The 72,089-nt window shown below is 39.3% G+C and overlaps 1 protein-coding gene across 1 annotated transcript; it reads right to left on the reverse strand.

The window, feature by feature from the left end:
• Window positions 1-32,713: 32,713 nt before the first annotated feature.
• Window positions 32,714-37,106, reverse strand: ZNF518B (zinc finger protein 518B). Its single transcript, XM_080343153.1, has 2 exons — window positions 33,802-37,106; window positions 32,714-32,988 (listed from the first exon to the last, which is right to left on the reverse strand). The coding sequence occupies exons 1-2, from the start codon at window positions 36,976-36,978 to the stop codon at window positions 32,956-32,958; spliced, it is 3,210 nt and encodes a 1,069-aa protein (XP_080199279.1). The 5' UTR covers window positions 36,979-37,106; the 3' UTR covers window positions 32,714-32,955.
• Window positions 37,107-72,089: the final 34,983 nt, after the last annotated feature.

Genomic DNA, 72,089 nt, shown 5'->3' on the forward strand with positions numbered 1-72,089 from the left:
ACAACATCTGGGCAAGAAGTGGGTCTGGTTTTAATTCTGTCCTTGGCAAAAAAGGGTTTCAGTCCACAATTCTGCCTTCCTACAAAGCAGTAGAGCACGCTGCAATTATATGTTATAGGTTAGGCTTAATAGAAGAACTTCGTGCTCTGCTTTTGAAATCAGGCTATTTTATAGCCACAGATGTGAGACCTGTGAGGCTACAGGTGGCCTAAGCAAGCTACAGGTGGCCTTCAGCAGCCCAGAACAAGAGCACGTTCTGGGCAAGGACACCCTCACTGGTTTGCATTAAACAGTCACTGGATTAAATGTGTAAATGAGATTAAGTAAATACACTTTCGTGTTCCCCAGCTCTTTGGCTCTGTATTCATCCTCTCCTGGATATACCATGAGACAACTTCCATAGGCAGCCAGCCACTACCTAGAACAGTTTATAGCCTGGTATTTGGAGTGTTCTCACTTTGGGGAAATGTGAATTTGGAGCCTCTCAAGCTGAAACCAGGCAAATGCTGTGCTGCTACAGAAAAGAGATCAGTACAACTCATTCTCCAGATCAATTGTGAAAGCAGGAGGTTTAATTTTCTTCTGCTACTAAATGAACAAGATACGTCTCTATTCAGAAGAGGGATTTCCAGACCAGGATTCCCAAGCTTCCCAGGGTGAGACCTCATAGTTCTGCACCAAGCAGCAAAATTCAGAAGAGGGAGAGGAGTCCAAGTACATCCTTCTCTGAGTGGTTTCTGTGGGCAGATTTAGACATGGGGTTGTGAATCCCACTTCCACACAGCTACTTCCTCATGCATTGCACAGGTCAACAAACTCATGATGGATTTGCTTCATCTTGTTTTAGTATCTGAAAAATACTGTGCAGCTGATGGATTGTTATTGCTTTATATAAGCTACTGTATAATTTTCTCCAAAATGACACCTGCTGACATTTTTTCTGTTTCACACAGAAAACAGAAGGACTAATCCTGCTAATACTTACCATTTTGTAAGTATCACACTGTTGTTCCTAAAATTTTACTTTTTTTTTTTTTTCACTTCTTGATGTGTGTTGATATCATCTTGCCTATAATGCTGGTAAGAGAAAATGTAATATTCACTGTTTGTTAATGTAAAATGAAGCACGAGAATTTTGAAGCATATATGAGAACTCTTTTTTATAGTGGGAGCTAGATTAGTGATTCACTTACTAATGCATTATCCATTTAAAATACAATTAAATACATCTTTATCACAAGATCATGTGAAAATAAGAGGAGTCAAGCTGAACAAGTAGGTAAGTCATAAATATCATGGTTTAATATGCAACTAATGCAAATGAAAGCTGAAAAGCAAACAGTACACATTTCAACATCTTCCCATTTGTATCTAAAAGCTGGTTTTGAGTTGCAGCTCTGAAGTATAAGAAGACTGTAAATACCTTATCAGTCAGAGAAAGATTAAAAGATAGTACAGGTCTATTGATTAATAAGCAAGTTGAACAAGTACAGGATGACTAAAGAATGCTATCAATACTTTGGCTGCTTTAGGTTTCACAGAAAGGTTAATTACAATCAGACACTATGGAATTAATACCAACTAGGAGGCAGCAAAAGTGCAGAGCAGAACAATGAAAGAACAGCCAGGAGAATATTTACTTATGCTAAAGCACTTAAGTATTTGAAGTAATTTCTGTTACATTAATTAATTATCTTTGGGAACTCCCCAAGGAGTCTTGAGATCCTAAAGCAATGGAAAAGAACATTGGTAACATCCATTTCTTACAAGGAAGAAAGTAAATCCTGAGGGTTCATTGGATACCTGGAGAGACTATTAAACAAAGTCACTCTTAAAGCATATTTTGGAAGTAATAAGTCTGGTTATGTAAAAACAACTACTAATGTGAACACAAAGAACATCTCATCAATTCTTCACACCAAAATAATTTTTGTCTCGGCAGAAATATGACCATAATGGGCAGAAAGAAAACAGTAGATGTGAGATATCTTGATTTTTATTAGGGCTTTGACATTTCCCAGAAGACAGTGTCACAGGCAGAAACCTGGAAACCTGGGCTAGGTGAAAATGTGTGAAGCATTTGCACAACTGATTGAAAACAATACCCACCCCCAGTCCAGCTGACAGTCTGCTACTGAACTGGAAAGAGTTCTGCAGCAGAAGTGCCTGCAAACCCAGGTCTCTTGCAGGGGTCCTTCTGGGGTGTGGGGGTATTATCTCTTATGTACTCTTATGTATATCTTTTTACGTTATAAAAAGGCAAACCATACCCTGAAACGTACTGTCAATAACGCTTTTTGTAGGTGTGCTTGATGTTTTAATAACCATGTGTACAACCTGGAGAGAGTTCACAGGAAAGCAACACTGGAGATATGAGGATCAAAATCTTTTAAGTTGGTTGACAATTCGGAAGAGCTTTAAAGACTTGTACTTGCTTAGCGAGAAGACTAAAAGGAAATACAACTATAGGCATTAAGCATGATAAGGGTTGAAATAAAGCGGATAGTCATCAATTTTTTCAGTGTCCTTGGAGGGTAAAACAAATTGGTTTAATTTGCAGCACTTGAGAGAAAAAGCGTGAACTGAAAGGACAGTTCGGAAAGTTATTGATTCCTCATTACTAGTGAGTTCAAGAAGAGATTAGAACAAACATCATGGATGCACCTATACCATTTCAGGTAGCAAAATGTGACTTAAAAGCCTCTGGCTGCCCTCGGTTAAGTTCACTCGGCAGTAACCCCAGCTCTGCACTACTTGTGCACATCTCCTGAAGGAAGCCAACAGTCATGTTCCAGCGTGTAGCAGTGAGTACGAAGGGTTGAAAAGGACTTCAGAAAACAATCCTGAACAAACCTAGTACAAGCCTATAGACACATCCAGAGACATCCTGAGTCACTGTCAGCACCACGTTTCTGTGGACTCTACTGTTCAACACATACTTGCTATTGTGTTCACTTGGACTGCACATTTGCTAGCTCTAATTCTCAGAAACAATGCATGTTTTTATTTTAAAGTACGGCATTTGTGTTCAGCTAGTTAATATATTCCTGCATGTAACATATGCAAATAGTCAGTACAATACAAATACCACATGGATAATATTGTCATGAAAGGCACAGTTTCAAATCTCTTCAATGATCATAAAATTAAACACTCTCAATTTTCAAGAGCGATGACAGACCAAATTCAGAGAAAGACCTAAACCATCTCCCAAATGGCTTCTTTTTGAATCTAAACCAAAAACTCAGATCCTCAAAACCCTTGCTCAACTACTTTCCAACCCTCCAATTTCCATCAGAAAACTTCCTGTGCACCAAAACGTCTGGTTCTCGTAATCAAATATTTCCAAATCTCAAATTGATCTTGAACTTCACTGTGCATCTCTTCTTCTATCCAGAACAAAGATCTGACGATGAAGGGCAAGAGCAATTTACAATCATCCTCCAAGGTATCTGAGGAGGAAGAAGGTGATTATGAGACTGTGAGTTCTTCCACTCTGGAGGCCATCCAAGCTTTGAGAATCCTTCCTGCCAAACCTCTACAAGAATCTGAATATGCAGGTAACTTTTGCTGACTGCAGAAAGTGAGCTAAACTTCTAGATAAACAGGAACAGCACAGCCTCGGGTTTTTCAATCTGGGTATTTTTTAAAATGAAATGGTTGAACTGAAAAATAAAACACTGGTGGGCAGGAATAAGAGAAGATCTTTATCTGCATCTTTATATTCAACAGTTACAATTATTTCCATTAGATTATGTTAAATTAATAATTACATGCTGCTTTTGTAATTTTAATATTACCCTCATGTGAGAAATTCTATGATCCCATTCCACCTGGAATGTGCAAAGTTCTGACTGGTCAAACCCACAACCGCTTCAGAAAAGCCCACTGCTATTTAAGCCTAGAAACCTTTAAGATGGAAAACATATTAAAGAACATAAGAAAATTTCCTCCAGATTATAATTTGCAGATGAAGAAGTGTAGTATTCTTTTTAAAGGCATTTTCTGCCACTTTCAATAGCAGTAATAAGCAATTACTTTGAGTGTATTTCTCAAGTATTCTTAACCTTGCAAGATAGTTGCATTAATCAAGTTTTGGTTTACTAAATCCATTCTAAGTCACATTTAATGCCCAAACATAGATAGCAAATTAATATCTCATTTATGAAAGTGAAATATCATCCTGTAGAGGCTTTAAATCAGTTAAAAACCGGGGGGGGAAAGCCTACATGATGGAAATCAGAAACCAAAAATATCTGAAAATATATGTATGGACGTATATGTGTATGTGTATGTGTATGCATGAAATCTTGCTCCAGTTTACATCAAAACAGTAAATATTTTTCTACTGATTTTTGTGGGAGTTAGTTTGATGCTTTTAATGTGAGTAAATTTATCAATGTGTTAGCAGATCTGAACATCCAGATATTCTACATGATGTCCCAAAGACTCACTTGAGCATTTATTTGGAAATCTGAAGTTAAATGCCAAATGCTGTTTTTGTCTTGGTTATTAGTAAAGACTTTCAGGCAGCAGGCAGCATCTTTTGGTTTTTTATGTAAGACTGTCCTGAAATACCAAAAAGACACCATTTTGGTCTGCAATTTCAGGGAAAGCACATTAAACAAAAGCTGCTTTTTTTCCTGTGTGTTATCCCCAGTAACTACAATGTGGCCGGATACAAGAGTAAGGAAAGGTCTGAAAATGTTTCTCAGAAAGACAAAACTCAATGCTCACATCCCATTTTGCCCTCTTTCCTAGACAAATAACAATGCCCTTGAGATATAAAATTAATGACTCAAAAACACACACTAGTGCACAACCCGTGCATTTATTTTAGATTGACATGGGTGTAGTATTTATTAATGCTAAAGTAGAAATTAAAAAGCTCTCTAGAGAGCAAACACCCCAGACCCTTTTAATTTTGTAATTTTAATATTACCCTCATGTGAGAAATTCTATGATCCCATTCCACCTGGAATGTGCACACCCTTTGCAAAACCAGGACATTGCAATGCCATTGCCAATAACAAAGATTTAAGTGAAAAACAAATTCACTAATCTATCCACAGTTTGGGTCTAATGTCTAAATGTCTGCCTTAACTGTGTACAAGATTATGCAGGATTATTATTTACTCTTTTTTTACCACAGTGAGGAGGTTAACCATAAAGCTATTACCAGGCCCATGCTTATGTCCTCAATACAGCTACTAAAATACTGGTTAAGTTCTAAAAACGAAAAAATTAAATGTTATAAAAATAGCAAGATTCAACCTGAAAAACATATTTTGAACATGAAACTCTCTTCTTCTTAAAACATGATATTACTGAATTACTCAGGCTTGCTCTTTCTTCCTCTTTTACAGATAAACGTTGTTTAAGGCCCTCAGGTACCACTTCCCCAGTGAACAGCCAGCACACAGCCAGGCCCCCTCCATTCTCAGCTGTAAGTAGAGATCTTCAATCCCAGCCACAAACAGATTTCTCCGTTTCTGTAACATCATCTAGAGTTAAGTGCAGTCTGTGTAAAGTCTTAGCCACATAACATTTGATTGTACAGGGTCGCACGAGTTCCTGTGAGCCATTCCTGTTGCGCTCTGCACCAATGCCCTCACCACTTGCTTTCGCTTGGTGGCTGCTGGGGATCTACCGAGCATCAAAGGCATCCCAGCCAGCAGCAGCACCGTTTCTACCAGCCATAGTTTCAAGGATGATGACTAACTTCACATCTTTACTTTGTTCTATTAACAGAAACACACGTCTGTTCTGGAGGAGAGGAGCGTGCCAAGTGTTAGAGGTATGATAATAATTAAAAAAAATTAATAAAATCTACCCATTTCTGCAATCAGAAATAGAAATTGTTGCTTCCATGTTAGGTTTTGTACATAAGCAGAGATTGCAGGTGATAGAATAGACATGGTTTTCAGAATGGCAGCTGCACTGCAAATTTTGCAATACTGTTTCAACTAGCTAACATCAAAGTCGTAATTTACAAAAGGAGATATATTTTATATCATGAGATCCCTGTGCCTCAAGGGAACGGGGGCCAGGGTCAGGAGTGGGGGAGGACGTCCATTTTAAACACAGGTGGAGCCTGTGTCTCCTGAACTGTTCCACCAAAAGGCTGCAGGAGCCCTGCTGTGCTTTACTTGTCCTTCTTAAGATATCACGCTTTTTGGTTCCCCTTCTCAGGCAATTTGCATTAATACATTGTAAAGCGTTTATTAATTATTAATTATTAATTATTAATTATTTATTTATTAATTATTAATTATTAATTATTTTTAAATAGTAATATCAACTTTAGTAATTCCTATGAAGGTTTTACATCCTAGGGTAACTATTGACAAAACATATTAGGCAATATTCCTCTACTAAGAATATGCTAATTATGTTTCACCTAGCATCTATTTTTTTCTCCACCACTTTACCTTTAACTATAAATTTACTTCCAAATCCTATAATTTTGAGTCACAAATGTAGCTTTGATTTTTCTTTGCTCTGTTTTGCTTCTTATGGTGAAATTGGAGACAAACTGCTATCTTATCCTTCAGGAATCTAATGAGGTGTCCAACTATTAAAAATCCTTTAATTGATGGTTTTACTCAATCATAAGATTATTTTGAAAGCAGTTTTCTATATGCTTTTCTATATACTTTTTTATATTTCACATACTTTAGCAGTAGCAACATCTCATGAAGTCAGCCACTGAAGGATTAAATATCTGCTTAACCTTGAAAAGGAATATTTTTTCACTTACCATTTTCAAATCTTTGAACCATAAGCTAATTATGGTCAAAAAGAATGAAATTGCCAAGCCATGAAAATATGATCCTTTCCATGTTTGCTGTAATGGCTGATTTTCAAAGAGTAAGTATTACATTCGATCAGCCAGAAAAATAACACAAAGAATTCCATGCAAACAGATTTTATTTCTTTTCCTTTTAGTTCATATTATAATACAAAACATAGAGCCAAATAATTCCTACAGATTATGGGAAAGTAAGCCCTAAAAAGTTTGCAAAATGAAAGGTTAGATTGACTCTTATGAGCAAATCCTTATGTAACTTGTAAGAAAGCTGAATTGAGAGAAATTCGAGCAACCCAGCTTCAAAATCTGCAGAACTTGGTAGGCAGGGACCCACTGACAGTTTGCCAGTTTAGATAAAGCTTCAAGTTCCCCCATGATCAGTATGTTGTATTTCCATGTGCGTCTGCCTCCATGAGGTGTGTGTTGACATTAAGAAAGATGAACCAAAGACAGCGCAGGCAAGTAAATTAAACTCTGCACTTTGAGAATGCAACTTATACATATTTTAGTACATCCTGAGCTAACAGTGCTTGTAGAGGAATATTATTTTTAGATAATGACTACACTGTCATTAAACGTATAACATTTATTCTCATTCCCGGTGCTATTAAGTGGCGTTGCCACAAGATGGCATAAACAGCACAGAATTTTTGTCAACAGTTACTTTCTAGAATTGTTAAACATTTAACATTAAACATTTAATTTTATCCAGAGCTATTTGTTATGGTTTACTTGAAGGAGAATTTAAGATATACTATAACTCTTTCTGCATTAATTAGGATTTCAGCATGTAGAACTCATGAAAATATATCCAAAATAAAAATCTAATATAGAGTAAGATATGAGGTTTCTTATTAGTAAGATGTCCTAATGTTCATTTAATCTGTCATATTTTTTGAAAACAAAAAAATATTTACTTTTGTTACTTTTCAATATTTTTATAAATCTCTGTATAGAAAAATGAACAGACAAAAATGCATCCCAAACAACCTGATAAGCGTATATTTGTAAAGTCTCTGAACAATATTTAGATTTACAAATGTCATCATCAGATATTTCAATCTGAAAGCCAGAGTGAAAACCAAAGTTTGCTCTGTGAACCAAAGTTTACTCTGCTTTTACTTTAACTGATTCTTAGCTATGTCACCTATGAAATGACTGTTTGTGAGTGGTATCAAAAAGATTTATTGGCTACAGCACAGGAAGATTCTCAGCACTATGATCACCATAATTATCTAAGTCCACTTAGTCTTATGCTTTATATGGAGAAAAGCACAAATGGTTGATAAGAAGTTGCACCTGAATCCACCTGTGAATCCATCCTTAAAAAAAACGCTAAGTAAAGTATAGATCAAACCAAGTTCACTTCCAGCAAGCCTCATTCAGAGTCCATTGGCCTCATGTGCAGAACAGCTAACAGAGGAAAAAGGCATTTTGGTGACCTCTGCCTCAGGTCCAGGCTGTGACTTGCCTCCATTCCCACACACAGCTATCTCCCACTGAACCTCCAAAGCTTCCAGACTCTTCTAGGTTCACAGAAATTAATGCTCACCACGCAGTAGCAGGAAAAATTACAGAGATGCAGATGTGACAGGTAGGATGAATGCTCTGCAGGTAGAGCCGGGGGCAGGGGAATGGGGCTGGAATGCCAATAATAACAATGACAATACCAGAACAAAGCTATACCTTTATTTGCGAATTATATGGGTAGCACTCTATTAACAATTATTAATAATTATTTTTAGGAGAAAGAATGAAAATACATGGACCCCAGGTAAGCAGAATCTCTCATCAACTAAAATTTTTACAGGTTGTTTTGCCATTTAATATTTTATTAAAAGCAGGCTGCAATTTTGCTAAGCACTACCTAAAGGATAAGAGAACTCACACCTGCAATCCTACATTCTCCCACTTCCTTGCATTCATGGTTTATGTAGACGTCTTTTACCCCTCAGTGATTTTAAAACAGCATATTGAAGTATGATGTTCTATGCTGTAGAGTACATAAACCTTTTGACTGTTGACACAGGCATGTCTCCTTAATCTAAACTCTTTACATTTCTCTTAGTAAAACAAGGGAGAAAGCTTACACAGCTTTTTGTTTCCTCTCTTTTCCAGGACCCTGTGCCTCCCCCACGGTGAGATCACTTAAGAGGTCGCTTACCTGCGGTCCTTGGGGAACTCAGTGCTAATGAACGCTCACATCCATCTGTACTGCTCATTGTAACGAGATGACTGGAAGTGAGCCGGCATCCCTTTACTGCCTGGCTCTATTTGGAATTTTTTAGGTTCTTATATGAAATCAGGGAGAATAAAACATGAGCCGTAAGTATTTGTAGCAGGAGCTCAGGTCTGTATCCTCAAAAACAACTTGGCTGAGCCTACAACCAAGTCAAAACCCTAGAAATCTTGAATCGAGTTCAACTCAGATACAAACTGTTGGGAAAAAAAATCTTTCATCAATTTGTATTGGTGCCTTAGGCTCTGTTGACTGTGATAATATTGACTTCATTGCCTCTTGAATCCTTCTGCCAATTTTTTTTGTTACAAATCTAAATCATATCCATAAAAATTAACCAGAATATTGCCACTTACTTTCACAACAGATGGACCAAGCTGTATTCCACATAAATGTGTTTCTATTATATAACTCACCCCCCCCCAAAAAAAAAAAAGCAAACAAACAAAAAAATAAAAACAAAAGAAAACAAAACAAAACGCACCACACTTCTTGACCCTTGATCTTTTCAACCACAAACAATAAGTGCTACAATTAAGACATCCTTCCAAAAGGTGATCCAGGACTGACAAGCATATTCCTCCATGCTGACACTGACTGCTGTAACAGCTATAAATACGTTTAAAATATGATTAGCATTACAGACATATTCGGATTATTCCTTAAGTTAAAATAAGAAATAAGAGTGTACAAGGGCAGTGTAGCTTCACAAATTCATAACTATAAAAGCACAGAAATAAGAACATTCTCATTCCATTACTCTACAAAATTTCACTATTTGTTTCCATTTGTATTACAATGGCCAGAATGGCTCTTAGTTCTCTCACCTGGCTTAATTTTGGTCTGTACCGTGATAACACATGAGGTTCCCTCCCCGGGAGCCCATTGCTGAGGGGCAGGTCTGCGGTACAGCATGGATGCACCTCCACTTCTATTCACCTGAGTTGTCTGTGCTACAACTCCCAGCTGGAGCTGGGCTGTGACTGGCAGGTCTCAGAGCATGGGCAGAGCATCTGCCATAAAACACTGGGCACGTGTTAGCTGTGAGTTTTCTGGGATGAAGAGCATTTTTTCCTGTGTCTGAACTGCAGTGTGTTCCCTGGCTGGGCCTCATTCACAGCCATATCCAGAAATATCAACACTGGAAAGCTGCACTTGGCACATACTGGTGAAGCACACGAAAGCAGTATTACATGGCACGTAACATAGCACAGTAATGTCTTACAAATGTAGAATATTATCCAAAATTACTATTGCTATTGAAGGGCCCAAGAAACTCCTGGATCTGAGCTAAGCTCAGCACAAATACATTGAAATGCCCTGGTAAATTTCCAATGTTTTACTCCTCGAGTTTGCACTTACACCACAGTCCCTACATCTCCTTTATTCCCTAAAAGTTCTTAAAATTCTCCTTTGACTTCTGTAGGCCTCTGAAGACACTGCCAAAGCAGTATCAGCCCCTTCCTCCAGAGCCGAAGATAAGCAGTCAGTTCTTTCACACGAGGAAAACACTCAGCCAAGCTCACACCTTTCCAGCGTCAGCAAAAGCCACAAGGTATGGGTGCATTCCTCATCCTTATGCCCTCAGAAGCAAAACACTCTTCCTGGTCAAACCACAAGACTTTACCTCCATTGCATCTCTGCTTTTACTTAAGAAAAAAAAATAGTTATTCTTTAGACAGCTGCAAATAATTGAGAGAAGTGGTATTTAGTGTAATGTGACACTTGAACTTTTTAAAGGAAAAACTGCCAAAATAATGGTAAAGAAATAAAGGAATAGAAACATAGGCAGAACTTTCATGAACCTTTTGCTTAAGGTCTATCTTTTTCTTACTGAAATTTAGAAGTTTTGCAACCACTTCTAAATGGAAACAATTGCATTTGCATAGTGAATCAAGTTGGTGAATCAAGTGATGGGGAAATACAGAGATACAGAAATACACTCCACAGCCAAGGATGTTACATTCAGTGAAAGAAATTACTAATCTGTAGCCAGAGTCCTTTTCCAGCCCATGAGGCCAATAAATCAGACTACGAGTTGCTGCTTGTCCTTTCCATCTTCCTCTGTCATATGGCACCCAGGCTCATTTGGCACCCTGACATGGCAGTGTGGATGAGCACTGAGTTCTTAAGCACAAACCACTTGCGTTCAACTGTATGACCAAGCCTATGCGTATGTCAGGTTATGAGTCTGGTTGCTTCTTTCATACAACACATGAATCTAGTCAGATGAGCATGTATGTACACTGCTTGCTGCCATGTAACCAGATGCATGTTTTATTGCTGTGTAATCAAAATGCACATTCATAAATGGGGATGGTGGGAAGAGGAACGGAAAATATCCAGGGGCCACAGAGTATAATGCTCAAATGCCTTTCGATGAAAACCTTTTGCAGCCTGAAGTTTGGGCACAGCTGAGCTGTGTCAATCACATCCATCCTTCCTTAAGTTGTTTCAATTTCAGTTCATCAGGATGGTATTTTACTTTATTTTACAAGGTCACTACAAATCCCATGGAGAGGAGAAAGCTTACAAATCAATGAAATAATTTAGGTTAACTGTAGGTTAACTATATACTTCAGGACCAAGCTCTAAGTACAAGTTGGTTTGTTTTGTTTTCCTGAATGGTGCTTAATTTTTTTAATGGCTTAGGCTGTTGGTTGTTAAATCATTTTATTAATATGAAGTAGCTTCATATTCAGATGTTTGACCTGACCTATAGCTGCAAAGTTTCAAATCCCATGACTGATCCCATCCCTTGGTAGGGCAGCACATACCTTGAAAGCTCTGTGAGTACTGTCGTAAGCCATGTTTGCCAGCAGACATCAGTAAGCAGAGCACTTGGATTTGAAAGGTTCCATCATAAGGCCAAATTCTGTAATACTAATACATGCCATTTGTTATTCTAGAAGTAAAAGGCAGCAGCAAAAGTGGCCAAACTCCACTTCTCATTGCAGCTATAGATTTCAACATATTTCTAATAGTTTGTTTGGTTTTTTTATTGTGCTAGGTTTTTTAATCATGTGAGTAAGAAAGGAGTGGCACAGGCTAAGACCACACATGACCTGGGGAAGGCACTTCACAATTTTCCCATACAAGCACTTCACTCAAAATATTTCTCACCCATCTTCAGCCCAGCCACAGCTTTGTAAGGAGAAAACAGACGTATGAGCCGCAGCATGGAGGAGCACGCCTGTTGTCAGCTACACTGTAAACAAAGCTGTCAAACCGCAGATGTGATTTAGGAGTGCAAACCCTGTTTTCCAACAAGATTTGGAAGACTTATAAAATTAAACACATCATTAATTATACACTTTATAAATAGCCTCATAAAAAAAAAAAAAATATAGGCATGTGCAGGATCCTGGAATGTATCTCAGAAGCCTTGGTGAGATTTAAACTTTAACATGCCTGTGGAAAGCAGGCCATACAAGTGCCATGTCCCCTCATGGTGGCCAGCACTGCCAGCACACCTTTATTATTGCTTAACTTTACCATGCACCCAATGCCCTGAATACAGGCTTTCACATGTCAAATAATAACCTTGGAGACCAAGTTAAAAACTTGCAGAAGCTAACACAAATACCAGCTATCCAAACCCTAAACATTTCCTCTCCTTTCTCTTAGTCTTCCTCAAACTTTCTCCTAACAGATCATTCTCAAATTTCTTGCCTCCTTAACCCTCCATACTGATGTCTTTAGCACGGGTCTTGCACCTGTGCTGAAGATCAACAGGCCAACAGCATCCTGGCTTGTATCAGCAATAGTGTGGCCAGCAGGACCAGGGAAGTGATCATCCCCCTGTACTTGGCGCTGGTGAGGCCCCACCTCGGATACTGTGTTCAGTTTTGGGCTCTGCGTGACAAGAAAGACACTGAGGTGCTGGAGAGAGTGCAGAGAAGACCAATGAAGCTGGTGAGGGGCCTGGAGCACAAGTGTGATGAGGAGCGGCTGAGGGAGCTGGGGCTGTTCAGCCCGGAGAAAAGGAGGCTGAGGGGAGACCTTATCACTGTCTGCAACTGCCTGAAAGGAGGTTGTAGCATGGCGGGGGGGCGGGGGGAAGGTTGGTCTCTTCTCCTAACTAGCAAGCGATAGGATTAGAGGAAAAGGCCTCAAGTTGTGCCAGAGGAGGTTTAGATTGCATATTAGGAAAAACTTCACGGAAAGGGTTGTCAGGCGTTGGAACAGACTGCCCAGGAAAGTGTCTGAGTCACAATCCCTGGAGGTGTTTAAAAGACATGTAGATGTGGTGGACTTGGCAGTGTTAGGTTAACAGTTGGACTTGATGATCTTAAGCATCTTTTCCAACCTAAACAATTCTAAGATTGTAAGGAAGAGACCCTTCTTGCTGAACAAGTGTTGAAAAACAGCTCCCAGGGTTTTCTATACCACCTCTTCCTTTCGCATTCTTTCTGACTGATTTAGCAAAACAACTCACTGTCGTAGTTTCTCAGCCCAGGAGGTAAGCTAAACAGGGACTAAATCCCAAGAAAACTACTAGATGCCTATCCACACCTTGTGTTGCTGACTAACTTCTAAAACCAAGTCTTCTATCTCCTTTACTATGAGATACACCCTGCTAAAAAACATAAGTGTTCATCAGACCCAGGACATCTAACAAAAAATGTCAGACTCAATACACTGTCCCTTTCCAGGGAGAATATTTTCTGATGATCCTTTACAGGAAATGAAGATATTTCTGTTGATCGGGTATATGAGGAGAAGGCAGAAAAATACCTAAACACCTGCTTGAGTCAGGACTGTGGGGAGCATTCTCTATTCTTTTCCTGGTTTGCACCTCCATTCCTCTACAGTTTCCATTGTGTCTCTGTGAATGTTTCATTTTTTAAACCCTTCAAGGAATTTACCTCCATTTATAGCTGACTTTAAAGTTCATAATAAGACATTATGGCATGAGATGAAAAGTAGTGAAGAAAGCTGATAATCATTCATATCTCTTTTCCCTTCCTCCCAGAATAAATCCTTAACAAAGACTTTTCTCATTTACCATAATTAATTCAGTGGATGCTATTCTTTTTTTATGGAAGTCCATAACCTTTTCCTGCAAATAATTTATGTAAAAATATAACGAGCCTCTGAATTTCTATAGCAGTAATAAAATCCTTCCCTTTCCAAGGGCTGTTAATTTTCAGTGATGATGTAATCAAAGTATTTAAGTACTCAAAGTGATTTTTATTTTATGGTAATGAAATGTTTTGCATATAATTCTTTCTTTTCCAGACATCTATCCGTTAAGGAAATAAACGAAGTAAGTAATCAACTTTGTCTATATTATGACCATAAAAAGCATACATATTCCATGGCTTCACAGCCTTGCTTCTAACAGTATTTTAGCCTAATAAGTAAAAAATACTATAAGAATCATAGTAGCTCTGGGTCATAAAGGTATCTATCTTTAATGCATGTTGCATTTCCAACACCACTACTTCGTAAGGTCAGTTTCTGAAGTTGCTTGCAGAAATAAAAACATACACACAGTGCAAAGCTACTTTCCCAAGTATCCACATGAAAGTTTATCTCATAACTGCCAGATGCTGTGGATGCCTATGAACAATGAGCAGCAGGAGAGACACTCTCGTTCAGAGAAATAGAGATTTCACAGGGATTTTTAAAAGCAGAAAATTGAAATGATAAGATTAATAGAGCAGTAATAGTATTACTCTGATGTAAATATGAGGCTACCTCAAAAGTAACATGACCCTTTCCAAGAAGAGAAATAAAAAAACGACAAAATTTATACCCCAGAATGAACCTCACCTACTATCTCTCAGCTCCCTCTTCCCTCTCCTCTCCTGTCTCCTTCCCTAGGGTGTCTCACGAGCCCTGCAAAGACCCTCACCACAGCTACTTTGCAGCTTTGTCTGCAAAATAGCTCCAGCTGCCTCCCAGGGGGCCACCACGCTGCCGCTCCGGCCTCTGTGTGGTACTCTGGCTTCCCCCAGCCTCACCAGCAAGGTGGGGACCATGGCCACAGCAATGCTGGTCCTCACCATCCTGAGCCCAGTACAGCCCCGTACAGCACAGCCCTCCTACCAAAGCTCACACTCCGCCATGGCCTCCTGAGCCACGAGCAGCCCCGTAAGCCTCAGAACATCCCCCGGTTCATCTCCCACTGGCCCCATGCTCCAGCTCACAGTCGGTCTGCAAAGCTCCACCAAGGGCAGCTCCAGGCGTCACTGAGACGTGTGTCCTCTCAACACCAGCAGTGGCTCCGAATTCCCCAGTCTGACAGAGCTTAAAATGGCTCTTCCCTCCCTGCCCACACCTCCAAGCTGCCCACCTCTCCTCCCAGGACAGCCACCAGCAGCCCTGCCACCAACACCCTGCACCAGCTGCTGTGGCCAGAAGCGATGCTGGGAATGCACCTATACACACATATAAAGCAGAAAGCAGGAACTTTTACAGAGAGACTGGTTAACAGCAAGTGATTTATTTTCTTCAGTTTCTGTAAAAATGTTTTTAACAAGTTCTTCACTTTCTACTCAGGCCAACGAAGTAAAGCAGAGGAAATGGGTTTAGCAATAAAGGGGTTTAGTTATGACAAGTGGTTTCCATATAAGATGGATTAAGAGCTACAGTTCTTACAATAAAGCGGAGTATTAAAGGATGTTTTTTAAATTCAGATCGGTTATAATTTATGGCATTTTGTGTTTCTTACTGAATGTTCTATTTACTGCACTAATATGTTTCTACTGTATTGGTTTTTTTTTTTTATTTCATTGCAAGGGAACAGAGGAAAGAAAGGAATCTCTATGCTACTTAAGCCCTGCCATTTCCTACCACAGTGGGTTGTAGTGCAAATCTATAGACTGGTGTAGCTCTAACTGTCAAATCCTTTGAGCTTTTCTTCTCCACAGATCTGAGTGGGAGGCCATCCTAAACCTCACTCCTCCCATGGTTAGAAAATCTTTTAGTTTGGAAGATCATTACAAAAGATGGTTTGATTGCAATAATGTAATGAACATTTAATGCTAAGAAAATTATATATTGGCAAGAAAGATAATATTTTACCACAAAAAGCTTTGTCTTGTCCTAGATACTGACTCATTACAAACCAAATGTTAAAACACCCCCAAGAACAATAAATATCTTACATCTGTAAACCATATTTCTAGCTGGGCACTGCACAGCTGCACAAATACTGCAGCTCCTAACAGGCTCTTAATTCGGCTATATCTTAAGGAGAAACATTGTATATCTCAGAACATGGAAAAGATCAAATTCAGTTTGGATCACTTCCCATTCATATAGATCTGACTGCATAAATAGTTTTAGTGTGACCTGGAGAAGGAAACAAGAGTGTGCCTTTGTCAGGGTTTTAGACATGAAATGACAGGTCAATAGGTTTGAGAGAGGGACTGTCCCTCACCAGGACCCAGAGAGGCCAAGAGGAGCCCCCGAAATTGGAAAGGACAAATGCAAAATCCTGCCCTGGGATGGACTGCCCCAGCAGCAACTCTGCTCAAAGGGACCTGGGGACCATGGGCTGAACATAAGCCACTGGTGTGCCCTTGGTGGCCATAAAGGCTAACAACACATCGAGCCAGACCAGGTTAAACTGATGCACAACAGTCATCATGAAATGGTGACCATTGCAGCAAGCCATATGATCTCTTATACCTCTAAAAATTCAGTTTTCATTGTTGCCAGTGGACTGAGATCAGCAGTCAGCCTGAGGTTTTGACAGTGATTGGGTATTAATGAATGATGTCTATAAACTGTTTCTAAATTAAAACATAGTTGGGTCTGTTGGGGTAAGTTGATAATCAAAGAAAAATATTTACTGTCTATGTTATCATTTTGTTTAGGCACCTGGAAGAGAACAAGGTTAGTATTTAATAATATGATATTAATTTGTTGTCTTTCGTATTCCAAGTACAAAATATTCTATCATTAAAATTCCAGCTGAAGTAATCAGTACAGGAATGTGACACCTATCCTACTATGTAGCATCGGGTTACTTGGCTCTGTGTTTAAATGAGGAAAAGACACCTTCGGGGTATATCTGCTGAGAAATGAGAGATTCAGAGGGATCTCAGCTGCTGTGGAAAACATAGTGGATAAAAAAGGAATCTAACTTGGCATTAACTACAGCTATTTGGGATACCACCTTTTTTCCTAGGAAATCAAAGTCTTAAGGTTCTGGGGAAAATAAGAGTGCTGGAATTAAAAAAATAAAAATAAAAAAAAAACACACAAAACAAAAAACCCACCACAAACAAACAAACAAAACTGGAAGGAAGGACATCCTGAAAAGACCAGATTAATCTGATCTGCACACATAACATCATCCTTCTCCCCATCTTGCTTCTCTCCCATAATCTGAGGGTAAGAATTTTGAAAGACAGTTTTTTTGAAAGCTTTAAAAAAGCCCCTTCTTTTAAAAAACATGTCAATTCTTCAGATACATGTACAGCTTTGGAAAAAAACAGCTTAAGCCACTTTCTGTGTATACACACATGAAGGTCCATGGAAAAAATGTTACTCTGAAATACTCTGAAGATAGATAGAGGTTTATTATGCTGTTTACACTTTTGTATTAATGACTCCATAATTTTCTCTGACATTTAAGGCAGAGTTTCCTGATTTTCAGCTAGAAATAGTACTGATTGCATTAATGCATTCGCTGCCTATCTATCCTGTGCTATAGAAAGGATTTATGAACCCTCTGCTTCCAGTACAGCATTCCACATTATTTACCACTATCTTAAGCCATATTGGGCATCAGCAAAACCTGTAACATTCAGTGCTAGTATAAATGTTTCCCACTGAAATAATTAGTTGACTCATTTAAGCCAGACTGATTGCAGCTTGCTAGGTTTTTTTTATTGAACTGCCATACAGGAATTTAGTTTAGTTAATTTATTTTACTGGAGTTGCTAGATACAATCAAGTTACACGTAAGTGGAAATAATAAGTTCTTACTCTTTGTATTCATAGTTACAGATTTGGGGAAGAAAGCTGAAACCTCTTTTCAAGCACAACAGTATACACCAAAGCATCATTCTGAAGCCAGGTAGGAATATAAGAATTTCTTGAGTTTGTACTGGATGCTTCAAGGACTAAAGATTCTATCCTAGAAAATGAGACTTCACTATGCAATAAAAGATGCTATCACTTTCTGATGCCATGTAGTGATATGTTTTGCCCTGATGCATGACAATAACTGTCTCTGGGAATTGCTTTCAAGCTGTTGTAATTGCACATTCAATTTTTATCTTTAATAGCATACTACTATATTACATCTTTGCCTCCCTATCCATGATAGGGTGTTAAATATTCTGTATAAAGAAGCTCTGCCACCTCCAGCCTCAGCATTTTCTCTTCCCCTTATTTTCAACTTTGTATATACAAGGAAACATACTTGGCTTTTCAAAGGCCAATTATTCTTCCATAGAAATCTGCCACTGTTGCTCTTATTTTTCTATTCTAATGTACACAAATCTTTCTTTTCGAAATGCATATTTAAAACTACATCCTCCTAAAGTACTCAACAAAACACAAAAGTATCAGACAAAGTACTAGGAAGCATATGAATGATTTAACATCTTTCCTAGACAAATACTGAATCTCTGATCTAGGCTTGTTTACTACGATGGCATTTCTCCAAGATAAGATTATTGTCTGGAGTAAATGTGACAGTATGCGTGACCCCAAGTACTTTGCTTCTCCTTGTGTGGTACCAGTCGCTCTGTTATGTGAAGTTATTTGGTCAGTGCTCTTCCCAGTGTAACCGTTCTAATTAATAGCACAACAAAATAGCAGCTGGGTACTCAGCAGCAGTCTAGAAAATCAGAAAGGACAGGGAACAACTGCTCCCTTGGTCTTCCTAGAAAACGACTGGGAACATCAGGTGAAATTAGCAGGGAATGGGCTCAAAATTAACGAAAGCAAATTGTGCTTCACTACACACGCAGCTAAAATGTGAAACTCTTGCCAAATACTTGTGTGGAGAGTGAAAATTGATATAACTTCAAAAAGGGGCTGGTGAAATTCATGGAAGAGAAAACTGTAAAAAGATGCTAAATACAAAATTACCACCCAAAACCCAGGAAGGCCCAAAGCTGCAATCTATAGTAGAGGAAGGGGTATTCTGGGGAAGCACAGCCAGGCATTGATCTCTAATTTGACTCTTACTTAAATACTGTCGTTAACAGAAGTATTTTTCTGATGTTACTTTAATTCATTGCTTTTTCCCAGCCTTCAATGTACGCGGAGCTCTAAAAACATTCGCAGCTCAGGTAAGAACCAGAGATTGCTTTGAAAACTACACCAGATGTAGATAAATAAGAAATGGATCCATGTGTACATCTGCACTGGGAATTTTCACTCTGCATAGTTAGTGCAAAGGGATTGTTCAATAAAGCAAGCACAAAACAAGTAAAACAATGGCAGAGTCAACTGAAGTGAAGAAACAAGCAGAGAGTTCCTTGCCCAGCCATGCCCCGTGCCTGGTGCAAGCTAAGAAATGCCCAACCTGGAATGGGAGTGTTAGACCACTGCAGATCCCACATCCAGAAAGGAAAGGGATTGGGACAAGCTAATGAAGGACAATGGGGAGAGGAAGGGATGGCAAACTGCTTGAGCACACAAAGACACACCCATGGAGATAGAGCACGCTGTGAGCACAACCACATCTGCTCTTCCAGGCAGAGATGCAATCAGTTGGGCTAAATGGAAGCTACAGATGTTCAGGACATTACAGGGCAGCTGCTATGGGTTTAATGCCTTTGTGTAAACTAACAAACTGATCTTCGAAGAAATTGCTCAGGATTTATCCCAGATTCCTAGAGGGAAGGATTTATAAATGTCACTATCAGGTCTGTCAAATAATTATGGTGAGAACCAAGACTTCCACTGGATGGTGTAGCTTCAGCTAAGGGAATGTTCTGGAAGCCAAGACTAATACTGGTAGGTGCCCTGCCGAGAAACACCCTGTGGTACAGCTTGCCCAGGCACCGCGGCAACATCCCTCTGCTCATTTACCCTGGATTTCTGTAAGATTGCCAGAACTGAATGCCACACACAGCAGCAGCTTCATTACATTCATACACACACTGTGTCTCTACTGTTAAAGACAATACTTCTACAAGGACTATTAAAAGTTCTGTTAGCTTTTTGCTGTCATATCATACTGTATCTGTCATCCACCAGCCCCTCTACCTAATTTATTTTAGGAAAACACAGCCTCATTAGTGTTTAATCCAAATTGCATGTGGCTCATCCCTACCTTTCAATATATTTACACCTGCTTTAAAAACTGAGGACAGAAAAACACCCCAGCATCTACTGACAGACTTTTAAAAAGCAAAATCCCTTTATTAAACAAATTTCATGATAAGAATTGTGTAAGCAAAAGAAAACACTTATGATTCTCTTGCGTAAACACCATTTCCCTTTTTAGAAATGCATACTAAAGATAAAAGATGCAATAAAGGAAACTATTTGCCTTATGTAAACAGATTCATTGATAAAGAGGTGTATCTATATCTTAGATGGAGTACATGCAAATAACATGACTTGGGTCTATTTGTTTTTTTGAATGTCATTAAAATGCACTAACCAAGATACCTCATGCTGGGTCTCCATTCCTTAAAAAGAGAGTTCATACCCTGGGAGACCCAGGGGCTTTGGGGACTGAGGAGCTATAGGAATCATCCACACTGGTAACTTCCTACTGTCCTTGACTACACTTACTACACTTCTATGTTCTTCTTTTAAGTGTCTCTGCGAATGCCCTTTCGTATCAAAACCCCTACGCTGTGCCAAAGCCTATGAGTTGCACAATGTGAATTTATGGTAAAAGTAAATAACACCAAGAAGAACATATGGACTGTTTGTTCAGAGCAAGCAGGACCCACCTTAACTTCGGTCATTGCCAAGCTAAACAAGCCCACCTCCCCCAGCTTTGTTTCACAGCTCCCTGACTCCAGTGGTGGCCCCTCACTGAGCCACTTCTGGTTATCAACATCCTTCCTGTGCTGGGGGTCCAATTCCACATACTCTCCTCTGGATACCTACAAAAAATCTGTCTCTGCAGAATCCACAAAGCTCAAGTAGGTCTCTGGTTCCTGCTGTTCTCAGTCAACCCTCGGTCTTTTTCCCAGGTGCCCCCCAGCCATCGCTGCTTCAGGCACTTCCTACCATCCCAACCACTGCTCTTGGTCATTCAGGCTCTCTGGGACAGCACAATCTCCTTTTCCCTCTATAAATTCCTTGCGCTCATGAAACAACAGGGACATAACAAACAAGTGGCCTTTTCACATGCTATCCTATAATTTTTCCTTTCAAGCCCATGTTAGGATTAGAAAAACATTTGAAGAAGAAATACTAATTTTATTAAATTTATACAAACTTCCTTTTTTACCCTATGTAAGTACATATTTCTCTCTGATAGTTTTAGCTTTTATTGTTGAAAACAATGTTTTTCTCTTCAAAAAATATAAAACCTTCTTCCTTATTTTCTCATTGAGCTGTTGTTAACCAGGCCCAGACCACGAGCATTGCGAGATCATCTGCCACTTCTTGTCCCACAGTTTAAAACATACCTGAAAAAAAGAATTACAGAACATACATAGCACCAGTCACAAAGCAAACATGGTCCTAGCTGTGGGGGCTCTTTTTAAAAGTAAAATATGTGGGGATAGCCACCAGAAATGCAATGTGAACACAAATGCCAAAATCAGGATGCAATAAGCTGAACAGTGACATACTTGCACTTTGTCAGCTCAAAGTGGTTACAGAAACACAGCATAGATGTCTGGTCACAGACCCTTTGAACAGTGACTTAATTTCTGAATGTACCACGGACGGCTGTTTGTGTGCTGAGATCAGTGCATGTTTTTTACTCTCTTAAAAACAAACATAATGCTGCTATAAACCAGAACATGGTACATGTATGCATGAAACGGTGAAACACAGTGAAAACTACTATTCTTCTGTAAAAGAATGTCTCCCAAGTCAAATTTCTTCACTATTCTGTCATACACGATGTATGGACAGAAAAATAATGAACTGATAAAGCATGAAGAATTGATAAAAAGTAATGAAATACTGCTTTGGCAAACAGTACTGTCTCTTGTGACAGTAACCAGAAGGAAAAGATGCAAAGCATTGATAACCACATTTTTCTCATTTACTCTAACAATAGTCACTTGGTCATTTCTCCCACCGGCATTGCATGAAACAAACAAAAATGCTTTCTTTTGTAGAGCAGGATATGATGGGGTTTTATCTTCAATTAACCATTCTCCCCCCATGCTGTGCTCCTGCAACCTGCATTTGATGTATACACTGAAAGTCCACTACTATACATCCCAGGCTGTTTCTGCTGCATCCTCATGGAGCTCAGCCCGAGCCTCCCACATTACCCCACACTCCGTGTTCCCGTCCCATCCCCTGAACCCACACAGCTCCCCAGTGACATGGCAAGCTGGGTCTAGCTGGGAAACAGCAGCCCTAATCTACAGACGGTAATCACATTTGCTTTGGGAGGATGGTTTTCAGCTACCTAAGCTCCCTCAGTCAGCTGCCTCCTCAGCAGTGCAGTGCGGAGCTGGAACACGCAGCAGGGGCCACCACCTTCATCTTCTCCTTAATGTCACACCAACCTCACGTCTTGGCCCTAAATTCGTTAAGTGAAACAAGTCGTTGAGCTGAGACTGAAATTCATCAGCATCTGAATCCTTTAAGTTTTCAACAGCTTGGATGAAACAATGCTGGCTGGCAATGGGATGACAAGGGGCTTTAATACGATTCAACGTAACAGCAGCTCTAATCCAACACAAAAGGTGAAAGAACAGAATGAACTGTTACACTTCTAGAATACAAAAGTCCCATATTTATTATTTTATTTAGCATTTGCTATGTTATTAGTAGTTTATCTTGAATATTTCTTTAATACTATGCTTATGTGCTCAGAACCTGGCAGAGTGATGACAGTTGAAAAACATTAGAAAACTAACATGTTAAATCTCTTAGGGCATGAATCTGAAAGCACTGGTGCTGCATTAGCGCAAGGCCGGTCCTAACTGACAGCTCTTCATTTTAAAGGTTCATATCACAATACTGTATTTCCAAGCTGTAAATGCTGTTCTCATACTTACTTAGTAAAAGTGATAGGGTAAAATGAAACTATAACTTCAGTTTTAAAAATACAGCTTTTTTCCTTCTGAACTTACTTTTACAGGGTCCACGTTACATGCAGAGAATTTGTCAGTGAAGAGGTCACCATCTCCTATGCCACCCGCAGCACCCAGAAACAAATCAAAACATTCACTTCTAGAACAGGAAATGCAACCTCCCACCCAACCCATTGAAAAGGTAAAGAACCCTTCGCTTCATAAAGAGACAGGTTTTAGAAAATTGTGTTATCACTATAGGGCACACATACAACATAATAACTACTGTTTACTGAAAGTATTTCCCCAAGAAGTTAAATGGTCTGAAAGCTGTGGGTATTGAGCATCCATGAAAACAGTCCAATATGAGTTCTTGAAACCACAGATAAGAATTTACATGTCTAATTTGATTCAGATTTCCTAACAGGGTGTCTCGATATAGATATTTTGCAATTATTTTTATAAACTGTGCTAAATTTGCTAAAAATGCAGAGTAGATAAAATCTGTTTGCACTGCCTTTGCTTCTGCCGGCTGTGGTTAATTTCTATACACTGATTACGCTATCTTAAAATTAAGGATTTAAACAAATATGAATGGTACATTGGAGATTATGATCGCCATGAAGCAGAGAAGGCACTGTTACTGGAAAACACTGTAAGTACAATTTATCTCAAAACCTGGGATGTAAACTCTTGGAGGGAATGTCTGGAAACTGTTCAGAATAGCTTACAGGGGCTTTTTTGTGAACTAACCATATAATCCATAATTCAAATCTGTGTCATACAGGATGAGACATTCTTGGTTAGAGATTGTTCAAAGAAATCAAATGATGAACCATATGTTTTGGTTGTCTACTATGGAAGCAGAGTATACAACATTAAAGTACGTTTTCTGGAAGAGAGTCAACAATATGCACTGGGAACAGGGCTCAGAGGAGATGATGTAAGTAAAATCCCATCCATCTCTATAGTCTATTGCTTTTATGTCACAATTCACAAGCTCTTAATACTAAAGATTAGTTATAAACACTCCCACTTAACACATCTGCTATTTCATTAAAGTTTCTTTTACAATGCTCTCATTTCAAGTACAACTCAAAGTTCCAAGCAACTTCAAGATAATGATTTAAAACTGAATTTTGCATATCGTGCTCAAATTCAGATTTAAATCAGTGTAAAAATTTCCTTGGTACTTATAATCATAGAACGGTTTGGGCTGGAAAGGACCTTAAAGACCACCTGGTTCCAACCCCCCCTGCCATGGGCAGGGACACCTTCCACTAGACCAGGTTGCTCAAAGCCCCATCCAACCTGGTCTTGAACACTTCCAGGGATGGGGCATCCACAGCTTCTCTGGGCAGCCTGTTCCAGAGCCTCACCACCCTCATGGGGAAGAAGCATCTACCTACTTTAAGTAAACACCTGCCAAGTAAAGAGTTAAACAGCCCTCCTTTTCCAGGTATACATATTAAAACAAGTTAAAAATATGCTAGCATAGTATCAGCAGATATTCTAAAATACATACAATTTCACATATCTGACAGCATGGCCTATTGCTATTAATGCTGCATAAAACCTCTAATTGTCTCTCATATAGCAAAAGGCGAAAAATATCTTAGAGAGAATGAGACAAAAGTTGTCATAGATATTCAAAAGCGATTAAAACCCGTGAATCCCCACCAGTCTTTCTGATATGCTAAATTTCAATTAGAAAATCCCTTTAGATTAGCAATGCTATTTTACATAATAAATTCAATTATATTCATGATAACCTATATGGTTAAATAACAAATACCATACTTGCATGTCTTTCACACAAGGAAAAAGTGAAAACTGCAACAGTCATCTCTCTAGAGATATCAGTCATCTCCCCCAAAAAAAAATTTAAAATAAACTCAAAGAACGCTCATCTGAGCATGAAATTCAGCATAAGGGAAGACCAGCTGCACACCAAAAAAGCAAAGCAACAAACTACTAGGAGTGTCATTAGCTACGTAAATGACGGACAGAAATCCAACTAAGGTGAAGCAGCAAAAGCCTCTGTAGCTGAACCTTAAACTACATCTTTTTCCTGTGTGTCAATACTTTTTAAACTTATCTTTTCTATAGACAGATTTAAAAAAAACTGAAATTAAAATTGACACAAGCTAATTTGATAAATTGGGCAGGTTCAGGACGTATATTTGGATTCTTCTTAGAAATGGTGGGATAGGATTCATGAACTTTCAGAGATGAGGGGCAACTTTTACTGGGAAGTTGTTCTTCAAGAACACTGGGGTTTAATAAGGAGGGGAAAAGATCCTTGCTCAAGCACACTGAGGTGGAAGGGTAGAACGAATGAGAACTGTACTGCAGGTACCATCGCCTGGCATTGCTGTAGGAAAACACTGCTCTTCTGTAAAACATTTCTGAACCAAGTCTCCCAGACTTCCTGGAGTTTTAGAATGATTTAGGGAGAAAACAAGTCTAGTTTTCTGTGGTTCTTACATTGTTTAGCCTTGCTGTAATGGCCCTGATTGAATTTTATTTTAAAAAAAGGCTCAGATTAGAAACAACGACTGACTAAAAAGGTTGACTGGAGTTGAAATACAGTAAACTATAGGATAATGTAATATCTGTACAGAACACTACAGAATAAAGACATAACACTGAACATTCATCATTTTAACAGATTTCACAATTAAGGCAACTAGAAAAATCACCTGAAAAACTCATTAACAATTTGGACAATTTTTACTGAACTAAAAGGAAGGAGAACACAATCCCTCCCAGCTCAGGAAATATCAAAATTTAGGACTTTTTTGCTTGTTCCAACCTCTGCACAGAAAGTACGTATGTTAAACAGTGGGTCTGAACTGACAACAGTCAAATTGTAAAGTTACAATTCCAGAATAGGGATTTCAAGCACCTAGTTAATAACAGCATATCTAAGACCTGGCTCTAACCAGGCCAAATCTGTAATCATGATATGTTAACTTAAACTTTTGTTTTTAATGTTGAGTATTGTTTAAGTCAGAAATCCTCCCATAGATGAACTACAGCAGAAAAATCTCAGACTCGCTTTACTAGTCAGTGATGTACCAGGGAGCCGACGAAAGAAATAACGGCATCTCACCTCTGTGCATTCTTCTCAGTAGCAGACGTGAAAATAAAATTAATGCTAAACTGGGCACAAAACATATGCAATAATGATCAATCAATGGCACCAACCTCTCTCAGCAGAACTACTTCCATCTCAGGCACTCTGAAAGGATTCCCCAAAAACACTCTTTCCCCAAAAACTGTCACCTCAACTTCTGCACCTTGCTTAAACTTCTTCTCTCAGGAGGGTGACAACAATTTGCAAGGCTGTGAGTTACAAAAAAATTGCTGCATATAAATTTTCCAATGCTTGTTAAATTGCTTTCCAGTGTGCTCTCCATTGTCCCTCCCTTTGTTTCACCACATTTCGCAGTATGCAATGCAGACAGGCCAGCTGCTTTGTCTACATTAGCTGATTATTTCTTCTTCACCTGCTAAAGAGAAAACAACTTAAACAACAAACAGGTGCAGACCTATTAATATTTCTACCCACTTGTTCATTTTATTCAAAGTTTCAGTCTTACTGATTTTCTGCAGCATGTTTCACTTTTGGATTAATCTTTTTCCATCCATTAAAAACTTCTTTTTTTTCTTACACATCATTATTCATAGTTTTCACTATCCTATTGCAACTCTTGATTTTTCATACACAGTTTACAAGGCGTTAACACTTTGTATGATCCAAAAAAGACTTTTTATTAACGATTTTTAAAATGTATTTAATTCAACTTTTCTGAGGGCATCATTAGCTCTCATATAGCCCTTAAAAGCCATAAGACGGGAAAAATGCATTGATCACCATATATCTATTTTAAAAAATTGTCACTTCTATGTCAACATGAAAAAAAAAGCACATTAACTGTTAGTAGAGCTGTATCTTTCACTAGCAATTTAGCCACAGATGTTCACATCCACATACATATTTCATATACTACACTAGTCTCACTAAAGGCCAAATCACATGAAGCTATAGAGACCAGACTCCCAATAGGACACATGAGAAATTTAGGCATTTACATTCAAAACTGCTGTTCTGAGCAGCCTTTACTTGGCTGTTGCTTTCCCCCACTCCAGTCAGTTTCAGTATTAAAGATCCAGAGATACCTGTAATGCTGGTGCTTTTCATATAAACAGTTCTTTTGAAGATTAAAAAAAAAAAAAAATCAAAAAAACTTGCTCACATTTAAAGCTGATCGTGACACAAAAATGAAGTATTTTTCTTATCACCATTGCAAAACTAGATCTGTCACACACAAAATCCAAGCTTTTAGTACGTCTGCAGTAGTGGACTCAACTCACGATGTAGTAACTAAAAGGCAGGAGTTGACTCCTTTTCAGCTCAGTGTGTGTTTTACATAGAAGCTTAGAGCACAGCCCAACACATACCTCTGGATCTCGCTGTTGTGGCCAGAGATCTTTTCTCCATCCTCACCACTCCTTATCACTATTTGCTGCTACTTTTATTTTCAAATTGTTGGTCATACAAGTCATATCAATTCAACTCAGTTCATTGCCAAGTGAGACAAATGGATCAGCTCCAAGTACCTTCATCAGCCATTAAACTGGTCTTACTCATTAAGAGTAGATGAGGGAGCACTCCCACTGACAATGTTACATCAAAAGTTGCCACCAGGAAAATGGGCACAGCGAACGCCCGTCAGGGGATGCTAGTACATTCAACTGAGAGATGTCTACAAGGTAAACATCTTGTCCACGGCTTGAATGACAGTTCAAGGACAAACTGGTTTCCTTGAGGATATGTGACATAGTCCAGAGTCCCACCACCACCCCAAGGCAACTAATAACTACAGCTTTCATGAGCAATCCTTGAGACCCTATTCCCATCTCCCAGAACAGTCTGGAGACCAGGAGGCAGGACATTCCTAGGACAGCAGAGATCAGTTTGAGACTCTTCAGACATTGAAGGGAAATGAACAATTCTGCAGTATTGAATCTTCTTCATCTTTAAGTCCTTAGGTGACTTTATACCTAACAAACTGTGAGGTTCCATTAGAAGGGCCAAAGACAGGGTTCTGAATCATCAGTGGTACAATGTCTAAGTCAATTTCATGTTCTAGCAGCCATGAAGAAACTCAGAGGTCAATATTTTAAAACCCACTAACTCAAATAGGAGTACAGGATGAAATAAAATATGTAAAAAAAAAAAAAATAAAAAAAAAATCTAAGTAACAACTGAGACATTCATTTTTGCCCCATTACCAAAAAGCTACAGCTGATAGGTACAGTGATGAATGTAATATGACGTTAGCGAAGTGAAGCAAAGTTAAATTTCCAAAGCATATTAACAACTACAGTAAGACTTTTAAACTTTCCAACCATTAACAAACATTAGACAACAACAACAACAAAAAAAAACCATGGGTGCTGATAAAGAATAAATTTAGAAATAAAAAAAGTCAGGATTACTTTGGTATGACATAAAATACAAACCAGCTTTGCCTAGTCTTCTAGTAGCAATAGTGACCTTGAACATAAGGCAAAGACAAAAAGGCAAAGTGGAACAAACGTATACAAGTTAACAAAACAAACCTTCAAAAATTAGCACACTAGTTTTGAGATCAAATAGTTTTCATCTTAAAATAATACAGGAGCAGTTACACCAAATCACCGATTTATTCAGATTCTTGTTATCAACTAGGTGTGAATCAGGTGGAGGTGACAGAGACTACCATGAGATACCACCACACACACAACGAATTTCGATGCTTTTGGTAAATGTGATATAATGTAGATACAGGATAAGTATTAATGTCACAGCAAACTTGCATTACTGTGTACAGCTCTAGTGATTTAATACCAGTGCATCAAAGAATAGCTCAGGAGGAGCAACAGTGGTGTGATGACAATTTAGTGGCACGATGAGAGTTTACAAGCTACACACAGCTTAGAGAACTAGTTAAAACTGTTAACCAGCAGAATGGCAAGACTAAGCGACTCCCACCAGGACATATGAGGATAAATACCTTGGATAGCTTTCCATTGCTGTTTGATCAATTCAGGACTCTCAAACCACACCTTTATAATTTTCAGAATGGGCCTGAATGATATCATTGTTTTGAACAGCAGAGAATGAAAGTAAAACCCTGCTGAGACCTTTCTTTTTCCATACTCCAAAGGGATTTCATAGCAACTTTCTCCATTAACTCAATAAGAAAAAAGGTACATTTAAAAAGGTACAAAGAAACTTGCAGTGTAAAGTATTATGTACTGCTACTGAAGGGTAACTTTTGACAGCATGAAGTTCGTCATGACTTATAGTTGCTTCATCTTTTCAAAATCTGTTATCACACTTGCCACCACAAACTTTTACAGGTCATACTGCATTCCCAGGGCTTAGACATGCTCCCCTTTTCCCTGAAGCAGCCTGCTGCTTTCTCCTGCACAAGACAGAGGGACACAAAGGAAATAAGATTATTAAAATCTGGTGCTTTTCCTTTTATGATTGCTTCCCCTAATCTAATCATAATTCTATGCAAAATATTACTTATTTCTAATATTGTCATTTGCAAGTCCTTCAGTGTTATTGATAAAACCATCTAGAATTTCATTTTCGGTCACTGATTACAATTTTTTCTTTTTTCCCCTCAGAAATTTAATTCTGTGAAAGAAATCATTGACTTCTACAAATATGTTCCCATCACACTCATTGATGGAAAAGATAAATCAGGAATCCGGAGAGAACAATGCTACCTGACACATCCATTCAAGTGGCGTAAAAGATGTTTTCTGCCTTAACGTCACTGATTTGTTTGTATAGATGCCAACACAAAAAGTATTTAAATGTCTCAAAAATCAGACTAGCTGGAGTGAGGAGCTCCCCATAATACTCTGAAACATTCGAGATGCTCCACTAAAAACACTTCTCTCCACTGAGAATACAGATCTACTCCCATTTTTTTGTTCTATTTGTTTTTAAATTTGAGCATACAGGTAAGGTATATGCCGTTGTATTAATTCACAGAAAAGTGTTAAGAGAGACCAACTCCTGAAATTTTGACAAGGATTGACCAATTCGCTTTTCTTGCACTGTACCTTCCAAAAGGCAAAAACCAAACCCAGTCTTGCTCACCTAAACATCACTGAAGCTCAGTTAGAAGCAAAACCTAATAAAACATGCTACAGTCATATACAAATTATACTCTTGCTTTTAAAAATACAGGTGAAATGCTACTGAGTATTCACTGTATAACAAATTCATTCAGTGTGCTTATGTGTTTGCACAGTAACGAGCTGTGCTCAGCAGCCACTGAAGTCAGTGGGTGTCAGCTGGTGCTCATAGATACTGGAGCAGATTATAAAGCTAGCTTTCATTATGTAAATTCTATTACTTAACTAACACTTATTCTTTAGCTTAAGTAGCAATACTTTACACCATATCTGAGCTGTCAACCACTTACACAGTAAAGACCATTATGCAAACAGTCCGTTTGAATTCATACCGTGTGCAAATATAGAGATAAAAGCCATCAGCAGGAACAGCAGACGTGCTTCAAACTCAGCAAGAAAACATGTTCTAGTGTGTATCACAGAAGACAAGAATGTGATATTTTTCCAGCAAAGGACATGATAATATTTATTCATATAATTTCAGGTTTGGAAGGCTTAACTAAATTCATTATAAATATGAAAGGCAAAACTTCAGTATTTTTATGCAAAGCATCCATAGCCCTCATTTCTAAGCATACCCAGAAATCTGACGAGGTGACTGGAATAAAGCAAACTCAGTTACTTTATCCTTACATAACAGGAACAAGAGGAATGAAAACATTCAAGCCCAAAGCATGACATTCCAACACAATGTACAATGTAGTATGTAGTGGCACAAACTAGCTCTAAAAAAATTTAGCAGTTGGTTGTTATTTCCTTGCAACCTGCATCAAAATGCAAGAGAACATTCATTATAATTATTTCAAACCACTGAGACTCTTAAACTTCAAGGGAATTATTCTGACATTACATTATCTAACAATAAGAATAAAAATTAACAAAACAGAAGCTGCTAAGTAGAGTTTGTCAGAGCTCATAAAAAGGAAAAGAGGCATAATGTAATCTGCTTCAGGAGTTTCATAGCCGCCATAAAATTTAACTTGCCAAAGGTTTTCACGTTGGAACAAAAATAAATATTTTCTAAATTAAACCTGAAGAAACACAGCTTAACAATTTAGATAGCAGATTATGGCAGTGACATACAAAGCTTTGTAGACATTTACTAGAACAGTAGACTTGCTTACAGAAGACAAGCATTACTAGTGTAGTTAAACCACCTAGAGTTTATAATGCTGAGCATTAGCAGTTCCCCACCCCTTAGTACAGCTCTCACAAGCAATGTTCTAATTTTGCCAGTGACAACTCTTACGAAGCAAATTTAAAACTATTTATTTAGTAGCTTCTACAGAAACAAAATTAATTCAAGCAGTAACCTGGACTGAAGGATTTAAACAAAGGAGGAATTTTAACCATGTTTTTTCTTATGTTAACAGTTTCCATATTTATTTTATGTGATATGCCAGAATTTTAAGGTGGAAGCTATTTTCACAATCGAAAATGCAAATAGTACTGTTATGTTTGCATCAAAGTATACGAAGTGAAAAAACCCTCTACTGTACCCATCTAAAAAAATATAATTCTATTTGAATACAAAATGAGAACTATCTTTTCATTATTATTGACGAAACAGACAAAAGGAAGTTGGAATACGTTGGTCTGATACAAATGATACAAAAATGGTCCGTGTGTACATGATGGAAAAGGTCTGACAAAGCACCAACTATCTGAAGAATTTTAACACTGTATTGCAAAATGATTAGAAAGCAATGTTTTAACCAGTTTTGAAAATAAGCCTCAGTCAGATGTAGTTTTAAAATATTTACATTTCAATACAGATAAAAAACGTACTTTATCAAAACAATGTATAAGCCACTGGAGTATATAAAAAAATATTCCCAGCTTAAACGGTTTACAAAAACGCAACAACGGCAAAAAGAGCTAGGAACTACCAGTTTTTCCAAGAGTAGTCCCAGTTCAAACATATAACAGACATCCAGCATTAGAGTCAGTATTGATTTTCTTACCTGCAAAAATGTAAGAACTCATTTTAATCGTAAATATGTGCTTCAATATAGTTCATTCTATATGAACATTAAATGATTTAAAATTGACAAGATGAAGACAAACATTTATTATTCATTTACAGAAACATTAGACTTCAGTATTATCCACTAAAAACTTGAAATTTGGCCCTGATTTAGGAAAGTGTTTAAGCAACTGAGTAATGTTTATGCTGCACTGAAATCAGCAGATACACGTTAGACATAAATATGTAACTAGGCACATGCTTTATGAATTGAGGCCTACAAAAAATATATTCTAACAGCATCCAAATTCTTAAGGACGATGAGATTGCACTGAAAATCTGGTTCAACACTGGCAACGTAAACACTGTGCAACATGGTTTTTCATTTTGAAAACTCTTCATCTTCAGCATGCTCCCCCCATAAATAAGCATCAATGCACCAGCTAGAGTTCTAACCAAACGCCCAATTCTGCAAATGCGTTTCTATCCGACTGCACACACACGGCACAAGAGGGTTTATGTTTGGCTATTACTTCCTCACATTTCAGAACAGCCTTGAGACCATATGGAGAAAAGCTTCTCACTCCGATCAGTCCAAGCCTGATGGTATCTCCGGCGCTGCCTGTTCAACAAGGATGGTACAGAAAATTGACAGCGTTCTGCTCTCTTTCTCACACCTACACAATACAGGCTAGTTAAATCTAAGTACCAAACAAAACTAAACTTTTAGTGCTATCTGACCTAGTGGGACTAACTCTGATCCCACAGAATCTTCATTTACACCCTTGTACTTCCTCCAACGTCAGCAGAAGTGTTTTCGTTTCAGTGAAACGGAGTACTCACATTTAAGTTTTACTTTTTATGCATGGTGCTTAATTTGCCACTAAAATCTATGATGTACTTGCTGCCCAGAGAGGATCAAAGGTGCTTTTCAGTACACATATGCTCGATCTCTGAAACACCATGCTGTAAGAAAGCAAACTAAACCCTGTTAAATTTACAAAGATCTTATCGTCTAAGATTTTAATCCATAAAGACCTAGCACAAACCAGTTACAGCACAGTATTCTAGCACAAAGAATGGTAACTAGAAAGATGTTTGCATAGCAAATTTGTTTCAAATTTCTCCTATGGAACAGATGAAGTTGACCTCCAATACAAATTTCAAACATGAGAGTGCAAAGTAGTGCTTAATCTTCACTATCAGCTTCTCTGTATCTCTATAGCTCTGCTCTCCTCTTCCACTTTGCTAAGAGTAGAGATCTTTTGGCAAAATAAAACAGTTATTTCCATCTTCCTTCAAGCAAGTTTGCGGCACTCATTAAAAAGAAGAGGGGAACCCCCTCCTAGTCTCTCACTTAATGCTTTTTTGCTGGAAGAGAAAGAACATCCCAACCCTTGGTGGCCTCTATCAAGTGCCTCTGTCCATGACTTACCCATTCTTCTTGGTCCATATATACTCTTCCACAAAACCAACACTTAAACATACACTGAAGTGTTTCAGCTGATGAAGTTTCCACCACCTGGTAGTTGTTTTTATGGGTCTTTTTTAGTTTCATTTTTAGCATATTCTCCTTTTTCGCTTGACTTCCTGTCTCACCATTTTGAAGAGTAAGACGGTTTCGATAACGTCTGGCCCCAAGACACCTACTTGTCCTTTCTGATAGAACTACTTTCAGGACTTGACCTTTATACTTGTTGATAGTCTTCATGACATTAATTATTTCTGGTGAGTCAACATCGGGATGGTTTAGTACCACAACTGGCTGGTTACGACGAGGGCACTTTATCAGCTGGTTCATTCTCAGAGGGACAAGCCGAAGACGTCTTGCTGTCAACAGATAGGACATGTCAGAACTTGAACTGGTGTCTGACCGAGTCCTTGCTTTCCTCTTAGGAAGTTCCCTGGTACCCACTCGTCTCGCCTTTTTTTTGGGACCTGGTTGACTTTTTGAATAAGGTTTGCTTTGCTTACTCACATTACTGCTTTTCTGAAACAGTACACCAGTTTGTTTGGTATTATTTTTAACACTTGCCTCTCGCTTTGGTCTTTGCCTGAGTGATAGAACTCGGGGCTGTGCAGTCAGTTCGCTCTGATCATGAAAACACGGCAAATTACTGCCAAGTGTCTCAGAAACACTCACAGGAACTGGGCGAGGCAGAAACATTTCATTGCAATACACAGAAGGAGCTGGTGTTTCACTCCTGTTTTCTAGTCCGTTTGAGTTTTGACTGCTAGTAGCATTCAGCACTCTCAGTACTGTCCCTTTGGGGATGAACACTGGAGTAGCAACATGGGAATTTTTAGTTACCCTGCTTTTAGATGTTCTTGCAAATGTAAGCAGCTGCTCTTCACTGTGTTCTTCATTACTAATCACACAGTTTTCACCATGCACTTGAGACAAAGATTCAGACTGCTCCACTTCTGCAGCATAAACGACCCTCTCACAGCTTGCTGAATTTTCTTGAGGGTAAAGCACCTTTTTACTAGAAGCGTGACATCTCAAAGGCATGGATTTCATGTTGGATTCAGCAGCAGACATGAGCTGAGCAATCTTTCTACACAGCAACGTCGCTGTCTTCTTACTGCAAGTTGTGTCATCCCACCTGACACCCTCTGGAACATTTTCAGTCCCAGAGCTAAGAGAAAATACAGACGAAATAATAGGTCCCTCAAAGGGGTTGCCTTTATTTTCCATCTTCTGTAGTTCTAATGAATCCAGAAGATGATTGTTCTTTTGACTTACGGTTTCAGATCTCTTTACTTTGCTGAAGTCAAAAGTCACGGCCTCGCAAGGTGGAGTTTTGGTGATATTAAAGATTTTTCTTGCTTCAGAAGATGTAACAGATTTTTTATCAAAACTCTTACCAACTGCATGTGTTTCTGTAGAGCTAACTGGCAGACTCCTACATTCTTTAGCATCCCTCTTTACAGGCAATGTATCTTTTTGTTTAAGGACTGCAGAAGAAGGGGAATTTTTGCCCTCCTGAGCAGCCTCTACTGAAATGTTCGTGGAACTTGTATCTTCGGAAATAGCAGCATCTTTTGGAGGGGGTATATCCACAACTTCTTCATAATGATGTAAGTCATAATGCAAGCTATTTTTTCCATCTACTTCACACCTTGAGGATTTAAGATCACTTTTTTTTTCAGTACTATTCATCACCAGAGATTGAGAACAAAGTTCTATAACACCTGAACGGACATCAATACCTTTCACCAAATGAAAGCATAATTTTGACGCATCATCCCTCTGTATAGATACAGAGTTACAGTCCGAGAGCTGAGAATCAGAAGAACAAAGATATTCAGAATTCTTGTCATACATACCATCCACATTACACTGGTTACTAACACTGGATAATTTGTCTACATTCACTTCCATGGTTAGCAACTCATTTTGAGACACAGAAGATGTCTTTTTTCCTTCCACAGATTGTTCTATACGTTGATTCTCAAGCTCCTCTTCAGCACCATTTGCAGGTTTGTAAGTTGCTTCTTTCATAGGAATTAATTTGAGAACCAGCTGTTGTGCTCCATTCACTATTTTAATCTCTACTATCTGAGCTAAACAGTTAGAAGGAACTACAAGTTCAGACGGTGCAATTACTGTTAAAGGCATCCCAGGTTGTAAAGGCTCTGTTTTTGGTGAATAAACCTCAACTTCCACACTTTGATTCTCACATGCACTTATTTCAGACGGCTGCAATATCGTTTTATCCTGGACTGATGCTGTATTTACGTTACATTCTACATCACGAGACAAAGAGACTGGCTTAGCTACTTTATCTGGAATCTCACAAACCATATTTGAAGAACTTGAAAGTTCATTCTGATAAGGAATTTTATCATATTTCTGCTTTTCAAATAAAGTGCTTTGACTCGGCAAGCAAGACCTCTTTTGTTTGTGGTTTGTGGTAGCATTTGACAGCCGTTTTGCGGGTGTTTCATGTACTCTTCTTGTGTGCTTCACTATATAGTCATGTCTAACAGCACCATATTCACAGTATTCACACTGATACGGAAAAGTTCCAGTGTGTTTTACCAAATGTCTCTGGAATTCTCCTTTGGTGTAGGATATATAACTACAGTGGGAACAAATAAATTTAATTTCTTCATGTTGACCTACATGCTTTTTATACTGCAAAGGATCCTTTGTAGAAAATCTACATTTATCACAGTAGTATTTACCTGGCAGAAAGTTTTTAACTTTAAATGTTTTCTGGGTTTTACTTGGGGATTTTTTTCCACGTTTTTCGAAGTCTACAGCACTGGCACCCTCAGGAACAAAATGGAAAGCTGGTGATGTAATATGACTACACTTCTTGCAGATAAAATTTTTGTCTTCAGTCCACCCAAGATTCTTATGCTTTTCTATATCTTGCATTGAAATTTTCTGAACACTTCTGCATTTTATACAGCTTATCAGTGTCAACTTACTACTCTCAGCCTCAGTCCCTTGGTAACAACGGTTTTGGTCATCATCCCCTTTTGATGGATTTGGTTTATCCTCAGAAGATTGCTTTGGGGATGTTGTTAAGGAATTATTTTTATCATTAACTTGGCCAGGGTACAACGTTGGTAAAATTTCCCTCATTTTTTTCAACTGCATTTCAGAAGACGTGACTCTGCATCAGTTCTGCCAACCACAGAAGCAAAAGACGAAATCTGTTCTTGGTATTAGTCTTGTGTATGGTGCTTATCAATCACTCAATCACTCAGGCCAACAATCTTCAGAATATATACTCTGGAAGAAACGGTGCTCAAGGAACTGCATCCATATTATACTCCATGTGCTTAATATTATTCAATCAACTTGTAGCACTAAAGAATAAAAATCAGAAAATTAAGTCAGTTACAATTCACTGATCATGGAAATACAATGAATAATTGAACTATTAGTGGATCACAGCTGAATTGCGGAGTGCAAGTTAATATGCTAATATACCACTAATTGTATTCTGCACATAAAACCATTAACTCTAAGCAAAACGTACCCAATCAAATAATTGTTCAACATTTGCTCATATTCAAAATATTCATAAATTCATAAAAGTATATGCACACCATGAAAAATTTTACATTTAAGAAATGCATTTATAAGCCAAACAGGAAAGACACTTGGCAACAGAACTGAGCAGCAGAATATGATTTCAGTTCATATACAATCCTGAACTTGGGAAAAGCTATTATAAAACAGTGCAGGTGCCACTCATTTGTAAAACCCAGCAGGAAAAAGTAGAGCAACTACAATGGTTACTAGAAACACAAAACTATGAGTTTTAAATACAAGGATTTTTAAGTTAGTGCAGAAATTAAGTACAGAAGGAAGTTCTATTCTAATCACTGCCAATGTTTCAGATCCGAACAGTCTTGAACACTAACTCATAACAATGTGTGATTTATACTTCACATGTTCTCAAAGTAATGAAGTCAAAACAATCTGTGGCTGCAAAATTAATCACTTTCACTTCTATTGACATCAGAGTGTAATCACTTCTATATATGTGGACAAGCATACAAATAAGTCACTCCATCTTTCTAATACAGAATATGCCAATCAAGCAAAATAAACAATGCAACCGAAAGTAGAGGTAAAACAGTAATATCAGTGTAAAAACAGCACACTAACTTGTGCAGCATATTTGGCCCCACAGGTTCCAGCACTCTTACTGTCTCTCTCCTATATTTAACATGAATAAGATCTCAGCCTTTAAGCTTTTGTCAAGACTATGAGATCACTATTATTTGGAAAACTAATAACTTAATTAGTCTTTCAAGACATATAAAAAACAAGTCCACAGCTAACAGCAACAAGTAAAATATAGTCAATACCTTTATTATTCAAACATTCTGTCATGGCTTAAATCCATTCAGCAACTAGGACTATGCAGCTGCTCACTCACTCCTCTCCTTCCCCTCAAGTGGGATGGGGGAGAGAATTGAAATAGAAGGGAGAAACTTGTGTGTTGAGATAAGAACAGTTAATAGGACAGCAAAGGAAGATATAATAATACAAAATAAGCGATGCAGAATGCAACTGCTCACCACCTGGTGACCAATACCCAGCCCATCCCCAGGCAGTGATCACAAACACCACCCCTGTACAGCTGATCCCAGAAGAGTGGAGACCTGGACAGCAGTTCATACTTGAACACAGTCATGTCAAACAGCTGGTCCCAGAAGACAAGAGTGCACTGCTCTCAAACACACAATCCCAGAGGGAAAAAAAGGAAAGTTAAGAAAAAGCCAAAAAAGATGGCTCCAGCTATATATGGAACACAACACTAATGACAGAGAATATCTCCTTGGCCAGCCTGGATGTCAGTCTAGGTGATGTCCTGTTAAGCTCCCTCCCAGCTTCTATCTGCACCTGCAACTGGAGAGCTGAGAAAGTGCTTGGTCTGCTCAGCAACAGCCAAAACCCCAGTGAGACCTCACAGTCTCTTCAAACCAACTCCAAAACACAGCCCAGCTACTGGAAAGAAAAAAATAACTCTGTCCCAAGCAAAGTGCAGTGCAGTGTGTTATTATATTATTCTCACAGTAAATCTGAAAGAAAAGACTGAGCAGGCTGCTAAAAAGAAAATATTCTAACTACCACAAAGAAAATTAACTCAACCCCAGAAAAAACAGTACACATTATTACTTACAGACATACTGTTGCACAGATCTGCATTCATGTAGACACCCTGTTTCACAAGGTTATTCCTTTAGATTTCAATACATCCCACAGAAGGCTTCTGCTTCTGAAATCCAGTTCCTCTCCAAGTCTGTGTACATAGAGCAGGGCTCGATTTGGTCTCCAAAAGCACAGTGCTGAGCTCACCTAAGCAGTGTGCTACTACAATAATCCTGCACCAATGACAAAAACTTTACAGTACGGTGCATCTCCACAATGGCTTGACAGGAGGAAGCATCTGATCCAGAAAGTTTTTCTTGCATCTCCCTGTGCCCCATCTGCCAATATCCCCAACTGCTAAGGGAATGCTGCCCTAAAGATGGGGCTCTGCAAGGAACAAGTATACTGATGTAATCTCAAACAACAGTAAAAATAAGCTAGAAAACTGACTGAGGACAACATAATGTCCTTTTCACTCTTTAGCAGATGGATGACTGCACACCTCTAAAACTCCTCAGTATGTAGTTCTTAGGAGCGTAGTAATCTCATCTCATTGCAATGCAGACAGCTGTACACCCCATGTGAAAAACCTCTGTATCTCAATGTGAAAAACAAATAAATAGCAGCCTCCTAGGAAGCAGGAAAGTATACACGACTACTGTAACACAGTATGAAGATTTTTTATTTTCAAGCAACTCTAATGTTGGTAACATCATGCCCTATACTGTCCAGATTCTAAAGTGGAAAGAAAAAAAAAATGTTTCTGGTAGTCTCTCATGGGCAATTCTTCCCCTGCTAATATCACTTATTAAACTTAAGAAGAATCTTGTTGACACACAAGCATGATGGTGGGCTAGGAGATCCACTGTTTTATTTGAGGAGAAAGATAAGCTCAAGATCCAGACCAAAGATGCTTTGAAGATTTCTATACATCTTTAAGACAGAACTAAAATTGCATTTGAAACGAAAGGGTGAAGTTAAATCAGTATTTGCCTTTTGTTTTTCCGTTAACAGCTATCCACTGGTACTGAAACTGCACTCTATATGAACCCGATCAAAAGATAAGCACAGAGCACTTTATGCCATCCACATCCTTGATCACAAAGATAATATTAAAGACATGGACAGTTTTTTCATATTGTTTTTAACACTGTAAACTTCACCTTATGGGACAACATTAAAAAGTATCCACCACCTTCAAGAGAAAGTACAAGTAATTGTCAAACATTTTAAGAATGTTTTAATTTACCAAACAGATCCAGCTTGCTCAGCCTAAGAGGACACAAGAAAAATTTAACAGAGGTAATCCAAAGAACATGCTAGCAATCTTTCTAAACTTTCCTAATTCAAATAGCTTTATGTATCAAAGTGAAAACAAATGCGTATATAGCCCTAAAACCAAGCTTTCATTCAGACTTGCACACATATCTTGTTGCTAGAATCGAGTTTTCAAATGTTGTTGGAGTTACTGTGATCACATTTCAGATATGCCATGGTCAATCCCACCAGCAGCCAAGCAGCCACATGCTGGCTCCCCAACATTCCCTAAGTAGAAAGGGGAGTAAACTGGAGGAAAAGACCAAGAAAGCTGCTGGATCTGGACAAAGGCAGTTTGAGGTGATGCAAAGGAAGTCACTTACCACCTTCCACAAGCAGACTGATGCCTGGCTGCCCTCTGAATAACAACCTTCCGGAAGCTAAAGCCCCTCTCCTCCTTCTACTTCCAGTTTCTATTGCTGAGCATGAGGTTATACAGTATGGACTATCCCCTTGACCAGTTCTGGTCAGCTGTCCCTGAAGTATGTCCTCCCAATCTCTTGCCTGCCCCACGCCAACTCACTGCAGCAGAGGTGGAGTGAAAGAAAATCTTGACATTATGGAAACACTGCTCAGCAACAGGCAAAACACCAGTGTTATCTACACAGGTTTAGCCACAGATCCAGAATACAGCACCCTACAGGCTGCTAGGAAGAAATTTAACTCCATCTCAGTCAGACCCAGTACAGGGTAAAAAAAGAACTGAATAACCAGGTGGTGCTGAAGTGACACTGCCGTTGTCTCCCTGGCTACTTTGTTCACCAGTCTTTCCTGAACGCTGAATAGTTAACAAGAAAAGGTTTGATGCAAACATGCCCACTTTATCATTATTTTGATAAAACAAGCCCCAAAGTGCACTCTAATTATATTTTAAAATATTATTTGCTTCTTCTAGTTACTTCAGAAAAATGAGACCATCAATGTACACAGAGAGGTGGTGCAATCCAGCACCCATTCACTCCATACCAGCAGGGACAGGGGGAGGGAATTCCTCCCAAGATTTGTTTTGAGATGTAAAGGGTTAGCAGAGATATGCTTCAGAAGATTTAATTAAAAGCTACATACTCAGTTTTTCAAACTACAATCAAAAGAGCAGCACACAGACCAATCAAAAAATACTGTTAAAGGAAGAACTGAAAGTCTACATGGAGTCTGAATGGCAAACAAAAGAAAAAGACAGATTAAGAATGGAATAAGAGATACTAGGAGTCTTAAAAGCAATTCTAGTTCCTGTCTTTACAGGGACAGATTCAGAAGTTTGTAAAAATAATTTTAAATACAATAAGGTACCTGAGTTAGGTGAAACTGAAAAAAAAATAGAGGCCCTAGTTTTGAAAAAAAATGGAAGCAGAAACTTAGAGGTAAATGGAAAAACGACAACAGAAAGATAAATCAAAATTTCTCATTCACTCCCTCTACCAGACACCTGCAATTCAGTGACATTAAACGTGGAGCACTCAGTAACAGGAAATACTCCCACCTTCACACAACACTAGTATACCTTGAACCTTGCTGCTCAAGACAGAGATCAATAGATCTGCAGGAGTCAAAAGGCATTCTAAACAGCGGATATCACAGTTACATAAAGGTTAGAAAACAAAGACCAATTAAAACCAAGAAAAATAGGCAGAAATATCCTACACAGCCTGACTATGCCAAATTCATCCAGTACAAATGGGATTTTTGCCCTGCAGTAGATTACAAACTCCTGATGTGGCCACTGTCAGACAGGAATTGCTAGTGTCTTCCTATTATTCTATATTCTTGAAATTTCCATTTACTTCAAATATATTAATACTTAGTTCATCATTTCAAATAAGAATATTTCTTTTCCAGTGTTTTAGTTCACTTTTTATCTCAAATTATACACTGCTATCAATGAAATGGGTGTGACAAGCCGCATGTATTTATCATACGTGATTAAATAAGTAAAACCTTACTTCAGCAAAACATACACATCTCGCACACTAAGTTCTAAGACTGTATCCAGCAATCAAGGCCTGCTTTGATATTGAAAAGCCCATATAAGTCATCTCCTAAGAGAAGTAGTTCAAACAGAACTGGAAGACACTGTGCATCACTCTATCAGCAAGATGCATCATGTAAAATTTGAATCTATGTGAAAAAACTTAAAATGTCTGTGTAAGCTTAAAATTATCTTGTCCATATTGTACAATTATATATATGCCATATACCACCCATTTAACATCGGTTGACTATCTCTGTTAAGCAGAGTTAACTGTTCTACTGACCATACTATGTAGTTGTCAGTTATCAGTCACTGATTTTAGGACTAATGACTGGGAGAGATCCAAAGTGCTTCACTCAAGTATAAAGTATTGTATTAATTAAAATAATTCATTTTCTATTAAAACCAAACAATTAAAATGCACCAAAGACATTTTATCTACAATTATTTCTTCTTAAAAAGACAATTTGCCTCACAATAAGATGTTACCACAGAGTCATAATACTTTCTGTATCTGAAATTCACATGAAGTTTTTCCATCAAAATGAAGGACGAATGTCAATGCAGAGAATTAAGACAAGCAAAGACCACGCATCAGGTTTTTAGAGGTTACTTTTATTACAAAACATACAGTTATTTCACTCTACAGCAAAAAATTAATTACATGCAAAATTTTTACTACTTATAACATAAAGTTATGCAAAACACTATTAAAAGTAAATCACTATTTTTCAAATGCATAGGTAAAAAAAATGCCGAATGTATTGACATTTATTGGCATTGTAAGAAGGCAGACCCAAAATGGAGGTCTGCTTCTCTGTGGTCCTAGGACTGAGGCCTGGCTTTATTCCTATCTGAAAGATACATGTTTCTGACATATTCCATTGCTTGGTGGTCTTCTGGCAACAAACTAAGCAACACATTCTCAAATAACTACTGCATCAAAAGCAGTCATTTAGAGAGTGCTCAGACGTTTACACAGTTTTTTTCATTACATGTATGATCAACTTTGAAATCTCTGCTGCACATTTCAGTATTTAACACAATATACAGCCATTTTAAAAATCTCTCCATATATCCAGAGCACACTGACGAGTATTTAGCATTACCTTAGTCTAAGCTTTAAGGCCTGTAAGCAACAAAGCAAGGAGGTATGGCACTGAAGAAAATGGGAGAGGGGGGAGAGTCCCATTAAAACTATGCATTTCTTCATTTCCAGTTCTAAAAACACACATGTAGACACTAAAATTCATTTCTACAAATTTAATTCCTGCTAAAATTAGTCATGTATATAGGTATCTGCAAGAAAAGGGCCTTCGACTATCACCTTTTACTGTAGCAACAATGCAGAGCAGAATGCTAGCAAAATCCTCTGCAACATCATTAGTCTTCTTAATCATAAAATACACTTTTAAAATTAAATGTATATTTTGGGATAGTCGGGCTACATCTATTATAGCGATGGGTCATTTATTTAGATGAAACCCAAGTAGTTTTACATGTCTAAGTGTCCAATGTCATACTTTTTTAAGACAGATTCTCTTGCAACACAATTTAATAAAGGATTTAATTAAGAGAATCTTGTGCCCAAATACTCTAAAGAACTCAATTTACATACAAAACACAGAATGTTCCATTGTGCTCAGTAACACAGTTACTAACCCGAAAGCTTCTTTTCCTCGGGAAGAAGACCAAGATGACAAACCTGGACAACAGCCCCGCAGTCCAGACGAGTCGAGCAGCCCGATGGCGTCCACGAGACAGCAGCGTCCGCCACCATCACCAACAAACCCCATTTCCTTGGGCATCCAGCCACCCACGCGCGAGTGCTGCCGCCTCTCCGGCGACGCGCGGCCTCCCTCCTTCCCTCCCTCCCTCCCTCCCCTCCTCAGGACCGCGTCCCGGAGGCCGAGCGCCGCCGCCGCGCCGGGTGGCGGCCCCTCCGCAGGCCGCGCAGCCTCCACCCGCCGCCGGCCCGGTGGCTCCGCCCGCGCCGCTGGCGGCCCGCAGGGGGCAGCACCGCGCGGCCCGCAGCCCTCGCTCGCTGCTCGGACCCCCGCCCACCCGGGCTGGCGGGCAGGGCAGACTGGGTGGCGGGCAGCCGGCAACCGCGGCGTTGGCCCGGCTGGAACAGGCAGGGCGGGGGGAGCCTTACCTGGCGCGGAGGAGGGCGATGAAACACGGGCTGCGCCCTCAGGGACAGACCCCACCAGCCGCCACCGCTCCCCTCGCCTCCAGATGCACAAACAACGCAGCGCCGAGCCCCATCCTCCCCGGCCCGCAGTTCCCACCCGCCCTGAGGTACTTACCCTAGCGAGGGCAGGGCGAGCCCCCCGCCGCCGCCTCAGCACGACCCCCCGCCCGCCGCCGCGGCGGAACTGACCTCAGCACCGCGCCGCCCCATTGGCCAGCGCCGCTCCGCCGCTCCCGCCGGCGGCGCCGTGTAGAGCTCTACTGAGGAGCCCCGGCGGCCGCGCAGGCGCGCTGCGAACCCGGCCCGGCCCGCCGACCCGCGGGGAGGGACCCGGCGCTGAGGTGGCACCTTGGGGAGCACAGCCTGGCCTGCGTGGGGACCTGTCACCCGTGCGCGGGGACACGCAGTGCGAGCGGCTGGGCTGGCGCTGAAGCACCTGCGCCGAGGCAGGCGGGGGCATGTCCGGAGCTGCCGTCGGGTGCAGCCCGCGGCCCGTCCCTCGAGCGTTCTGACACCGGCCGAAGGGAGAGCTGTCCTTCCCAATACCTCTCGACGCTCCCCGATACCACCTTTTTTTTCATAGCGTGTGACATGGACATACATTTCACAGGGACTGCTCAGTCCAGTAGTGCAATGGCACACTGGTTGTGTATTTTCATGTGCTCTCTGAAAAACCCAAATTTCTCTTTAAGTAAATTGATCTTAGTCAAATTTGAAGGGAGAAAAAGGGAATTTAACTGCCAGCATCTTTTCCTCTGAAAGTGCCTTTAACATCACTGCAGTATCCAACCAACACGCTTGAAGAGGAAACTGTATTTAACACAGGGCCCAGAGTCTTTCCAGATGGCATCTTTTGAAAAGAGGTTTTTGGTACATGACTTCAGAGTTATACTCTGTCTTACAGATTGTTCCGTTAGCGTGGATTCTGTGTGATAAGAGGAACCACGAGTAAGTTACATCTTCCAATCAGTTCTGTATGGGAACAAAGTGGAAACAGGGCTTCACCTAATCTTACCATTGTCTAGACGTGAACACAGATCTTCAGGGATCTTGGATTTTGGGACAGGCTCTTTGGATCACAGAAAAAAAGAAAACGGAAAGCTAAAGCTATCAGACAGGGAACTTTGGGGGGAAAAAATCCTCTAAACTATGTTTTTTTAATTTCCAAATGAGACCATGCCCCCACAGTCTGTTACCTCTTGATCAGTGGTGTAAAAAAAAATAACCCACAACACTGTTAGCTGTGGAGTTTTTTGAACATTTTAGTTTATTTAACATTTTTAAGACTTGTGAAGAAGGTCTTCTGGCTGACAGAGCCTGTTGGGATTTCTAGAAGGCTTTCGGCAAAGGCTGTCGAAGCAGTAATGGCAGAAGACCAAATGTCTTGGAATTAATAACTGGTTAAAGAAGCAGCACAGGGGGTGGGAGTGAGTGTGCAGTACAGTCACGGATGCACTGCTGTAGCAATCTTGTCTTCGATCTGCTTAACATACTCACAAGTGACTTGCAAAAGGACCTGGACAGTCAGGTGACAGCCTTCTGATGATACCAAGCTATTCAGGGTCTTAAGGACAAAAGCCCATTGAAGAACCTTACCAGAGTGAATAACTAGGCAGTAAAATGGCAGATTACATTCTGGATAGATAAAAGTGATGCACGATGGGAAGAACATCCTAACTTCAAACAGAAACCAATGAGCTCCAAGCTGACTAGTATTGTGCAGGAGCAAAATCTTGGAATTAAAATATGCTTCTATGAAAGCCTCACTTCGGTGCTTAACAGAGTTCAGAAAAACAAGCTGCATGCTGAGATTTTAAAGGGAACAGAGAACAAAGGATCCTTACACTACTGCTGCGTAAATTCATTATTTGACCACATCTTAAAAGCTGTTTGTGGTTCTGAGTTTCCTCAGCTCAGGAAAGACAATAGTAGTGGAAAAGGTTCAATGAAAGGTAAAAAGGATGATCAAAGGTACTTTGTTCTCAACTTTCATGTAAGGAACAACTAAGTAAGCTTCTGTCTGAAAAAAAAAAAAAGATGCCTAATGATATAACAAAGCACTAAAAATCATGAGTGTACATTGTGATGTAAACAGTTATAGGTAGGGATTGTGTCCTGCGGGCCCCATAAAAGCCACTAATTTGCACTTGCTGACTTGTGTCAGCTACTCTGCAAAGGCAATTATGTGGTGTTAAGAAAATTCACGTCCCTAACTATTATATCAATCAGTCTTTGCAATATGAAAGTATTAACTTTGTTAATATGTATTAGTTCACATTATACTCTGTGATGTAATGGGGTAGTGGAATTTTACTGGCAACTTTGGTATTGTTCATGGTCAAGTGAAACAAGCTAAGCTCAGCTCTGGAAATAAGGACCTTGCTTCTTGGTAGAAAAGAGCTGTCCACAAAGGATAAACATACCCATGGACAACCCCAGTAAAGCCAGCATCCCAGCACCTCTAATACCTCTTTGAAACCCTCCCAGTGTCATCTGGCATGACAGATAAGTAACTCTAGCAAGACTGAGTCCAGGGATGTCTGGATAAATACACAAGCAGCAAGAAGGTTGCAGAAATACAGTTGATTTGCAAAATTTTACTAGTATTAGTAACAGGTAGTATGTGTCTAAGTCAAATAGTGTTGTACCTGAATGGTTGCAGGGTATAAGGACCCTGTGTAAAACCACATTCAGGGTGACCCAGTTTGGCTGGGACACTTTATGCGCATTAATAAATATTTACCCTCGTAATTCTATACTTTGTTTCCTAGCCTCTCTCAGTCAGCACTGACCAGTTGCAAATTTGCCTAACAGTGAGCTACACTTAGCAGATAGTTTTCTTCAAAACCAGAAAAATTACAAACACTCCTAAAGTAAAAGATGATATTCTGTAACACAAGTAATAATTCAAGAAGTAGTCTGCTAGTCAAAATATTTTTTTCAGCTCATCTGTCCGTATGTGAAACAGTCCAGAGTGCAATTAATATGCTTCATATCGGTAAAATGGAATCAGCACTTTTACCATTTTTCTGTAGATATGTGTAGTTAGCCTGCTCTGAAGTTAGAAAGGCAATTGCCTCTAACAAATGCAAATAGAGTATTCAGTGTTTAAATAAGGCCAGACTAAACAATGTCATGCCAAAGAGCCTTTGTTATGGAAAGCATGTTTTCCAGCTACATAAATTCAGTCCCTTCCTTGCATTTTCTAACCTTGTGTGCAAAGCCACTCCCTTTCCTTTCCCTGCCACGTGAATGCTGTCTGCGCAGACGAATCAGACCTCATCAGATCTGATCATAGCTCCTCTTTCTTAGTCTCCAGCCCTGAACTATTTAGACTACAAGGAGCGATTCTGCTGCAATTACCACCTTATCACTCCCCTTTCATTTGCCAGTTGCCTTTGGTGACCCCTGAATTCGAAGCTCTTGCAAGGTTTTCTGTACCTTCTTAATTTGTCCTGTGACCCACCACCCCACAATGCTAGTTAGGTGCTTGTGAGCATCCCTGCTGAGGACCCTAAAGGGAGGGCCGTCACTTAGTAATGGTAAGGGTTGTTACCTAGGTAAGAGATGCTACTAGTTGGCCAATAGAAGCAGCATCCAAGCAGGTAGCCTGTTTTACTTCATAGTGGGTTTTAGTTTCTACAGCAGATGGCCTTCCTGCATCCTTGCACCATCGTTATCCCCTATGAGACTGCTGCTGTCATGTGCTGGGGGACACCCACACACCAGGAACTCACCACGGCTCCTCTGCTGCTGCTTGTCTTGCTGTCAGCTTGTGTTCCTTTCCACGCTCTGACAGGATTATCTGATGTGAAATGCTGATAGTGGCTTGTAGAGCCACGAGAGCCACGGGTAGACTGGTGCTGCTGTAGAGCTCCAGCTTTGCAGCTCAACTGCAAAACTGAAACAGCTATAGTTGGAGAAGACTCAGGAGGGAAGAGAATAAAGAGGGTGAGTCCATGTTCTACAAGACTAATCAGGTGGCCTAGAAGCTTTTCTCGGAACAGTTTTGCTTTGTGTGTTACTGAATTCACAAGCCCCCGCCAAAAAAAGAAAAAGTAAAAAAGTAATGTACTGGAAAACCCGAGAAAACCAGCAGTGATAACCCAAGTTGAAAATGAAAAAGGACACTCTCTGGAGACACACAGAATTTCTCCCTGAGCCATTGCAATACCCTCACATACTAGCTGCTCCTGTTCCCCTTCAGGACACTATCATAACTATAGCCAAGTGCATATGGTTTGTCACTCTATAGGCTGCAATAATGGAACAGCACAGTCTGTTTAACTGTGGGAATGGAGAGGAAAGAGCTGCTTTTGGGTATGTATTCTATGAATGTACTTTGTAGATCTGAATTACATTGAGTGGAACATTTTGGCTTCCAGGGTGGAAATACCCTACATTGTAAGTGTTCGGAACACTTAGAAAAGAAAAACACAATCTTTGTTTTCTGAAATGTGCAAGCACAAACTGCATAGAGTTACAATACTCAGGATTTAAAATAGCAGCAAAAGAAGGTTAAATTCTGAAAGTTTCACAGCCCCTCATAATGGGGGCTTGGACTCTGAGACTGAAGGAAACAGCTTCATTGTTGCTTTGTATTTCTGCAGCTGATCTTAATGCTGGATGATACATTCCTGCTTCAGGTGGGTAAGCAAAGCACATACATTACCCAATGTATGCTAGAGGTTGCTGCTAATTAGCAGAGTGCTCTCTCCTGCTATTTTGTTTGATTGCAGGGCATTAGGACTACAAAGAAGTGTCAAGAGGGTAATTTCACATTATGATGTTAATTTCTGCATCTGTATTTTTAGAAGCGTTACATGGCTGCAGGGTGCTCAGATTTTGCTGTACCAAGCACACCACTACTGGTTATCTATTGCTCTCTAGTGGCCAACATGTAGTCTTGCTGCTATGTAAAGATCTCCTTCATTATTTGTTATCAGAGTGTATTACTGTAACATTATAAATTCTTCAGCAGACATTCACCTTCGGTTTACAGAAATTTACACTTTGAGTCTTGGGAGATTAAAAATACAAGTCTCTTGCATTTTTCTATCTTCTCTTGCCCCAATATTTCTAATATTTCTACCTGCACCCCTCTTTGTCAGTGGGTTCACCAGCTTGCAGATAGTATCTCTTTTCTCCATACACAGAGAAAGCCTCTCTCCCCTGCTGCTGAGCACCATGGCAGTGCTTCATTCTGCCTCTGCAAGCAGAACACGTTTTGATGGGCCAGCAGCAAGCAAGGCAGAACAGCTACTGATTAATTTAGTTGTCCCTCCTCCGGCAAATGACCAGGTTTTAGAGTGTTACAGGGAACTCATTCTCATGTAGACCTCTACTCGTTTATTTAATTGTTTGATATGGGAAACAGACATAAGCATGAGGGTGAAGGCTGTGGGCTGTGCAATCAACCTTGTTCAGGTTATCAGATGAAAGTTAAGGTGAAGAAGAAAGAAGCCAGCTGAGAGGTCAGGGCAGAAAACTGGAACAAGGTTCTGAACTACCAGAGATGGGATCACCTGCAACAGCTTTTCAACAGACAGACTGTGAGCAATCACTAATTTGGGGGTGAAGGGCAGCAGGCGATTATTACCTGTGAGAGAGAGCAAAGCTGAACCAGAGCCCCTTCCAGCACTGTGCTCCCTGCTGGTGGCTGAGCTGAGAAAAGCCCTGGGGTAGGGACACGGGGACAGCTGCTGCTGGCGTCTCCAGGGGCAGCCCCCAGAAAAGGAGCAGCAGCTGTACCATTTAAGAGAGAAGAAGAGTGTAGTTTTTTGGACAGTCTTCCAGCAAGCCTACTACTATAGAACTTATTACCCGTTAATCTTTTTATATAAAAGAGCCTGAATTCTAGAAAACATTGCAGAATTGCAGATTTTTCATACTTGAGACCCATGGGGTTTTAAAGTTTCCTGCTGCTATGGCAACTTCAGCAATAAATGCATTTCAAATACCCCTTTGATGAGTCACAAGTGTCGCTTAAACTCTCCCTGTGGTGAACTATCATTTCTGTTCAGAGTCTCATTGCTCTTATAGTAGTCATTTACTCTCTCCAATCTAATATTAAGGAACAAAAAAGTAATGTTTCAGATGAGTAGAGGCACAAAAGAAATCTTACCAAATTCCTTGATCTTCAGACATAGTCTTGAGCATAGTGAGAGGAAACATTGGGAGGAGAACCATGCAGACAGAATATTGGATTCCTGGAGACTCCTGTCTGAGGCCTGAAATACCTCATTTCTTTTGCAGATTTTACATGCTGCATTGGAAAGAGACAGATTTGAGCAGCTTGTGATAGGGAGAGACCTAGATATAAATGTATTGTGAAACTTCATTACTTTTTAACATATGTTTTGTCTTGTAATCACTGGGAAAAAAATGGCACAGTTGTAGAAAGGATTCCTAGTTTTAAGTAAAAGTCAGTTAATTGACTTTGAACAGATAATGGATGCAGCTAATCTTTTGAATACACCTAATGAGCTTACTTGGCTTTTTGAAGTCAATTTGATGTCTCAACAGGCATCCTTAGTAATATTTTTAGTTGCAGTAAATAATTTCATAAAATAATTAGGCTTGCAACATGGAAATCTGTAGTCAAATTAGGATTCTAAGACTAGAACACATTTGCTAGCAGCTGCAAATTGGTTTTTTTTCAAGAAAAATAGTCTTCCATCTCTGTTCCTGGAAACTTTTCAACATATGGGGAACCAACAACAGGAAGATTCCAATGGAGACACTCTTTATGTTGTTACTTTGCTGTGCATTTTATTCTGCACTGATATTGCTTAAAACATGGCTCTGAGTTAAAATTTATTAAATTCATGAAGTCTTCAAAGTGAACTACTCTTCTGCAATAAGACCTGGAATTTAGACTTGTAACTTTAAACAGCAGTTGTACTCTAGAAGGAAAACAGTAGTCTGGTTTGCTGTTATTACTGAGAGTTTCTGAGAGCCCCATCTAAAAAAAATAAATTGAAAATAAAACCCACACGTCCCTAAAACTGTAGAACGATATTCAACAACCAAGGATTTATTTAAATTATTGCTGCTTTTGGCTATTAAGTGCTCCAAAAAAGGTTTATTTAAGGGCTTTCAATGCTTATATATCTGAATGACCCTGAGACCCCATCTACCTCTTTAGCTACCAACAGAACTTGAAAGCCCTTACCCAGCACACATCATTGACATTTAATAACACAAAATGCTATATTGTTTGCTAGGACCTTTCACTACATTTCTTCAGAACTAAAATTAAGACATGCAAATGGATCCCCCTTTTACATTCTGTCTCACCTAATTTTAGCAATATTATATTTATTTCATTTTTATTCCTATTTTCTGTATAACAAATGTCCATCAAGACACTTCATAACACACTTAGAAACACCATGAGGTCTATATCCAATCCCGTGTTTACAAGTCAGTCATTAGCTGATCAAAACAAAATATGGCAATATGATCTATTATTTTTATTATCAGAAGTGTATTTCTTCCTCGCTGTCATCTTTATTCCAAGCTCCAAAGGCAGGATTCAAAAATCCACTAAAGCTGATGGAAGTCTTTCCATTGATTTTCACTGGGCTTTGGTCAAGCTCCAGATGACACAGATAATTATGTCAATGAGCAAGCTGAGATTTATCGAATCTGCTTGTTTACAGAAGCGATGAAGCAGGTCAAAATTCTCATTAATCTCACTATACTGGGTAGACCACTGATGAAACAGCACACTAGTAAAGGCAGATTTTAAAGAGACAGACTTGAAAGAACCTGCTGTACAAGGGTCATTTAATTACCTTAGTTCTCTGGTCTTAATTTTTCTTGATACAACCTGCTACGCACTGCACACTTCAAAGTTAATTTAAGAATGCCGTTTTTGTTCCCTGTCTTTGCTTTCATTTATTTTTGGTACTGGCAAAATGCATGCATGCACACAATGCTGTAGAGTACAGTGCAAAGACCTGTAGGGAGATTTAGCCCATCGGTAAGACTATATTGTCCTCTCAGACCGCCCAGGGATGTTCTTGCCTCCAGCTGCTCCTCTCTACCCAACAGCCCAATGTCTGTGTCACACTTTCCTCCCACACGCACCTTTCTAGGTCTAAAACCAGCAGGAATTGAGCTGTCTCGTGTTTTTTCTTACTACTCCAACATACACACGTATTTCTTAAAAGTGGACAATCAGTTGAGTTATTACATAGGTATGTAAAACAAAGTGCCTTTAAAAAGACACCACCGATGTTTGCTGTGCTAGCGGCTGTATCGGTTTTATGACTGTTTACGGGGTGAGTCTAAGCCTCTCTAGGGAGAGAAAGAGACACCAAACTGCAGGACAAGCACCACAGACAGCCAGAGCGAGAGCAAAACCAAGCTGAACATGAAGTAGGCATTGCATGGTGGGCAAACCGGTTCTGAAACAGAAAATAACACAGGATGGAAAGTCAAATTATTACATTTGTACACCATTTCTAAAAGAAACCATCATTCTCATGCAATCATAAACCTAGAGGAGGCTTCAGGTGAAAACCCACCTGTGATAAACCATTACAGCTTTGTTGTCTCTGGAGCTTGGGCCATTTACATTGTTTCTTAGTCAGAAAGGTAGCCCAAAACTAACGACAGTAAACTCCTCTTACAGTCAATACGGAAGCCTCATGTGATTCTGGTTGCTGTTCATCTCTAGGAAGGTTATTGTCAACATTTGCAACTAGTGAGTATGTTTGGTGGTCTATTCATGATCCCAGCATCATCTTCAATTTACACTATCTCTCATGAGAAAACCCAAAAATTGTTAAGGCCTCCACTGCACACATTATTAAGGCCTCCTTGCAGCACACATACACAAAAATTCTTCTACTGCAAATGTCACATCTGTTAACACAAAAGGAGATAATAATTATTTCAATATCAGTTACTAAATATGTTTCTGCAGGTGGAGAAATTATATGCTTTCATAAAGAAATTTACATTCATTAAAAAACCTTTTTGCTACCTCTTTCTCTTTAGCGTGTAATTGCATATATAATCTGAATCAGGTATAATGTTACTGCAGTGCACTGAATTATCCATCACCACCGGGACAAGAAATATTTCCTTTTTTCCCTCTAGTCTCCCTAACCAAACACCATGTGTTGTGTCTTCAAAATTGCCAATAGCCTTTTTCCCCAAAGAGGTTTCTTTAATGAATGTTTAATATGATCAGCAATAACAAATAACAAATAACAATTTTTGGTCAGAACAGAAGGTGTTTGTCACGCAAGAAGACGACAGGGAAAGCACATCATTGTTTTGTGAGAGGACACATATTCACAAGATAAGTAATGGCAGGAGAATTAGTGACAGCATAGAATTCTGTACAGGTCTGTGAACTCTGAATTGCTTCACAGAGGCCTGAATCTCAAACAGTATTGCAGCATGACCAAGTGCAGTTTGTCAGACAACAACATAAGTTTTGTAAAAAACAAAAACAAAACCACATGAATCCAGATATTCAGGAAATTTCATACCTAGCACATTCCACATGGAATATACACACTATTGAAGGACAAATTGATAGCTATGAAGCACTTCCAAGGAATGAGAAAAGCAATGTGGGATCAGAATAAATAGTGATAGATCTGATATGGAAAACAAACAAACAAACAAGCAAACAACCACACACACACACACACACAAAAAAAACACGATGAAAATTTATTGGTGAGAAAAAGTAAAAGGAGATATTATTTTTTTTTTTTAAGAGATGCACATGATCTAAGGTAGAAATCTTAGGACTGTCTTGTGTGATTAAAATCTTGTTGAATTGAAAAATGTCTCTGAATAGAAAGAGGGGATATTAACCTTTTCTATTCAAATAAGGCATGGCTTTGAAGCAGAATTTAAATTGAGTAGTAGCCTGGAAGCTTTAATTTACATCAAATAATTGGATATGTAGTTCCAACATGCAAAGCAGGCAGCAGCTGAAAATGATCTGAAGCAAAAGAAGATTTTTTAAATCATCACTGAATTATTGGTAACAAAAGCCAGGAGTATTAGGAACAAAACCAAGAGTGAGAAAAGTATTAAAGATCAGATGACTCGCACAGGAAAACTTCATATATAAAATAATAGCCTCTCTGACTGCTGCTGCCATTTGGGGAAAAGATCTTTTGTTAGAATTGAGAATTTTATGAAAATGCCAACTAAGTGCTCAGGTGCTTGGGTCAGACAAACAAATCAAATGCTAGAAATGACAAGGATGGGAACAGAGAATGTATGAAACTTGTGTACCTGCACCTTGGGTATTCTGGGATGTTATGACTCCCCCACCCCAGGGACTAGAATGGGTTCAGAGAAGGGCAACGGAGATGATCAGAGTCTGGACCAGCATGAGAAAGAAACCACTGAGGAGGGAATACAGTAGAGGCCTCTGCAGCAATTAGCAACACAGAGAATAAATAGAGGACAATTGAGTTTTACAGTCCAAGAGGCAGGGGTGTTATTCTCTGCACAGATTAATCTCATTTGCATGTTTGCATTAAAGATGCTTGCCAAATACGCAAACTTTATAGCTCATCAGGTGCACACACTTTGCACTGGAATGCCAGTTGGGGAATGTTTCCTTCTTCATTAAAAACCAACATAATAGGTCAAACAAGTGCAGGATATATCTGCCAAAATGACCTCTATTTGTTGAAAAAGATGAGGCAGTTCTTAGTTTAGAGGAGGAGTGGCAGAGCAATCTCCAAGTATGTTAGAGATGAATGAGGAGAACTTCAAGAAAGGGACTGATAAAGGAGACTTGTTCTGATAAATGCAACCCTTGACATAAATTAAGAGAGAAGAGAAGTTCCTGACTATGTGGGCCAGCAAAGAGCCTGCAATATGTTGACTAATTGCAGCCAGACTTTAGACTTAATTTTTTGTACAAAACGATTAAAACACAGTTTTCTTTCATTCTTTTGCTGATGCCTTTTACAAACACTTGTAACTGTGTAGCTGCCTTGGCTGTTTGACCTGTTGTAAATAAATACTTTCCATTCCACTTATCTTAACCTAAATCAAGTGAAATGTGATGTCAGCCATGGATAATATTACACAACTTCAGCCCTGGGGTGGTTATGTTCCTTAACAGTAGAAACAGGAATTTTCAATGAGAACGTAATTTCCCAACAGACTGGTTTGGGATATTCAAATGGTAATAGGATGTTTTTTCACAGAAGCTGCTCAGGCCAGTTTGAGATCTGGGATCACACGGGTCAAGAAAGACGTTTCCTCTGATGATGAGCTGAAGCCCTCCCAGTTGGTGCAAGATGTAGAGGACTGTGCTGACACCCAGCAGTCCCTAGGGTATATTTAGCAATTGTCAGTTCTTCATACAGCTTAGCACACTTCATTAATTGTTAGAAAGCATTAAGAATTCTTGTCCTGCCTTCTATACAGTAATCATTATTATACTCATTACTGAGTTAATTGCAGTAAGGTGTCAGGATTTTAATACTTATCATGTCGCCTCTTTAAAAGATGTACATATAAGCATTAAATAACATAGCTACTTAGTAACAGCGCTTGAAATGGAATTCAGATATCTAATGAAATTATACTACTCTCCAAGCTCACAATGCTAAAACACAACACAAAGCAGAATAGGTAATAGGAACGTAGGCAAAAAAATGTTGCATTAAATTAAGGAGCCATTATCATAGCTTGAGTTAGACTAAAATAATACAAAAATTTAAAAGAAGCTAAAACTTCCCATTGCTTCTTATTTTAGGTTGTACTACAACATGAATTTAGAATATAAACAAAACAATAGAGCATGTGCCTCAACCAGGGGTATATAAAAGAAAGAATGTGCACAAAAGGAAAAAAAAGAGTCGTGCTGAATTTAAATGGCAGTTGTCACATATTTCTAATGGTGAACAAACTAACTTAGAACAGAAAGAGAGTCTAAGAAACACCACTGTTCAGGTACTTTCATTGTGTTTAACCATTTTCATTTGAGCGAAAGAAAAGACTTTTTGGAAAAGATGCAGTTAAATAGGACAAAATTATTTCATATGCTTCATATTGAAGAAAAAAAGAACCTAAGTTCCAGTAGTTCATAAGAAGAATACAGTAATGCATTATAAACTTCATGCTAATCAATAGGAAAAAAATATTTGAAAGGATAAAGGTCATGTCTAGTTAACACATAGCCAAATCCTTCTGAGTTTCACCTTATATTTTGAATAAAGTAAATACAATTTTACAAACATGTCCAAGCTCACACCCTGTTGAAAAAGGGCAGAAGAAATAGCACAGAGTGGTTGTGGGGCAGCCTGCACCTCTGCCGCTGTGCTGCCCTGTCCTGTTTCCACTGCAGGCTCTGTGGAGGACAGTGGGAGGCTGAACCCATCCTCTTTGTTCCCTGTCTTCCCATCTTTTTTCTGGTCTCGTTGCCGTGCTCTGATGGATGCTGCTCAGCTCTACCACCTCAGCCGAGCAGAGTTCCCAGAGCGCAGGACCCAACAGACCCATGATGTGAGATGCAGTGCGCTGCGTATTAACAGAATCACTGAACTATTTTGTTATGGCTCCAACTACGATATTTGCTAAAAGCTTCCTGCCAGTGATAGTCTACAACAGTGAAGGCTTCAAATGTACAACAACTGTCAGCCAGCTGTAAATAACAACGAGTTGCATTCAATGAGTCAGACAAGTGTGAGAATAGAACTTGAGGAATCTGGTTTTGTTTGGAATAGAACCAAGCCTTAACCATAATTCTGTCCAAGTGATTAAACTGAAGCTACAGTGCATTTGAAAAATAAATTAGGAATGCTATTAAATACAGACCGAATATTGAAAACCTTCACGATGAGGACAAAATGTCAAATAAGTGTACATTTGCAATCATGATGCAGCTGTGGAAAGTTGCCACAGTTTAACTCATCAACTGAGGTGTGGGAAGAAAAATGGAGAATTCAATTACTTCTCCAAAGAGAAGACTGGAAAGAGAAGTCAGTATATCTGAGTCTTTTGTCTACTCCCCAACAACCCCAAACAAGAAATCATGGCTCAAGCGTGAGCCAAAATTAGCAGTTAATGACCAACGACTGAAAAAGTGAAAAACAAATCTAAAACTAACTCAAAACACAGCAGAAACAGAGAATACACTGTTTGGGGAAGATGGTCAAGAAGATACAGATTAGCATCACAATGACTAACTCCAATGGCAGCTGTAGCAGCAGCCAGTTGATCTGCAGAGGCCAGGGATGGAACACTGGAGGGAGATTGTTCCTTTGCTTGGAGAGTTGCAGATACAGATTTCTTATTGATAGAGCTCCTGATAAAGCAACACAACTTTTAAGAGATACCAAATGATATTTATAGTAATTAGAAAATGTCAATTATAGAGCCTGATGTTAGATTATCTTACTGGATGACAGATGATTTATAACATGCCTGAGCTACTTCTGAAACTCCAGGACTCCTGGCAGGGAATGCCTTGCTCCGACAGCAGCAGGATGCGATGTGATACCAGCTGTACTGAGGCCTGCTGAAATAGAATCATAGAATCATTTCAGTTGGAAAAGACCCTCAGGATCATAGAGTACAACCATAACCCAACCTAACTCCAGCATTAAACCATGTCCCTAATCTCCTCATCTAAAAGCCACTTCCCCGGCCAGCCTGTTCCAATGCCTGACAACCCTTTCTGTGAAGAATTTTTTCCTAATATCCAATCTAAACCTCCCCTAGTGCAACTTGTGGCCATTTCCTCTTGTCCTGTCACTTGCTACCTGGGAGAAGAGACCAACACCCCCCATGGTACAACCTCCTTTCAGGTAGTTGCAGACAGTGATAAGGTCTCCCCTCAGCCTCCTTTTCTCCAGACCAAACAGTCCCAGCTCCCTCAGCTGCTCCTCATCACACTTGTGCTCCAGGCTCCTCACCAGCTTCGTCACCTCCTCTGCACTCTCTCTAGTACCTCAGTGTCCTTCTTATGATGAGGGGCCCAAAGCTGAACACAGGATTCAAGGTGGGGCCTCTCCAGTGCTGAGTACAGTGGCACAATCACTTCTCTATAGCAGTGAAGATTTTCAGATGGAATAGCTGAGCTTGTGTCACTCTGTTAAAATGCTAGCTGAAAACATCAGCCATCCGTTCAGTTGCCAAAACCTGACCAGCTTCAATGAACACAGCAAGAAAAAAAATATATGAACGGGCATTTTTAGCTCATATATACACCCAAATATCAACTTCTGCTACCAAAAGAGGTCAAAGTCAAGGCAGAAATTACAACAATATGGCCTTCACATTTTGCAGTTGAACTCCCTCATGAATGTTTCTACACTATAGTTTATTTTTTTCGTTTGATAAATGTTGAAATCCTTCTATTTTTGGCAAGTTTGAACTTGAGTGAAATGGAGATCTTGTGTGGAAAGAAGCAGATATTTTAGCAGAGGTACATTTTTAACCTTAGTGGATAACAGAAAATTAAAAGGGGCTGTTTTTTCTGAGCTTTGAGAAGACAGTTTCCCTTCTTTAAAAGCTTGTTTGGAGAAGTGCCATCAGAACAAATCTTTCTACATCATTCTTTATCAATAAATAAACATTTATAGCATTTAATGCAGTTAGCAAACAAGAATAGTTCCTCCAAGCTGGAATTCAAGATGCCTTTTTGCAGACCTCCTGCCCCCTGCCCATCTGGAGCCCATTCTGGTTCCGTGTGCTGGAACATGTAAGACAGTTGCCAATTGGCCATTTCTTAAAACAGCACCGTTTACAAGACAGCAATAAGTACCCCTTTCACATAAGGTTAGACATCTGCATGAACTGAGTTTGCAGAGTTATGCAGGATGGATTTGTCATTATTTTCTTGGGTTTGATTGTTAGCTTGACTGTTTAGCTATAAAACACTAAATCTTCTGGAATCAACAATTCAAAGGGTTTGTTACACTGCAACATTCAGCAGCTGAAATGCCATAAAATGGTCCAGGATTTCAATTTATTCAAGCACAGTATTTTAGATCATAATTGTATCTTTGAATCTGACATGATCAATACATCAAATGGTGAGATTTACTTGCTTAATAGGGAAAGATAATAAACTCTCTCTGTCCTAAATAATTTCAGAATAGTAGAAGTTATTACTATGATTGAAGTCTTTCCTTTTACATGACTTAGAGCATGTTTTCAAGCCCAGACTAGGCAGAGATTTTCCATGGCCTTTGAGATCTAGTCTCTGTCTTTTCATACAACTGTGGGTAGATTTGGCTGGAAAACTTCTGGATGACAGATATTGTTGTAGTATAATCTCATTCTGAAAACACACCAAAATTTTCTGCCTCATATTACTTCTCTTATGGATCACCATTTGACAGACAGGATTTTTTAACTACTATTAGCTCTGCCAACAATGTGTTTTATTCAAATATTTCATCAGTTAAAGGGAATTTCATTCAGATAATGTGAGTGATGTGAAAGCTAGATCCCTTGCTAGACTCCTTTTCAAATAATTTCCTTGCAAGTCTCAAGGCAATGAACCAATGTTTCCGGGATGTCACTTCCCTCTCTGCTTCCAGCACAGCACTGAAACACAGAATTGAGTGTGTTAGTACCAGGAAGAATCATAAATGCTGAAGTTGTGAGAAAGTAAAATACCAAATTTGAGATCCACCAGCTGCTTTTTTCACAGAATGACAATGCAGTCGAGTTCAGAGCTATTTTTGTAAAAGCTCATCCTGCCATTCCTATAAATGAAATTAACTTACATGCTGCACTTGTAGCACATTTCTTGTAAATGGCCTGAATAATAATCACTCTTGGGACAATATCTCTGCTTAAATTATCCTTGTGTGCCATGGGTTGATTTCTCAGCATCTCAGTTCTCATATTTGTGTGGTTGTTTACTTACTTTCCCTTTAGCAGAAAGGGAATGAGCATATGCTGTGGCTTCAATATGGCACAGGCAGAGCATGTTTCAAAAACCGCATGTGTAATATTTGTGGAGAGCTCACACATGCTGCTACGAGGCACAGAAAGCCTGTTTCTTGCTAAATGTCATTATCTTGCCCCACAGGGCAAAAACAGAGAGGCAGAAGTGAAGAGAACCGTGAGCACCTGAAGCCTTCTCCTACACCCTTCTTCATGATTTTGCCATGCCAGGGCAGGGAACTGACCCACCTCAGGTAGGTGACACAAGCTCAACAAAGAGTAATTGGCAGGATGACTTTCACAGACCTTGACTGTGCTGATGATGTGGTATACGGGAAGAACACCTGAATTACATGAATACTTGAGTGCAGAACACCCTGGTGAGGCAAGCTTTTAAAGAAGGGAAACTGTCTTCTCAATGCTCAGAAAAAACAGCCCCTTTTAATTTTCTGTTATCCACTAAGGTTAAAAATGTACCTCTGCTGAGATATCTGCTTCTTTCCACACAAGATCTCCGTTTCACTCAAGTTCAAACTTGCCAAAAATAGAAGGATTTCAACATTTATCAAACGAAAAAATAAACTATAGTGTAGAAACATTCATGAGGGAGTTCAACTGCAAAATGTGAAGGCCATATTGTTGTAATTTCTGCCTTGACTTTGACCTCTTTTGGTAGCAGAAGTTAATATTTGGGTGTATATATGAGCTAAAAATGCTCAAATGAGGCAAGCTGCCTCATCTCATCTCATCTCATCTCATCTCATCTCATCTCATCTCATCATCTCATCATCTCATCTCATCTCATCTCAAAGATGAAACATGCAGGTGCAAAGCTGCTCCTTCAAGGCCCGCAATCCTGCCCTCCGGTTCTGTGCTCACACTCCTTGGCTGCAGCCACCTGTACATCCAGACTGAGCTGCAGTACATCCCACAGCTTGATCACATATTGCTTTGGCTTGGATGGTAAACTGATCAGGGGATGTTGCTGTCTTGTGAGGGCAACTATCAGCTGCTGAAAAGCCATCTGACTGCATCTTGTGCCAACGTTCAAAATGGCAGTTGTATGAGTGTCAACACTGCATGAAAGATGTGGTTCAGAGCAGAATTCAAAGCTTCCCAAAAATGTGCAGTGACAAAGCACAAGAAGGAACAATGAGCTGTCAAGTTACTCAAGCTTTTTGAGAGAAGAGTCAAATTTTTTGTTGATCATCTTGTCCTTGTGAGACCCCTGAACACTGAATGCAATTTCTTAAAGTTATGTGTCTGTGTTTTTATAGCCTTTTGAAACTTCACAAGTCCCTGTCAGTCACTCTATGAGCCTCCAAGCAACAGGACTCACCATTTAAATAGCACTGCTGCGAAAATTCCTGATTTTATGGTTACGTGCATGGAGAACACAGGGGACAGTTTCCCCCAGCTATACCGCAACAGTGGCAGTGAGCAGCTCAGAGCCGCACAGGTGGCTCACACACATCAGTGGCAACACTGTGAAAGTGGTGTCTGGAAAATGGCCTGGACACCACAGTAGGGCTCTTTTAATCCAGCCTTGTCCAGGGGCATCTGGGCACAGTGATTGCTGCTGCTCGGTGCAGTAATGACAAGCCCTGAAGCAGGGCTCATGTATGTACGGGATTATTATTCAGTTTCTCTCCTAGGAGGCTTAAGGCTAAAACAAAAGAAGAAATACAGCAACATTTAATGTAGACAGCTGTGAGCCTGCATTTTAGTGTGTTTTTAAAAAATTAAATGTTCAAGGAGTTGTTCTTTGCCATTACACTGTCAACTACTTCAGTTATGCAGTGAACTAACTACCTTGGAGTCTTGAGTGTCTGAGTTGTTAATTTTACAAAACAATCCCTTAACTCACAGGAACTCAAGTACACTGTAAGCACATAATACTGGATCTACAGAAGCTACCTCAAAATCTATGCTAAAATAAGTGCTGATTATTTTTGAAAAAGGAATTTGGCTTGATTCAGTGTTTAAAACACCATCTAATACTAACACAGAGATACAAAGCATACTTTGCAAGCTAGTCACTGGGATTCTATGCACACAAATCCCAAGGCCTATTTTTCTCTCTTCTGGACTTGTTGGTTAACTTGAGCAAATCACCTCATTGCTTGTCCTACGTCACCCACAAGAAGGCCTGAAATACTAAGTCAGATACTGACAGAAGAGGGAGCAGTGTGTAAGAAGGTTGCAGGTATCTTAATGCAGAAGGCACTTCACTGAGAAATCATACATACTTCTAGAAATGACAAATGTACCTTGTTAGAGTTCCTCAGCTCCCCAGAGAGCCAGATAATCCTGTGCATTGATACCTATCCCTGAACCTTAAGTTGAAAGTTTCAAAAATAACTCACAGGGGTAATAATTATTCTGCATATGGTGGAGATTTGACAAACAAGACAAATACAGAAGACAAAATCCCATTAAAACAAACAAAATGCTCTGTAGCAGAACTTGTACTATTTCTATTCTCTGCATGACAGAAACATACTTTATCACCAAGTGTCAAATGGGGATAAAAAGACTGAACTCCTCCAAATTTCTTTAGGGTATCATTCAAAAATTAAGCACGCATGGTGTTTTGTAATTACTCATCACACCCCAATACATAGGGAAGTACAGACATGGATTAAAATCTTCCCAGTCTACCCATGAAATTCAATAACAAATTTTCTGATGATCAAGGATGTGGCTCATGGAAAGAAACAGTAAATATATGCTTAGAAAGTAATTATAGCTACTTGTTTCAACTGGCAATGAAACCAGTCTTGCAGTTACCTACTGTTCCTGTTCAAGCAGGCAAGAGTAACACTTCTGACAAGCTTACTTAAACACTCTCTACAGTCTAAGAAACATAAATAAACAAGTAAATGGGGAAAATATTTAATCAATTGCATAAAAACATCAAAACCTTCAACAAGTATAATATAGAAAGGTATAGATACAGATATGCAGATATATTGATATATGGAGAGATGTATGTATGTATGCATATACATGTATTTAAATAAGCCACCATGCCAAAATGGTCACTGTTTAAAATACATACAATTGTAAAGAAATCAGTGTTCTTAGAAAACTCTGATACAAAACTAAGAATATGACATAGGAAAAATTAAGTGAAAAAACGTTTCTTCAGCCAAATAGCTTTATCAAGAAAGCTTATAGTATACGGTATAAGAAGTTCTAGTGACTGGAATTCAAAGGTGGATCTTTTTTTTCCAAATAATACGGGGCTTCAAAAACTAATTGCTGTATAACAGAAGGCAGGCTTGATTTGCCTACAGAGCAAAGACATCTCTGCCAGAAATATTTCTATCAAGTGACTGCAGAGTGCTGTTATTTCAATGTAAGCCCATCAGCAAATATTGTGACTAATGAACTAGGGCACACAATTATATTTGAGGAAAGGTCTGTTACCTGACAATTTTGTGGACAGGTTTTTTCCACCTCTCCACTATTTGTCGCTACCCATAAGCAAGATACAAATGATAGTTTCAAAGCCACAGACTATTTTTGATTTAAAAAAATGTACCAGTTTATATAGTCTGGCAAATCTTCAATGTCAATAAAGAAAAATGGTCAGAAAGGATGAGGAAGGGAAGGCCACATCTTCCGTCTTCACTTATGTCTGAGAAGGTTTTCCACTGGGAGACCATTTGTCTGTCTTTTTTCACAAAACATATAATTTTTCTTCTTCCGAATAGCCAATGACAGTAGGCACAATTCAGAGAACTTGTAATTGCACTGGCAGAAAAAGATAATAATCTGCTGCAAGAACGAGGGAACGTTGGAAGGTGTGTTAACATGTGATTCAGGCATTTCATTGCATTAATTCTTTTATAACTGGCCAGACCCTATTCTTTTAATGCTTTGTATTACTTTAAGGAGATAAATAATTACAGCTGTGTGTCCAGTGATCAAAAATAGCAGTCATATCTCTAAAATAAATGATCTTAGTGTGATTGGGAATCTACATTCAATACAAAGAGTTGGTTTGTTTTCTTTTCCATCCGGCCGTCCTTCTGTAATTGAGAGCATTTTCAAAAATAAGAATTATTTTAAGATATTTCAAAAGCCTAATGGTTGAATCTTCTTATCCAGCCCAACTGGTTAATGCCAGGGTGATAGAGGAATTCCTTCAGAAGCCACTGTTTACTCTGGGTAGACTCCCTTGGCCAAAGCATCCTGTCTAACAGCTGAGAACCTGCTCCCTTGGGGTCTTCTTGCAGGCAAGGCAGAGAAGGACCCAGCACAGAAGCTAAAGAGATTCGTTCTTGAGCATCTTCAGGACAAGGGTATATAACTCCACTTTTGTGCCAACTTTATTCTTACCTTCAATAGCTCCTCCCTTCGCCTGTGAAGTTTTTACAACATGAATTCATAGGCAGAAAACATCTCCTTTAAGCCTTCCCTTTTCCAGCTATCTCAGCAGCCTCCCTGTTTTCCAGTCCTTTTGGAGGAGCAGTGATCTGCCAGTGGAATCTTCCCTTTCACGCTGCCATTTGTACCAGCACTGCTGGAAATGCTTTTCCTGGGACTTTCTGGAATTACATTTGCCCTTTTCCTGGTAACACAAGACGAGTGAGCGATAGCTATCTTGTTATCAGTTATGTATCCAGCTCCAACTTCCCAGGTGTTTCTAATGGAACACTGAGCTTCTAGGAGGACTTGTATCTATCAGAACTTGAGTACAAGAACTTGCACTTTTGTTTTTCGTTCTGAATTTCATGCCAGCTTTAACTCGAGAGTAGCAAAGTTTGTTTATTTCTTCTTTTATAAAATTCTGACCCTCTTCTGTTTTGACAAGTCCAATGCAATCAGAAATTTTCATTTTTAAGCACTAGATAAGTCACAGTCATCAGAGAAGACTTCAAACAAGAGCAATCATAGGACTGATGCTCAAGGAGCTGTCCTGATCACTGCTCTGTGACCTGATATGTTCCTTTGCAGCACAGCCCACTGTTCCCTATTCATTCTCATACTAATTCCCATCTTCTATATCTTAGTAGTTTCCCACATAGTGCCTTTGAGCTATAGGTGGGTTATATATAGGGTTATATAGGCTACTAAGAGAGTTCTTGATTAATAAACCCTGACAGAATCCATCCATCTAAAATTTAACAACTTGAACAGAAATGTCAAGCACATTTCACAAAAGAAATAAGTCAATAACACAGTGTTTACAGAAAGCCACATGAGATCCATATAATTTCCTTTCTCTAGAAAACTATCAAGAGCTATCAAGACAGCCTGATGCCACCTATCTTGGTGTATCTATATTGCACTTTACCACATTTTCCAGATAGCTTAATGTCTAATTATTCTTTAAAATCTGTACAAGAATTTATATTCTCTATGTGCTTCAAAATCCATGCACTACTCTCATTGCTGTAATTGTCCTAATTCACATGTTTTGTCAGGCTTCAAAGTGAGGATGGTTTTCTAAATTTGGAGACTTTAAAGTGTTTCAAGAAAAATTGCCTCAACACAGAGGAGGCAAACACAAAGTATCAGCTACATTTGTGTGTGTGTGTGTGTGTGTTTTAGCACACTTCAGCTGAATTAAAGCATAAAACTGATTAGGATTGAAAGAATTTCTTTTGATTCACATTCATCGTGGCCAGTGCACACCACCCGCCAGTTCTGAGGGAAAGCAATATCGAATGTGACATTAAAAAAAGGAAACAAGAAGTTGCACTGTGCGGCTCAGAGTGTTAGCAGGCGGTAAGGCAGGCATTTGAGTATCTTCGCCCCTTTAACCATTCCCAAACCTGCCTCTTTGCTTCCCAACAGTGGACACAGACCCTGTGTGGCTGCTGGGGCTCATGACTCTCCAACATGCACACTCCCTTAAGGACAGAGAGCAAGATCCAGCCAAAAGGATGTGATTACAAACACAGTTCTCATCTTTTCTAAAACCAGATCAGCCCGATCACCCCATCTGCACAGAAAGAAGGCCACGCTGCCACCTGTCCATAAGGAAAATCCATCTGGACCAAGCAGAGATGCTTGTTTGTATAATAAATGAGTTCGTACTGATTATACGACTCTGTCCTTCTGTCCCACATTTACTCACAAGCCACGACTATAATCCCACATGTAAGACTGTCTGTCTGATCAGGCCAACATAATGACACACAGGGCTGGTATGATAAGCATAACACATGTATATTCTCACAGAGTTTAACTCTATGTTTTCAGATTGATTTTTCACCGCAGTAACAACATACACCAAGTACCTTATGCTTTCTGCATTTTATGTTAAGAAATACAAAGTTTAAAAGAACAACTCCAAAACTATAGAAAAGTGAGGACATGAAATACATCCAGATCCACAAAATTGTTTCAAATTGAAACTACCTGTTCTTAACTGAGAGTGAGCTACATAATTCATGCACTGGAAAGGATGGACCTATTGTCACAATTACTGACTGACCTCTAGCAAACAGCACATACTGCTCTGGGAATGCAATTCACCAGGCTGGGAAAGCCAGGATTTTGTAATTAAATTACAGCAGCTAGTAAAGAAAATATTTAATTGATTATTTAATGCTTTAATAGTCATAATACTACTATATATTAGAAACCTCTCTATTTACATGATGTTATATGTATGCACACACTGAATTCAGATTAGTCTCCATCCATAGCTGTGTACAAAGTTGCCTTTCATTGCTATTGCTAAAATCCTTATTTGTTTCTAAATAAAACATATAAATAAAATCCTTCTCATCCAGTTTAATTTTCATTAAATGCTGGGTTACTAGGTACATTACAGGTACAAGCACAGTAACATGGGAATGTTGCAGCTTAATCAGCATGTACTATTTCAATTTGTGATAGTGAAATAAGAACCACATGCAAGTCTGTTTGAGCATGATAAGAATAGGAACAAACATTCAGTCCACGTTTTGCTTGAGGTTGTCAGCATTTCAATATTATGTGACAGGCAAAACACTACAATAGAAGTGAGAACAGATGGGAAAACATTAATGCTTTCCTAAACTGAAGAACACAACTGGATATTGTACTTCAATTGCCACCAGGCTCTGCCATGCATGTGTCATTTCACATTCAGTTGATAGGCAAAGTCATGAAAGGTAATATTTTAATAAGTTAAAATTACAGCACTCATGCTGCAAATGAGCAGCAGCATCTTCCTTTATGAGCAGGTATCATCGGCTATGATACCTGTGTACAATGAAATCAGTGGGGAAGAAATATCAGAGGATTTCACCCAAATTTAAAGGTATTTTAAATACAGGGGAAAGAGAGATCACTCAACTCCTTTTCTGGAACATGTACAGAAAAAAAGCCCTAGGATTAAAAGATATTGCCAAAGCCGTAAGTGGGCAGTAAGACATTTATTCTGAAACTTGTTCCCAATGCCTGCACCTTAATTCCCAATTGCCATCTCAACACAGCAAGATATGTCCCCCAATATTACAAAAAAGGTTGCTCATACATGACATGTAATAAAAAATACAGATTGTATCTTAAAATCTATGTTACCGGATTTCTTACAAAGTTACTTGCAAGGCATGGCAGTTAGGCACATAAAAGAGACAAGAGTCAGAGCAACCCTTGTCTGAAAAGCTTCCAGTCCTACAGACGGACACAAGTTAAGACATGGGGATGCCAATCAGAGATTCAAGGCTTTATACTAGCACCTTGTTAAAGAACTGGTAGCGTGTGAAGTTCTATACAGCTTCCCAGAAATACTAGATGGAAGTGTAATACTCTTTATGAAAGCTTTGAATCTCTGATGGCAAGTCTAGCTCTAAAAATACAATGTGGAAGAAGCCCTGCAGAGAGGAATAAAGGAAGAAAACAAACCAGAGAAAAGACTGGAGCCATGACTGGAGCAAGGGGAGAAAGGTATGAGAGAAGATCAGACTGCTAAACGGGATGGAGCCACGAGAGCCTTCAAGACAAAGATGAGACTTTTAAACCAGCCAGCAGAAATGAGTAAAAAGGAGAAGCAGCGGCAGGTGTAGCGGAGTGTTGTGTTTTGAGTGATGGGGAGTGGAGAGAGACAGTTCCCAGTGAGGCTGCAAAGAAAGAAGTTACAGCAAGGGGGGAAAGATACCTGAAGGATGGCAGGTATGGTTAACCTGTATTTAATTGAGTGGAGGGAAGGAGCAGAACAATGTTCACAGCCAAGTCGGAATGTAGAGAAGGGAGGAAACCTTACTTTGTGTTATGAGCCTGAGTGACAGGATGGAGCTGTTGTCAGCAGCAATGGAGAAAGGCAGCAGCAAGAGGATTAAGGACAGGAAATAAGACGCTCGGTGTCACCAGCGTGAAGCCTGAGCTGCCAGGGAGTCACGTGCTGCCACGCCAGGGCCGGTCAGCAGCACAGCACAGGGCCCACGATGCAAGGAGAGCTGTGGATTCATTATTCACCAGCGAAAAACTAATAAATGAAATAGTTCAAGAGGTTGTTCAGGGTTGACACATAAATCAGTGTGCGGAGCACCACACTGCAAACTCCCCTCTTTCCTCCAGAACATTTCCTCTCTTTAGCCCAAGCCGTGTACCAGCCCTGTGAGCTGCCTGCATCCTTCCTGGGTACCCTCAGTTTCCATTGCTTCTTGCAAGCATCCTTTTCTATAGGGTCAAACAGTGTCTATGGTTTATATTTCAAGCCTGTACATGTCTGCAAGGTCTTCACTACTGACCAGTAGTGCTTGCTTCACATTAAACTCCTGTACCTCAGCTTCTAGAGTCTTTAAGGCCTTGTCACTTCTTAGAGCTTCAGTATCTACCAGTTTCTTCTCTCACATTTGTTTATATTGCAAGATTAGAAGGACTCTTTTCACCTTAAGCCTTTACTTTATGGACCCAAGTTTTTGTATTCCTAGAATTTCAGTCTAAAAACATAAAAACTTTTTTTCAAAAAAAAATATACCAATAATAATATTAATAATTCTGCTCTGATCCAACTCCAGTGTTTTTCTGGTTTATTTTCACTTAGGCTGTCTGATATAAGGAACATTGTTTTTGTTTCCTAACAGGAGTCTTTTATTTTGCCTTATAATTGAAATGGTTCTGACACTCAACAGTTGCTTGTATCGCATCTTATATATGAAAGAATAAGAAAGTGTCAGTTACAAGAAAATTCATTAACATATTAAAAAAAAATGAATACATGTATATATAGTAAGAAACTGTATTTTAGCATATTCCTGTAAGGGAGGTTTCATTAGCTAATAACTATTCCTGCCTAATTTTTAAGATAAAAATAATTTGTAAAAAAATAATAAAAGAATAGAAGCAAATACTCAGAAAGCGAATTAAGCAAACTTGTTTCTCATTCAGTGAAATATGATTAGTAATATTTCCATGTCTTAATCTGCCTTCTGGAGGGGTGCTTTTAAAACATGCGGCATATAGCTAGGCATTAGTGAATATAATCCTGACATTTGTCCCTACAATAGAAACTTAAAAGATACCACTGCCCCATTCTTTTCAGGATAATTTGGAAACCTGAATTAATTTAGAATTAACAAGGAATATTACATAGGGGAATACATTTGACAAAGCTGTCATTAATCTCTTCACTATGGACCAAGGCTAAACAGACACTTCTCTCTTTCAATTATCCAAGTATCAACCACCCAGAAATTTACAGCTGAAAGCTGTAGCACAGTTCAGGGGAGAAAGCTCATACCTACCCACCAACAGCAGCCAACACAACGGTTCTCATCATATTCTGATTGCAATAGGAACAAAAAAGTTTATGTTGGCAACTTATATAAAAGTATAGCTGATTTTAATTTCTGTACCAGGAAGACAGATGGGTTGAAAGTGAAGATAATGTCAGACAAGGAGAACAGAGTCAGAAGAATACCCGTATCTTTTCTGCCTTACTAGAAGGAGTGGAATACCAACTACCAGGCAGCGTCCCCTGCCCAACAGGGAGCAGGCAGCCTCACACTTTGCATTTAGATTAGCAGCTGCAACAAAGCGCCCTTCAAGCAAACCTGAAGCTGCCATTTCCACAAAGGCTGCAGAAAGTCCACTGACCAATAACAGAATATAGTGCCATTCTAATAATAGAAGTGAGAAGATGGAGTCATCTTAGCAGAGAAGGCTAACTACTTAGAGACAAGGCAAAAAGTGCCTGTATTGTTGATATGATCTGTAAGGAATAATAATTAACAGGAGTTAACAGAGAGGAAATCTCTGCTACTTCTAGCTTCTAGGAAGGCAGGTCTATGCTCCCAGGGGTATCAGGAATAGCCCTGGGAATAGTGTCACAAAATATATGAACTCACCAGTTTTGACTGGTAAGAAGGGCAGAAACTCCTAAAATTCAGCCTAAGATCCAGGAGACAACATAAGCAGGGATAAGATTGGCCAGTGAATGAGCACCAGTTCAAAAATATCAAACCTACTGGAGTATCTCCATGTCTCAGTAAAAAGGCATGCAGACAGAGACTATAAATATTTTATATGTAATTGGCTCTACATTTAAGAGTGATTGTAGTGGGGAAGAGGAAATTCTGAATCTTGTCATTCTGAACAAGGACTGTCCCTGCAGACAGGCACTGATTAATGATACCATTCTCTGAAATCTGAGCCACACAGTCCTTCAGCCTTCGAGAACATTTTACACTGAATTTATGTGCCCTTCCCAGTTCACTGAACACACAGCTTTGTTGTGTCACATTTTCTTACAAAGAAGACTCTAGACCATAACTGGCTGATATTATTCATGTTTTCTCATCGCACGTTGACATAACATTCGAAAAAAGTTGTACTTTTGAGCAGGAAATTTTATAAGGCAGTGGTCTCTCTGATCATACATAAAGAAAAATCCATGCATGCTGCAGAACTGTATGTCTCTGCCACTACTGTTTACAGGTCTAAGCTATTTCCTTTAAGTTTGTGGCAAGTAGATATAAGCAGGAATGTAATAACCTCTGTTGTCTAACTGCTGTTTTCACTTTTTAAATTAACATTTTCATTTTTACTCTTTTTTGGGCATAATCCCTAAAACGTAAAACTCCCAGGAAATCCACATACTTTTACGTCACTGGATCAAGTCAATCTGTCTGGACGGTCTGCCCATCTCCAGAAAACAGGAAGAAGAGGTATGAAATTGCAAGCAGAAAATCCAGTGCCAGGAATGCTTCTTTCCCTGGTGTACAAAGGAAATAGAATCACATAGAAAACATTAAGTTTCTGCTGAGCACACAGTGAAAAGACTTTATTGTTTAGACATTATGAGATAGATACATCAGACTACAGAGGTTATAGCTTGCCAGCACACTCTTACCTTGTGTGGTAGTTCTGCCACTGGAAAATCCCTGTCTCTACTTCTAAAGACAAAGCTCTCCCTCCTTGGATGCAGTCAACCCTGACACAGTAAATGTTTGGGAACATGAGGAACAATCTTGATAGATGAATATTTTTAGTTTTGCCTCCCTAGCTTGTGACAGTTTAAAAGTATAAAAACACTTAAGACTACCAACAACAAACTAACTGGCAGCTGGTTGTAATTTCTATAACCAAGTGAAAATGTGTGATTGACAAAATGGTTCCTGAACCTGGCTAATTATTTTCATTGTAACTTCTGTTGGGATGCCCTGTGTGTCCCATCTACCTACCAAGCACACCTGTGCAGGCTGCTAGCGCAATTAACTGCATCACAAGTTAGGGCTCTTGCCACATACTGTGGAGGCTACAACCTCAAATCCA

Source organism: Nesoenas mayeri, assembly GCF_963082525.1.
Source record: "Nesoenas mayeri genome assembly, chromosome: 4".
Classification (NCBI taxonomy): domain Eukaryota; kingdom Metazoa; phylum Chordata; class Aves; order Columbiformes; family Columbidae; genus Nesoenas; species Nesoenas mayeri.

Excerpts from the sequence above, each read along its gene's own strand:
- ZNF518B (XM_080343153.1), bottom strand. The coding sequence starts at position 36,978 with ATGCAGTTGAAAAAAATGAGGGAAATTTTACCAACGTTGTACCCTGGC. Across the intron at positions 32,989-33,801 it reads ATATGGACCAAGAAGAATGG|GCAGCGCCGGAGATACCATC; the intron begins GTAAGTCATGGA and ends CTTGTTGAACAG.